A 72089-nucleotide genomic window follows, 5' to 3' on the forward strand; every position below is an offset into this window, starting at 1 on the left:
GGGGAGAGGGAGAGAGAAAGCAGAAGTGAAGAGAGGAAGGTTTTGAGGTGCTTCCGGAACCGGAGATGGTTCTCCTCAAGTTTCAGGGAGGCAGGAAGGCTTTTCCAGAGGGAGGCCCCTGCCGCGGAGAGAGATCTACCCCCAGCGCGTTGCTTCGAGAAGCGGCTGACCCTGAGGGAGTTGGAGACGGATGAGCGTAGGGCTCGGGAAGGAAGATATTTAGGAAGAGAGAGTTGAAGGTATTTAGGCCCCAGGCCCCCAGAAGGCCTTGTGGACAATGCAGAGGGTTTTGAACTTAATCCTGGCAGCCACTGGGAGCCAGTGTAGAGATTTCAATCCTGGAGAGAGGCCAAGGACAAGTCTCGCAGTTCTGTTCTGGATGAGTTGCAGAGGGCGGAGAGTGGAGGCAGGCAGATTAAGATAGAGGCTGTTACAGTAGTCCAGCTTCGAGAGAACCAGGGCTCGGGAGACAGTGAGCTTCTGGGGGAAGGAGAGGAAGGGAAGAATACCTCTGAGGAGGTGCAGCTGGTAATGTGACTTCTTAGAGACGTCAGATATATGAGGAGAGAAGGAGAGTGTGGAGTCGAAGATGACCCCGAGGTTTTTTGCCTTGCAGGTAGGAGCAGGAAGAGGGCCAAGAGAGGCCGGCCAGAGAGCTGCAGGGCAGGAGGGAGTGGGTGTGCCGATGAGTAGGATCTCAGTCTTACTAGCATTAAGGCAGAGGTCATTGGCAGCACACCATTCCTGGATAGCAGACAGACAGTCAGAGATGAGGGAGGGAGAGGAGGAGGCCGAGGGTAGCCTGAAAATGAGCTGGGTATCGTCCGCATAGCACTGAAAGTTGGGGCAGAGGGCGGCGATGCGGTGGGCAAGGAGTGCCAGATACTGGTTGAACAGCCAGGGAGAGAGATTAGATCCCTGGGGAACGCCACAGGTGGAGAAAAAGATGTCAGAGAGGAAGGACCCAAGTTGGACCTGGGAGGGTCGATTGGAAAGGAAAGAGGTCAGCCACGCCAGAGCCTGACCAGTGATACCCAGGTTATCACAGAGACGGCAGGATGGCATGGTTGACAGTGTCAAAGGCAGAAGAGAGATCGAGCAGAATGAGAACACACGGAGTGTTGGAGTCGAGGTTCAAGAGCAGGTCCTCACGGATGTTCAGGAGAGCAGTTTCCGTGCTTCTGGCCGCTCTGAAGCCAGATTGATGGTCATGGAGGCTATCAACAGCTTCAGCATGGAGGTTAAGCTGGGAGATGGCCAGTTTCTCCAGGAGCTTGCCCAGAAAGGGAGTGATGGAGATTGGGCGATAGTTAGCCGGACAGGAGGGTTCGGCAGAGGGTTTCTTAAGGAGAGGGTGCACAAGGGAGTGCTTGAGGGGGGATGGGAAGACTCCAGAGGCGAAGGAGTGGTTGCAAAAGTCAGCCAGGGCAGGAGCCAGGGAGTCGATGTGGTCCTTGATAGTTTTGGAGGAACAGGGGTGAATCTGTTCAGACGAGACTTTTATAGATCGGACTTGTCTGGAAACCTCGTCAGCAGAAAAAAGGGGAAAGGCAGAGAAGGAGGGAGGAGGGGTGGCTGCAGAAGGGCCAGAGGAAGAGCAGGGAAGAGAAATGTGCAACTCACTGATGGACTCCAAAGACATGCATCTGCTCAACAGCAACTCTAGAAGTGATACACCACCAAAATCAATGTGGGAAAGCATGGCACGCGCCTCTGTGCTCGATTACATCTATGTCTCTAGTAATTTCTTACCTCTGATAAATATGTTTCAAGTGGTCCAAACAACTAACAGCGACCACTACCTTCTATTGCTGAAATGGAAGTCCGCCAGACCGGGCTATAAGCAAATAATGTCCACAGCAGTTGAAGCATGCAATGGTGGGTCACGTCTGAAATGATCTAACAGCAAGATATGGAGCCTAACTGAGGACCTTGCTGCGGTGGGTCCATCAGTTGAATATACCCCTCTCCTGGAACATTTTAGCTCCCAACGTTCTGGGAAACTTAATTCTAATGACAACCACCAGCATGCTTGCAATACAGAGATAGTGGACCGTGAAGAAAACAGGTCAGGCGGCTGGTAAAGGTAGCAAGGAAATCTGACTCTCCCAAAGATCTGCAAATTGCACTCACAGAAAAGAGAAGGTATACAAATGGGCTTCTTTCCATCAGAAAGAAGATGTAACAGAACGACTCAGAGAAAATGCTAGGGGCCTTAGCTGGCAGAGACCCGAGAAGTTTTTGGTCACTGATAAAATCGGAAGGGACAGTGTCCAAGGAAGATCAGTCAAACCCAATAAGTGAAGAGAGCTGGATCAACCATTTTAGAAACCTCTATGCTGTGGCCCCATATAATACATCAAGCAGCCCCGCTGCTCAGAGCGTAGAGCCTTTGGTATTCTCCAACAATACCAGTGACATTGAAAGGCGAATTCAAAAGTTGAACTGCTCGAGAGCGCCAGGGACGGATGGGTTGACAAACCACATGTTGAAAGAGCATTCTGCAGTATGGGCTGATTTTATACACACTTTATTGAACCAGGTAACCATCTCCCACCAAATCTCTAGTTCATGGAGGAGGGCGATAGTGGTACCGATTCACAAAAAAAGAGATCAGGGGAACCCCAAGAACTACCACCCTATCGCCTTCCGGGGCGTAATTGGGAAGCTCTGCGGTTCGATAATCTTGGACCACTTCCACATTTGGTGTCAGCAAACCAATTGTAATTATCCGTTTCAAACAGGTTTCGTCAAGGGACTGGGTACATCTGTGAACATTCTTCTACTTCAATTACTGAAGGGTAACCCGGGAAACAGCAAACCTAGGATCTTTATGGCTTTTGTGGACTTGGTCCAAGCGTTTGATCACATCGACCGGAGTAAATTATGGGATAAACTTGAAACAAAAAATTGCCCTAAATCTCTACTCGAACCCATCAAGACAATGCACTTTAACACCACATTGAAAGTGCGGCTGAACAAAACTGGCCTCTTATCCAATGAAATCAGTACCTTGTGGGGTGTTAAATTAGTGTGCCCAATGGCACCAGCTCTCTTCAACTTTTTTCTGGAAGATATGAAAGAGTCCTTTGTATCAACAAGATCTTTTCCACCAAAGGTCGGAGACGTCCAGTTACCCTGCTTATTGTATGCGGATGATGTCGCCTTAATAGATCAGACCCCTGTAGGTCTACAAAGACAACTGGACTCATTACACAGCTATATTACATCAAACGGCCTTGAAATCAACAAGGACAAAATTTAGATGGAGAGGGGATCAAGCAAGTACACTCCTTTAAATATCTGGGTGTATGGTTAAGTGACTCGAGGACAGAAACCCTGATGAGATCACACCTACGAGCAAAGGCTAAAAGCCTCACCAGTCAAGCATTCACCCTAAACCGTAAATAAGCCAGTTTTTCGATAATGCCGGCTCTTCTGTTTTATAAATCTGAGGTGGTCCCAGCTGTGACATATGGAGCAGAACCTATGTTCAACATTCCTGAATCCTTGTGGTCACGCCTGTATTGCTCGCCCAGAGTGCACGGACAGTCATTAATCACCAGTGCAATTATGGAGCCAATACTTTAAACGCAGGTAGACGCAATAACTTGCAACCACACACACTCGTAGAAAATAATGAGCACTTATACGGCTATTTATTCAAAGCTTGGAAGCAACAAGTGATAACATAGAAATAAATCACAGAAGAAACAGAGTTCAAAAGAAAATACATCACTGTGGGCGTAACTGGATCCCTCATCTCGCCAGAAGCGGCTGGAAGACCCCAATGACAGCCAGGCCGAGAGCACAACAGCCCACAGGTATGCCGAACGAAAGCGTCCTCCCTCCGGCTGAGGTCTCACCTGACCGCTAAGGGGTTCCGCATATTTGCACTCCTCAAAAAGGGGTGGCAATTTCTCGAACCTTCTGGCAACGCACTTGCGCATTGATGAGCAGCCGTTGTTTGCCAGCTGGGTCAACCGACAGTAACCTCAAGGAGCAAAGTGCTTCCCTCCTCTAAAAACAAGCACCACGGAAAACAGTCCCGTAACTCATAACAAGACATAACAAAGCTAGCTTTCCCAGCAGAAATTTCCTTGATTGCATGCCAGGTTTGGAAAGTATGTTTTCTTCAGCATCATAAATCTAGCTCTCAGCAAAATGAGTACAGCTTTTCACTGCAGCATGAAGTAAATATCCATCATGGCTCTGAATGCTCCCAGAATACACTGCGCACCAGCGCCATGTTTTAGCTCAAGCATAACAATTCCACCCTTGGATATATATCTTCCATAGCCAAGTAGCAGAGGAGCCGGTCTCTAAAACCGACGAAATAATAAAACTAAGTTGGGAATGCATTGAATACAACAACAACAAGCTAATATGATAGCTAATATAATGCAAATACAAGCAAAAGCGTAACGCAGTGTACCCCCAACATCAGGAATCCATGAAAATAACCAATCCCACCAATTCCCAGTATGATCTTGGGACACTTGAGAAATGAGATCCCTCAAACCTCGAATATTACTTTCAATGTATCGTGAATGGTCACTTAGATTGAAACAACACATACCTTCAACTGCGTTACAACCTAAATTATGCTTTAGCAATAGATAATCAACAGCAGCTCTGTCTTGCAAAGTTGCTTTTCTAATAACTTTGCTATCAATGAGTAACTCTTCTAATGCCTGAGAAGTATGATTAAGTCCTTTGACTACTAAACATGCTAATTTGATCAAAGATTTGTAACCCCCAGCAGCTAAACCCCAAACTCCCACTAATGAAAGGGTTAATGCTAGAACCTCAGCTTCTGATAGCAAATGCACATGTGAATCACAATCGGGGGATAGACCCACAGACTCAAAAGTTGACCTTTTGCCTCGAGATATTGCTGGGTGTAAAGGGAACATCATTAGTCCTAATCGAGTTAAGGCACATGGACCTCTGGAAATGTTAGCTGGAATATAAGTGTATGTGATGTTGCCACATGAAAAGAGCCATCCCTTTGGAAGTTTCACATGATTCAGATGACTGGCAGCTATCACTGTTTGATTACAAGACAAAGTGTTATTCACGCTGGTACATGTGCGCGGAACTCGCGAACACAATTGTTGCTCGAACACAGTGTGATTTTGCTGTTTGGTTAAATTGAGCTGTTGGCATTTGCCAATTTCTTTTGCATTGCATGTCATAAGGTAACACACATCGCCTTGGGTTATATTATAGGTTATAATACGTGTCAAATTTCTCCATTTGCGATCTGTTTCCTGGCAAAACCTGCAGTACTCATAGATGGAAAAAGATTGCCTGATATCGGAATCTTGAACCAAAGAATCATTGTGCGTGATGCCGAAAATATGCTTTAGAACCGGAACTGGCGTTGGCACTGCTACTAAGCACGTAGTCAATAAGGCTTCAGCATTGGGCACGTCAGTAAGGCAAAAGTGCGTAATGTTGAGCACCTGTTGTGCCAGGTATATCCACATATTCTCAGTTTGGGTGATTATGGGAGAATGTTTTCGCCGTCCTGAAGATGCCTCTTGCATGACTGGCATCAATGTTGTTTTCACTTGCGCCTGACGTGTTTGCCGCATTACACAAATCCATGTCTTCGGTCTGGCTGGCTTTTCAGCATCGGTATAAGGCTGCTTTTGGACATCATTACTCATCATTATCAGTTTACCCTTGATCGCTGGCACAGATGTGACATTTTTCGTTGGTAGCAGCATGCCGTTTAACTCTCCCAAACGGAGTCCTTTTAGTCCCACAATTACACCAGCCAGACACAGGATCTACAAGGCAAACCCAGAAAAGAGATATCAGTGTTGTACATCACTCTCTCAGGTAACATTTGTCTACGGGCACATATTGTCATTTCTTTCTACCGGGCTCCATTACTAAAACTACTTGGTCTTTGCCTGATGCAATGACATCTGCGGGCACTGGTGGGCCACTTGGCCTTTCCACTCACACCTTCGCACCCAGTACCATACTGTCTGAAGAGCCAAAACCACGATCCCCACGGGTAGTTAACACTGGGGGAGGCTCCCCCTTCTTAATCATGGACAACTTAACGGGGATAATAATCAATTGGGCCACCCGATCACCCTTGTGGATCAGTAACAATTGGTCCCCACTATTCATCAGGATGACTTTGATCTTGCCTTGGTAATCGGCATCAATTACCCCTCCCAACACTTGAACTCCCTTCAATGCTAGGCCAGATCTAGGGGCAATCCATCCCATATGCTCTGGGGGAATTTGTACTCCAATCCCTGTTTCAATTACAACAATCCCTCTTGGGTCTAATCTGATTTCCTCATGGGAATGCAAGTCTACCCCTGCTGACCCTGGAGTCGCCCGATAGGGAGCTAAAGAACCCGCGGTAATTTCCCAGTACAATAGGGTTTCTCTGACTGAATTGGGTTGAATCTGTAAAGCAGGAGTCATTAGCCGTATCAAAGGAGTTTCATGCTCATTCACAGGCCTATTGTTTAGCACTTGCACCGCATCAAACACATGATCACGCCAGCCTGCCAAATTGCCATCTCCAGATTTGCGCAGCTGTTCTTTCAACAACCCATTCATTCGTTCAATCAGCCCTGAAACGGCAGGGTAATAAGGCACATGGTAGAGCCACTCAATGCTCTTTTCCTGACAAAATTCCTGTATCAATTTGTCTTTTTAGTGTGACCCATTGTCACTTTGAATCTGCAAAGGCACTCCGTAATGCAATATGATCTGATCTAACAACCAGATGGTGTTCAGTTGTGTGGCACGCTTGCACGGCAAAACCATCATATATCCTGAGTATGTATCCACCATAGTGCATGCATACTGACAACCTTTACTGATTGGCAGGGGACCGATATAATCAATCTGCCAAATTTGACCTGGTAGTTTTCCTCTTCGCAATGTACCCCGAACAATCTGAGGGCTAGGCCTATGCTGTTGGTGTTTGCCCACTGGACATTGCAAAATGATCGTTTTCACTACCTCTAAAGGAATACTGATTCCTCAAGCTTGTGCCCACCTGATAGTAGCCTTTTCTCCAAGATGCCCACATTTCTGGTGAGCCCACTTGGCCAAACCCTCCAAATCGTCTTCCTGAGCCTCCGCATCCACAGATGAAATCTTGGTGTGTTCATCTGCAACAGAATTAAACCAACGTTCTAATGAGTCTGTGGCACAATGCGCGTCCACATGATACACAGTGACTTCACTTTGTGATAACATATCTGCAATATCTTGCCATAGTTCCTTTCCCCACAACTCTTTTGAATCAATCTTCCACCCATTCTTTCGCCAGCTTGGCAACCACACCGCCAACCCATTCGCCACTGACCATGAGTCCGTGTACACATGACATCGACCAGGGGTCTCTTGTTTCAATGCCCGGTAAGCTGCGTAAAGCTCTGCAAACTGACTGCTCTTCCCTTTCCCTGACGTTGTCAAAATATTTTTAGTCTTGGGATTGTACGACACTGCTTTCCAGTCTCGCTCAGTTCCCACATATCGGGCTGAGCCATCTGTGAGCCAGGCATGCTCTGTCTGCTCCACGGTCAAATCGCCGTACGGTACTCCCCATTTCACGGGAGACTTGCGTTTTTCAGGTACTTCCGGTGGTATGTAATCTGAGGGCGGTATGTTGGCTACTTGCTCATGTAATTTCGCAACTCCACCCTTCCCTGATTTGGCTCCATCTTGAATGTAGCATTTCCATTTAATTATGCTGGCTTCTTGAGCATGTCCTATTCTATGTGTTTTAGGAGAGCTCAGTACCCATTGCATAATTGGTATTTCTGGCCTCATCAATGCATCATGGCCCACCGTCATCTGCTCGGTATCAACAAGGACCCAATAACATGCTAGCAACTGCTTCTCAAACGGAGTGTATGAGTCACCAGCATCGGGTAACTTACGACTCCAGAACCCCAATGGCACACGTTTCCTGTCCTGTTTCTGCCACACACTCCACTTAGCATAATTGTCTTGTACAGACAACATTCAATTCCACTTCGCCTTTCTTCAATGGCCATAAATAAAGCACCTGCTGCACGGTGTCTTTTGCCAAATCAAATGCTTTCTGCTGCTCTTCCCCCCACTGAAACTCATATTTCTTTCATGTCACTTTGTAGAGGGGGGCCTATATCTGCCCTAAATGGGGAATGTGCTGTCTCCAGAACCCAAACAGCCCTATAAACTGCTGAGCTTGCTTTTTGTTCATTGGAGTGGTGAACGCAAGTATTTTCTGTCGGGCCTTCGGCACCATTTCTCGATGCCCATTATGCCACTGAATCCCTAGGAATATCACTGTTTCAGCTGGGCCTTGAATTTTATTCGGGTTAATCTCCCACCGTTCCTTCTTCAATCCTTCCATAATGAAATCTAACTGGTTTTGCACACTGTGCTCATCCTTGCCCTGAATCAAAATATCATCAATGTAGTGAGAGATTTGTTACACGGTATCTTGTCTAAGTGCTCTGCCACCAGCCGGTGACAGATTGTCGGGCTATGTATGTACCCCATAGGTAACCTTGTAAAGGTGTACTGATGCCCGCTCCAAGAAAATGCAAACTGCTCTTGACACTCTTCAGCAATTGGCACAGAGAAAATTGCATTGGCTAAATCTACCACTGCATACCAAGTCCCCTCAAACTTTTGGACATTCTCAATCAAAGTAATGGCATCTGGGACCGCGGGCACTAAGGGAGGATTGTGTTTATTCAACTCACGGTAATCCACCGTCATCCTCCAAGACCCATCCCCCTTTTTAACAGGCCAGAGAGGATTGTTCCATGCGGTGGGGATAGGGCGTAACACACCCGCCGCCACATACTCTTTGATGGTGTCTGAAATTTCCTTGTGCCCCCCAGGAATGTGGTATTGCTTCATTGCTACCCGCTTGGTTACCACAGGCACTTGCACTGGGGGCATCTTCAATTTGCCTATGGTAATGGGTGTGCAGGTCAATGCACTCACCCCAAACTGGTACGTTTTACCTCCAAGCCCTAAAGTCAACCCTTCCAAAATGTCAAAGCCAATTATATACTCAGGTATCGGGACAATCAACACTTGGTATTTCTGCCTATTCAAAGTGCCTATTTTCATCTCCACTTTCATTTGTACTGCGGGGGTCTCCTTTCCCCCCGAGACCTGTAATAGTAAATTGTCTGCCTTTGAATCGTGCTGGATTGCCATGAATCAGAGAGGCCTCTGCCCCGGTGTCTATCAATGCTCACACCCCTTGCGTTTTCCCTGGCCCCCAAAAAATCTTAACATTAACATGGGGCCGCCAATCAACTTTTATGCGAGCAGACGCTGCCGGAGCTTGGCCGTATCCCTAGTCAAATTTCGAATGAGTGTGACTTGACTCTGCCTCTAGCATTGCACTCACCACCTTCCTCAAATCAGCGTATGTTGGCTGGTATGGGGAAGGTGTCCCCATAGACCCTTCTTCTTTTTCTTCCTCAGGAGGAGCGGAAGGTGAGGTGTCCCCCTGTGGCTTGGTTACTACCTGTTTCTTAACCTGTTTATAGCGCTCTTTGGCTGCAAGTCCTCTTTTTTTTGTATAATTCATACATTACCCTAGTTTCAATGCCATCAATGTCTTCTCGTGGCACACCATCTTTTAACAATGCCAGAAACATGTCCTTTCTGGACACTCGGGAGTCTCTACTATCTTGCCTCCTGTCTTCGGTTCTTCTCTCACTACGCCCCTCTCTCTCCCGTGGCTTGTCATCACTCTTGTCCCACTCCCCTAAATCTGCCAGTTGCCGAATGGCACCCACTACCTCATCAGTGGGTTTGCCCGTCATACCTACGAGCAAAGTCATAATGACACTTTTGTATGCGGGTGGTGCAGTTCTGATCACCATGTTTCTAGTTGAAACTGAGAGCAGCACGGCCCCCATATGTCCTGGAACATCTACGTGAATTGCCTCTTTCATAGCATGCTCTCTGACCTTTTGAACTGCCTCTTTCAAAGTATACCACTTTGTTTCCTCACTAGGCCAATCTGTGGTAATGGGGTATTTACGGTTACATGCTTGGGCTGCTAGGTGCAACAAAGACACCTGTGAATCGTGACCATTCTCATCAGGGGGCGGCCCTGCCCTTTAGACCTCCTGTACATTGGTGTCAGTTGACAAGGGTAGAAAACGCGGTGAGTCAGTGGAATCTACCAACAACCCTGCAGCGCCCCCATCTAGCAACCTCACCATCCATGTCAATAAAGGTTCCCCTGATTTTTGCCTCAAACGGGTAATAATTTCCCCAACCTCCTGCTGGGTATAATCCTCCAGCGTGGTTAAATCCACAACCCCGCCTGCAGGATTCTGCGGGTGGGGCCCGGCTCTCCATCTTCTAACTGGTTTAGCAGCCACTGTCTTCTGCTTAATTTCCATTTTGGGGTCTGACTCATTTGCGGAACTACTCTCTGGACTGGTTGAGTCAAAAATACCACCATCCCAATTACCCGGTCCCAGTCCACACCGTCGGTAGCGATTACAGCTGCCACCTTTCTTTGGTTGACCCCTCCCGTCTTTTCCTATACTTATACCGGGCTACTCTAACTGCTGCCCTCTCGGCCACAGCCTGGTATGTGTCAGCCTTAGCTTTAAAAAGTTTCATTTGAATCTGCTGCATTAACACAGTCTGCCTTTCTGCAGCCAGCTCTCTTTCCAATCGCAAAACCTCATTTTTCATTTCAAAATTCCTTTGATGTATTTTCCTATAGGCATGCAAGAGGACCCAACCTCGCCTACCTAGTGCAGCGCATTCTCTGCCCCATTCCACTGGAACTTGTTGTAAGCACATTACATCAGACGGATCAGCATCTCCCAATCCATGATCCCATGTTTCACTTAGCCCCGCGCTGCATGCCCACACCTGGGCCAATTTATCATATGGGCTCTTAGTCCAGCCTTGAATGATAACATCAGAACATTCACCGCCAGCGGGAACGCTCTTTTTCCTGAACAAACTATTCATTACTGCAAAACGGTACAAAACCTCTTTATATCTATATTTTTTTTCTTTCCACACTGCAATCACTCACGCAAGCACGCACACACCAGCAAAGAAAAAAAAACAGCTTAACACAGTTCAACACTCACTGCCAAATTACTTTCGCTTGCAAGGTAAACAAAGCCTATGTACGCTCAAACAGATTCTTTAGTATTTGGAACAATTCATCACAAATACCCTGCTCACAGCGCCAAAATGTATTGCTCGCCCAGAGTGCACGGACAGTCATTAATCACCAGTGCAATTACGGAGCCGATACTTTAAACGTAGGTAGACACAATAACTTGCAACCACACACACTCTTAGAAAATAATGAGCACTTATACGGCTATTTATTCAAAGCTTGGAAGCAACAAGCGATAACATAGAAATAAATCACAGAAGAAACAGAGAGTTCAAAAGAAAATACATCACCGTGGGCGTAACTGGATCCCTCATCTCGCCAGAAGCGGCTGGAAGACCCCAATGACAGCCAGGCCGAGAGCACAACAGCCCACAGGTATGCCAGACGAAAGCGTCCTCCCTCTGGCTGAGGTTTCACCTGACCGCTAAGGGGTTCCGCATATATGCACTCCTCAAAAAGGGGTGGCAATTTCTCGAACCTTCTGGCAACACACTTGCGCATTGATGAGCAGCCGTTGATTGCCAGCTGGGTCAAACCTCAAGGAAGAAAATGCTTCCCTCCACTAAAAACAAGCACCACGGAAAACAGTCTCGTAACTCATAACAAGACATAACAAAGCTAGCTTTCCCAGCAGAAATGTCCTTGACTGCATACCAGGTTTGGAAAGCATGTTTTCTTCAGCATCGTAAATCTAGCTCTCAGCAAAATGAGAACAGCTTTTCACTGTGGCATGAAGTAAATATCCATCATGGCTCTGAGTGCTCCCAGAATACACTGCGCACCAGCGCCATGTTTTAGCTCAAGCATAACAACGCCTTGAAGGCATATTTTGGAAAAACGTGTTGGGTGTTCCTCTATGAACACCTATTGCGATCATTCGGAGAGAACTGGGATTTTCATCTGTGAAAAGTACTGTAGAATGGAACAGACTTGCTTTCCTCAAGAAATGTGTTATGCCCTCATTCCCTACCATCTTGGAAATGCTGCACAAAGAATTCACGGCTGCAAAGAACCAATTTCTAAACAGTTGGAGACTGGAATCGATGAAGCAACTAACAGAGATTGGAGGTTCACTCGATCTATTACTGACCAATCCAACACGGGTCAAGAAAAGGCTTAAAGAGCAGGACTGGATCCTTACCATGGAGGCAGCTGCCAGCTACCAATCTGTTACCCTTTTGCCTCCAGAATGCCGGAAACTCAATACAGTATGTGATTATTTAAAGCAGTTTCCTGATAGGAAGATCAGAGATCAATTTCTGCAAACCCACCTGAATATCCACCCTACGAATAAATTACGGTAATTTGTGGATTATCACAAGGAAACAAATGTCTCTACTGTAAAGATGATTCTAGGGTTGAAACCATAAAACACCTTATAACACTGTGTCTGGCTCTTAGGGATGTAAGAACAAAATCCTAGGTCCCTTTATGTCTGAGTTTCGGATTATTGAATCAGAAGTTTGGTGGCCGTCTTTGATGGAAGGACATAAGACTAAATATGTAATCACAGTGGTTACATTTTTATCTGAAATGTTGTCTGAAATCCCAACCTGATCCATCTCAAGTTATTTAGGGAAAAGGTTTTGTCACTCTATGGATGAACCTCCTTCCTTTCTCTTATTCTTCATTTCGTATTTTAATTTAGGATTATTGGATGTACTATTTGGAAAATGTGGTATTGCTAAAACAAAGTATACATTTCAATGCAATTAAAATAAAAATAAAAAAAGATAATGATCCCATAAAAATTAATTGGGGAGATACTGAGAAGGGGGCAATTGTAAGTACGTTTTCCCAAGCCCCACAAAGTCTCTGTAGGTGCTACCACCCTCAAGTCTAGGTTTTGTTGTACCCCCTGCCCCGGGGCTTTAAGTGAGCCGGGGCTAGCCAGGGCAGGCTGCCAGCAGTGCTCAGAGCCTGTGATTTAGGAAGAAAGGGGAGAGGCTAGGCACACCAAAGGGTTGATACCAGTGTCACCCAGCTCCTGCTTGGCCTGGGAGCCAATAGCATTTGCCAGGTCCCCAGCCCCATAGGCGAGTGGGTCTCTAGTTAGGGGGTGTCACTCAATGAGTGAGCGGGATACCCCCCACCGTACTTAGTACACGCCCCTTAACTAAAGCCCTCCACTCTCCTCTCATTTGTGACTCCCACTTAAAGCACCAACCTCAGTAGCCTGCCCTACATTTGGCCTCCAGAGCTACAGGTAGCAGTAAAGATGTATGCCACCCCACCCCCTCGCCCCCCGTAAGCCTCCCCGCCCACCACCTCCCCACCGATCTTGCAGCTGTATCTCAGACAGGGTCTCCCGTATGAGACATAATATTGCAGAAGCAGAGGTGGCATCCGAGGACAGCACACATCGTCCTGCCACTCCCCTCTGGGCTTGCGACACCCCTCCTTGCAGAGATTGGCGTGTCAGCGGCGGCCTGTCCATGTTGCACAGTGAGCATGTGATGTGCCGTCCAGCTGCTTTCCTGTGGGTTGACGTTGCGCTGGCGTAGCTTGCGCAACGGGATCCCCTCTTGTCCCGTACATCTGATGTCAACAGATGTGTCCGGAACCGCAGCTCTATTTCCCCATCACGCCATATAATGACAGGGGTCTGTGGTGGCCAAGGGCGACAGCTCATCGCCAGCTTGTCACCTGCCTGGGGCATCGATATTAGCTGCTCAGCCATCAATCAATGTTTGATCTGTGTCCTCCAATCGTCTCGTCATCGAGTGCCCCCATTAGCAGGACCCTGCGCAGGCTTTGAGGAAATGCAAGTGCTGTTTGCATTCACAGACGGGCGCTGGTTGCAAGTAGGGAATGCACGTGCACACAGCAAGATACTCTGCTCGCGGAGGGATATGAGAGCAGGATATAACACCTCCAGGGAGGATAGCTGGCAACGTGCCACCTTGGAAACAAGACGTCACGAAGCAACACAGGTTCGATCCCTGGTCCGCGCTTTGAAACCTCTGGGTATTAAGCGCGTTATAAACACGCAACTAAGACATATTCCTGTAACAGCGCCTCGATGCTCCCGGGCTGTGTGAGCGCTTTAAAAATTCAAATAAATAAATAACGGCACAGGCAGGCCTACGCCAGACAGAGAGGGAAAGCAGGGCGAGAGAGGACAGGTAGCAAAAGCAGAGAATGGGAGAAAAGAGGCAGAGGGGGGGATAGAGGCAGTCAAAAGAAATGGCCCATACCCTAATACACATTGACAAAGACACGCGTTTTTTTTTAATACTCAGACATTTTTCCCCATTCATCTATTTTTACCATTGCAACCTTTACATATTACAAATGATGCTGATAAACTGAATGCCAGGTTACTGGACATGTCCTTTTCTTTACAAAGCAATAACACCATGTTGCTACCAGGGCCAGCCTTGGCTCTGGCAGAGGCTGCGGCGTGAGGAAAAAAAATGTGCCACCCTCCCCTGGTCAAGGGCGGTGGGGGGTTTAGTGGGTTGTGGCAAGGCCTCCTAGCAGTGGCTCTTTAAGTGATGAACTCCCCGCTCCCATGATGGAGTTAATCACTTCATTAGGGTGCAGATGCTAAAGCAGCATGGGGCAGTCTTTCAAAGGCTGGTTTAGCATCAGCGCCCTATTGTAATGAAAAGTGCCCCTCTCCCGTGCTGTAATGGGGAGTTAGTCTCAGCTGTAGCTTTAGAGGATTCAACAGTGGTCGTCTTTATTGGAGGCTCCTTGTTTCTTCTTGCCTGCTTTTTGTTGGTCTCCGGGTCGTTCGCTGAATAATTAAGGCCATTTTCGACCTGCCACCACAGTCTTGCCTGAGGTGACAGGTACGGACCGGGGGAACAAACCCTAATGGGGAAAAGCCGGTAAGGCAAAAAAAACCTGTGGAATTGGGCTGAAGAATCTTGTATCAGGAATCCAACTTGTGCTGATGGTTATTGGCAACAGGGAGAAGATACAAGCAGGTATGGGAAACAGGGATCCAAGGACTAATTGAGGTGAAGGTCCAAGCATAGGAAAACAGCAGAATAGGGAAATGCAGCAACAAGGAGAAAATAGGAGGGGCGGCAGATAATAAAGGAAGAAAAGGGGCAACAAGGAACAGGAATGGAATGAGGAGTGAGCTGAAGCTAGAAATAACAACAGGGAGAATAGGAGGGCAGCGTCTTACCCGGTATCACAAGGGTTGCCACGCACTGGTCCGGTGTCGGGCGCTGAATGGCATAGTTACTGGGATAGCAGGCACCGTCTTGACAAAAACAACTAGACTGGGAATTACGGTTTTAGTAAAATGTGATGAGCAATCACCTTCTCAAGCTCCACACCGCCACAGCGAACACGGCACTGTGACAGTTAGTTACTTTAATAGGGCGCCTATGCCAAACCAGCATTGGGCAACCATTCAAAGGCTGCTCCATGCTGGTTTAGCCTCAATGCCCTATTGTAATGAAAAGCTCTCTGCTCCCATGCTGGAGTGCCCGGCCCCAGCACGAGAGCGGGGTGCATTTCACTCACCGCACCAGCTAGGGATAGCCCTTGAAAGACTCCCCAGAGCTGGCATGGTGATGGGCTAATGTGCCTAAAGCCAGCCCTGGTTGGTACTAGTCTGCATTTTCTATACAAAAGAAAAAATGGTGCAAACTAGTACTTTAAAGAATTTTACTTTTGTGTCTAATATTACTTTGCAATCAAGAGGATGAAAGCACACTTAGGTAAGTGGTCTTTAATGCCCTAAAAAATGCTTGATAGTTGTGCAGTTAAACTCCTAATTTTGTGATAAATGCTTTTGCAGGAAGAAATCACCGTTTTAAATCAGATGAACGTGAGAAGCATTAAGATAACTCAGAAAACGTGTCCCTTATCGTACTGGCTGTGACAAGACCTTGGCAACAAGCGTCGTCAATGCCAACAGTTTGGGCTTGTGTGTTAGCATGGGAAAGGCACTTGCCAGGCACATAATATTAATGGCTATTGATTGTAGTAGGTAAAACATGGTGCTAATACCTGGGCATCTAATAGCAGTGCCTGGCAAATGCCTAATACTCATACACAAACTAAAACTGTTGACTTTGCCAATGCTTGTTTTTAACAGGATGTCAGTGAAGGACATGGTCATCCATAGTACTTATAAATAGAATGGGTGAAGCCAGACCTTTAAGACATTTTTATTGCACCAGTATTGTGTTTAGGACTTCAATTAAGTCATTAACTCTCAGTAAACTGCTTTGACAAAACACTGGCAGGCACTTCGAGGGCAATGTTTGATGGTAAGGCTTGATTAAAGCGAGCTCAAAGAGTTCCCATGTGTTTTGCGACTTCTTGGCCACGTGAGGGGAGCACTTACACTTGCGTCTCCCCGGCCCCCCAGGCAAAACAAGTTATTGGACTCAGACATGCAAAAGACAACACATAAACTACTTGTTATCATAAAACAAATGGCTCAATATTCACAAGGTATATGTATATATGAAATTGGCACACATAAACAAAGATACACTTAGAAATATAAAGATATACATATAAGGGACATCACTGTTAGACAGGAAGCAGAAGACACCTTCATCTTGGCCACTACGACACTGCTTAGTCCAGAGCAGGTAGGCGAAGAGATCACTCGTGCCAACGGGGTCTGAGGCAGAGCGTCCTCCCTCTCAGCGAGACTGCGTCACCAGGGGGTCCAAATTCCAACTAACTTTTGCCACGCAATGCGCTCTCCTTTATGGGGGCATTTCCCCACCCATCTCAGTTGTGTTCGCCCTCGGCTGAAGAGCAGATCACAAGTCGAAGGGAGAGAGGGTGGAAAAAAACAGTTAGAAGTGGAAAAACCCAGCGCCCCTCTCCTCGCATTAATTCCCAGAACCCCTTATCATGCACCTGCAGGATGCTCCGACTCACTCTCCGTATTCGTCCTTCAGTGGACAATACAATAACTATTCTCCACAGCAAGTCCACTCGGCAATAATATTTATATAGCTATGTGAGCTTGCTCTGTTTTCGCCACTGAAATGCTTGTTTATTCTGCAAGGCCTGCGGAGACACAGGCTTTTATTACCGTGATGGGAGATGAGTGTCCAAAATGGCTGTGCATCAACGCCATGTTGTTCTAGCTCGCATTTCTCACAAGAATTACACTATGAGAAGGTGTTTTGGGCGGGTGGGGCAGGAACTGGGTGGGAATGGATATAGGGATTAGCATGGCCATGGGAAATCAATGGGTGGGCAAATAACCAAACAACATCTACAAGCTGTGTGTCCCTCCTCCTATGCCATTTCTCCATATCTCTACTCTAATGCAATAGCTTCAGCTTTTAGGTGCTTCTAAAGTGGTGCTAAAGTGCCACCCAATAGCCCGAACTAAAAAGGGACAGGGAGCCACCACAAAACAATCCAGAGCTAGGCAGCTGAGGGGCTCAATCATTACTCTTTATCATTGTGACAGCATGTTAACATGGACACCGCTTTGTGCTCTTGCCATACCCCGGCCAGATACCTACCAATGTCTTTCTGTTCCTCAAGAATGAAGGGAGAATGAAGAGCTGGGCCGTGGAGGGAAAGGGAGCCACTGATAGTAAATGAGGAGGTCACACAGACACTGAAGAGCACCGGAAGCAGAGCCGCTGCACGACTGAAGGAGAGGGAAGATGTGTCATCCACATGGCTTTCTGAGGCCTGGGACCGCTATACCTCCAACTTTCTCTCCCAAAACATCTTCCTTCTCGAGCTATCCGCTTATCCACTTCCAACTCTCTAGTCAGATGCTTCTCCAAGAAGAGAGTTGGGGGGCAGATATATCTCCTCGGCTGGAGCCTCCCTCTGGAACAGCTTCCCTGCCTCTTTCAAACTTGAGCAGAATCACCTCTGGTTCCAGAAGCAACTCAAGTCCTTCCTTTTCACTTCTGCTTTCTCTCTTCCTCTCCCCTGCTGATGATATGACACTTATAACGCGCCTATAGACAAGTGTTTCAAGGCACGAGACTGCTCCTGACTGCTCCGCGCACTGGTCATCTGGTCACCCTCTGAACTCAGGGCCCATGCTCCTACATGCCCAGTTGCCCTTGCACTGCCTCCGGGCTCCCCAGCACTTAAGGGTCTGTATCTACAACCCCACAGTCCCTTCTCTCTGCACTTATGAGCAACCCTCTGGCTGCACTTGTGAGTTAACTACACTTCCCCATTCCCCTCCCCCCTGGCACTTCTCCCCTTCCCTCTTCCCTGCACTTGCACAATCTAAATGACACAAGGCCTAGTAAGATTGTTATTTTGTCCTCCCTTTGTTTCCCGCTCCTTGTCTTGTCGCACCTAGAAACACTTTTGTAGAGGTGCATTAGAAATGCCATATCATATCATGTGTCCCTACGCGTCATCATAAAGAGGCTTGCAGAACTTGCGAGGGAGCCGGCAAGGTCGCACTCTGGCACACAGGCCCCCCGGACTGCCATGGAACCAAACGGCCTACGTAATAAAACTATGAAAACATTTTTTATTAAATGAAAAATCTGGTACTCTGTGTAATTCTCATTTTGTGACGTGATGTATACAATTCACGAAATGTGACCTAGTTTAAATTGGAGCTAGGCCATTATAGTTGGTTTGAAATGGTTCATCTGGGGGACTCCCCTCTGTGTGCTAATGGAACCAAAAGGGAGCAGGATCCAACAAGGCTCAGACTGGCATATAGGGTGTTAAGATGGATTTCTGAACTCTGACATGGTGGGCAGAGGTTCAGAAGGACAGCCTAGTTTCTTGGAACAGGGTAATCTTCTGGACAAGCCAGACCAATCAAGGTAGTTTGGCGGTGGTCAAGACTAGGTCTCAGGAGGGGTGAGGATGACTGAAAGACCTCAATGAGCACACAGAGTAAAGGACACTTACAAATCACTCCCAGTCAGGTGAATGTATATAAAAAAAAACAAATACATTTATTCCAAGGCCTTTGCAATTCAAAACACAATAAGAAAATCCCAGCAATACTATTAAACCAATACAATCCTATCTATACACATATATACAAGACCAATGGGGTCTAAAGGGTTAATGCACAAAATGGGTCCACAACCTAAAAGGGGAAGGAAACAGGCAGTGCAAATAGTCTTTAGTCCCTTCTGCATCAAACACAATCCTAACTGAAGGCAGTCTAATCCCTAAGAAGAGTGGAGCCTATTGCTCAAATGTACTTGCAATGCTGGCGCACGCAGTAATGCAGATGGGCAAAACGGGGTCTCTTCAAGGGTCTGTAGCAGCTCAGCAAGGTGGGTGGGTGAGGTGATGCACAATAAGTTCCCACTATTCGTGGAGGGTCTCCCCAACAGGGCAGAGCAGGTTCCAGAGTTCGGGAATAGTTTGCTAGTTCGCACTAGCAGTGGAAAGGAGAGGGGCCCTCAGGGGCCACTCATGCGTACAAATGGATGGATGCACTAGGTGCCACCGGTAAAGGTTGCAGTTACTCACCGACCCCTGGCGTACTCCGGACTAAACTTCGGCAGTCGAGTCCACTTTGGTTGCAGGTTCAAATACGGCAATCTTGCGGCTCTGCGGCTTTCAGCAACGAAGATACAGCATTGATTCCCAAATGGGACAGTGGCAATTTCTCCGCTTGTGGTGGATGGATCAGGTCAGTTTTGCTGTAGCAGGCTTCAGGGCACAGAGGACCACAGCTGCAATGAACTTGCAAAGTTAGTCACCACGGCTGGGCGACACGGTAACCGTGTATACTCTAGTTCGGACACACTCACGTTACTCCATACCTGGGAATGCCAAGTGTACGAAATTCAGTGTGAGGGTGCTGTGAACACAGAGCTTTACCAAGTTTCAAGGGCCTCCTCGAAATGGCAGCGTTATCAGGGCAAAACTCCTGCGCAAGCTGGTCAGCCCACTGGATGGCCCAGGGATGCTTCTGAAAAGGCTTACTTGCAGGTTCTGATGAAGGTACTGCGAATAGTTGGTCCCACTATTCCAATGGGTCAAAGCGTCTTCGCAGACCTTCTAGGACAACCAGATGCAGAGGGATCCCATGGGACGACAGCGGGCTCAGGGTGCCAAACCTTCCAGCGGGTCACTAGCGGTTCCTCGACTTGGGTTCGTAGTTACAGGCTACTTGGATCCTATCCTTCGTTCAGTGAGAACTCCAGATATCGACATGGCATGGGTATTTGGAGCCTTCTCTCATCCAAAATCTCCTTCACGCCAAAACGAAGGGGACCCAATGGGAAATCTGCTCACATACAGGCATACCATACGTGGACCAATCATGGACCACGGTCGTCCCAGGCATTCACAGCACACCAGACTCTCTGGCACCCAGGATGTATATTGGAACTAGTCAGTCCAGCCCACATCCTGGGGCTGGACTGACTAGGCATGCAGAGCCACTCAAGGCATGCAGAAGCCTGCGAAAGCTTGGCGCTTTGCGGGAAAATGCATGCCCAAATAAGGACTGACACGGGTCGGCTCGACCTGGGGAAGGTGAAAGGGCAAGATGGCCAAAGGACAGGACAAAGAACCTTGTGGCATGACCATTTTGGAGCCAGGCCACCTAACCGTGCCAAATGCGGCAATCATGGTTTACCTGGCAGGAAAGGGTTAAAAAGATACAAAAAGATAGGCTGCCACCAGCCCTGTCCATGACACATCTGCACTTGTCCTAAAAAAAACTTCAAGAATAACTAGGGCCTTTAGAAATGACAGGAAGACCCAAGTGCACTGCAAGGTACTTTGTGTACTTGCAACATATTGCAGAAAAGTTGCAACATTGACAAGGACTAAGGGAAACAAAGTCTCACAGTACTGACTGTCTTTAAGGGCATGTTAGTTTCCCCATAAGAAGTGAGCGAAAAGCCTATGGGAGTGCAGCAGAAGGCTGTGTTCCTCTGGTAAAGTCAGACTTTGGTGAACACTTCTAAGTCTCTCGCCTCCTTCTAAACTCCTAGTCCTTTCTCCTGTCCCTTTTTATACCAGGGCATGTGAGGGAACTGAGTCTGGAATAGTTTGACTGGAGCCACCTGAGCCTCGTTGGCAGTGGGACCCAGCAAATTGCCAGCAGAGACTAGCTCCACTGCCTGACTACTTGTGTCTAATGTGGTGATATGCATACCAGACCCATGGCTATGCAGGCCAAATTTATAAAATGGATAGCCCCCATTTCAAAGTCCAGTGACCCTGTTATCGTGGCCGCCCAATGCTACCAGCAGCAGACCAAGCCACTGTTTGTAATGTTGCCATAAGATGCAAGATCCCGCCTCAAGAAATATCTGGTAAAACGACCGTGAAGAAGAAGAAGAGTGAGCAAATAATACCAATCGCTCAGTGGTTAGAAACCAGCAATACTGTGATGAAGAGAAACGGGCGAGTAATGTAGAGTGCTCAACTGGAAGATAAAAAGGACTATGATCCTCCACTGGGGAGGGTCCAGCCGTGTGTCATGAAAAAAGAAGAAGGACCACTGTTAGAGAGGACTGAAACCCAGAAGTTACAAATCAGCAGTATCATGGAAGCTGACCGAGAACGGGAGATCCTCCTCAGGGAGGAAGCAACCAGCTTGCATGCACGAGAAGCACTAAGAGAGCTGAAGGCAGAGGAGATCCAGGGAAGAAAACCCCAAAGAGAGAGAGCAAGTCGAGAGTAGTGGCATGAACTGTGAGAGGTGGACTGTGCAGTATGGCAACAATGCCGGGACCACTGTAATGCTGGCCCCACGAATCAGCGGACAAGAAGCAGAGCGAATTTTGGACGGAGAGCAGAAGCCGTCCTGACCAAACAAAGAGAAGTTGCCTATCCTGCATGAAGGCACGGTGACGCCAACCCATGGGAAGAGAGGTAACAGGACGGCAGAAAAACTGGGATCGAAGATGATTATACCGAGTACCAGTATCCTACTTGTCCCAGTGATACGAGAAAGAACAGAGAGAGTGAAACCCATTATAGGACTTACCCTACTCATCTCAGTGAAACAAAAAAGAACCAGGAGAGTAGAACCCATCACCGGACGCATCCTATGCATCCCAGTGCCTCCATGCGATGTAGCCACATTTGTTTCACAGGGTAACTGGGGAAAAAAATCTACATTTCCCTGCTCATTGCCTTTTCGGTGTTCCACAGTGAAACAATAGGTCTGTAGGTCTAGAAACCATCGCATGACCCAAGGGTTAGACTCTTTACATTGGCTAATCCAAACTAGGGGTGAGTGATCTGTGATGAGTGTACATTTCCATCCTAAGAGGTAGTATCTAAGATGGATTATGGCCAATTGTATGGCCAGGGCCTCTAGCTCTAAAGCAAAATATTTTTTTCCCTATGGGAACAGTTTGCAGCTGGTGAATAATATGGGATATTCCAATCCATCGCAAACCTGGGACAGGATAGCTCCTAACCCTCTAAGGGAGGCATCAGCCTGCAAGATGAACTCTTTAGAAAAGTCAACTACCTTTAGAATTGGGTTTTGACATAGAGTTTGTTTCAGGGAATTGTAGCATATTGCATCCTCTTCATTCCACTGAAGTTTCTGAGGTTCGGTATTTTTAAGTTTATCTGTTAACCGGGCTGTTTTATCTGAAAAATTGGGGATAAATCTATGTTAATATCCTATTAACCTGAGAAATCATTTAAGATCTCTTTTCGTCTTAGGGGTTGATGTATCTAAGACAGCTTTTACCTTCTCATGGTAGGGCTGTATATTCCCATTCACTATGAAAATGCCTAGGTATTTCACAACTGATTGGGCCAATCAGCACTTAGCTGGGTTTGCAGTTAGGCCAGCTTTTCTGAGGACTTTCATGATGGTATGAAGATGGAAGAGAGGGTGCTTGCAGGTCTTACTATAAAAGACAATATCAGCAATGTAAGCTCCACAGAAATCAGAGTAGGGTTGTAAAATTTGATCCATGGGGCGTTGGAAGGTGGCTGGCGCACCTTGTAAGCGAAAGACAGGACTTTAAATTTAAATAATCCTAGAGGCGTCCAGAATGTGTTTATTTCCTCATCTGGTTCATATACGGGGACTTGCCAGTGCCCTTTCGGTAAAGCTAGAGTAGATAGAAAGGTGGCTGCTCCGAGTTTATCAATTAGGTCATCGATGCGGGGCATGGGATATGCATCGATGTCCAAGATGGCATTAACTTGACGGAAGTCCAGGAACGGTCAGGTTTAGTAACCAATATGATAGGAGAGGACCATGGGCTTAAAGATGGTTCAATAATATTGGCTTTTAACATTTTGTTGACTTCCTCAATCACTATCTGCTTACAGGCTTCTGGGAGTCAAGACAGTTTTAGATGAACCACTTTACATTTTGGTGTTCTAATTTAGTGGTATGTGCCTTTTAATCTTCCTGGTTTTTCTGAGAATGCACAGGGAAATGAGTCTACCACATCTTTAAAATCTTCTTGTTGTTGGATAGATAGCACAGGAGGGATTAATTCAAAGTAATCTATCTCTTTGGGAACCAGACAGGCTCGTACTTTGGCATGGGTGGCTGATGGGTTCTCTTTCCACTCCTTCAAGAGATTAACGTGATATAAATGGATTTTATGTTTTCTGTCCGGTTGGGCTACTTTGTAAGTACAGGTTCCCATTCTCTGTAGAATTTCATAAAGTCTGTGCCACTTGGAGACAAGTTTGTTTTCTGACGTGGTTAAGAGGACTAGTACATTCTGTCCTATGGAAAATGATCTTAAGTTCACTTTTTTGTCGTTAGTGTCTTTCTGTTGGCTCTGGGCTATTTCCATGTGTGTACAAACCAAGTTTCGGACCAATTTCATGTGTTCCGCATTTTGGTGGCAGTTTGCGAGATGGGAATGGGAGCCTCCTCATGTTCTTCCTAGGCCTCCCCTAGCATGTCTAGGACATCTCTGGGCTCTCAGTGTCATGATCCGACCCTGGCAGATATGGGCTCGCTGGAGGATACGCTAGTTCCGTCACGTTGATCCACACAACGCAAGCCACAGTCGAGTCTTTCACCATAGCAGCCGCAGGCTCCTACATCTTTCAGCCGGACGGACAGACCGGAGCATTGCAACCCTCTGCTTTTGTTGGTATACGCTAGTGAGAATTTTGCTTGCCTTTGGTTTTCCATCCTGCCCTCTCTGTACCTCCTTTGCTTTCCCACCTCCCTTCCTTGACTTCCAGACCTCTCCGCACCTCACACGGAGCCCTTCCTAGCTCTCTGTGTTTTCTCTAGCAACTGGCTCGCTCCGGTCAGTTGCGTCTTTGTGTCTCTGTGAGTGATCGGCTCGCTCCGGTCATCCTTTGCTGTAACAGACTTCTCGCAGTCTGTTCCGGGTTCTTCCTGATCTCGGACTCCACTACTGCCCATACTAATCTATTGTACGGTACCTTAGAACGATCCAGTGCATGCTAGGATCAGTAGTTTTTCATCTGCCAGAAATTACTTTCTCCACGTTTGGGTCTACTTTACTTCAGAGACCATAAATCCTCCTACCACAAGGACTGCCACAAGCCTCCCACCACAAGGACTGCCACACAGCAACCACCACTACAGTCAACTACCCAGGTTTTTTCAGCATCTGCTTTTCCCTGGTTTGGGGTGGGCTCCCCAGAGTCCCCGCTGCCGGGCAATTCGCTAATTAGGTAAAGTGGCCTCTGGGGGGGCCCGTCCTTATCTCTACAAGAAGAAAAGAAAAGAAGGGAGAGAGTTTGGCAGAGCTTGGAGAGTGAAGAAGGACACATCATCCGACGAACCGTCAGACGACCTCTCTGAGACCTCAGGTGAGGAGGGGGCTAGTGATAAGGATATTGCAATTGGTACACAGCCTACAGTTCATGAGACTCAGCCATAGAGCAGTTTGATGGGAGAGAACCCAGTGGAAGCTTGGGGGGGGGGCTGTTTCCTTACTCCAAATAGTGCCCATGGCATAATTCGATCCCAGTCTTTCCCGTCCTCGTCTATCAATTTCCATAAAATCAGTTTTAGGGTCTTATTGAATCTTTCTACCAGGCCATCGGTTTGGGGACGGTACACCGAAGTTCGTAGAGTGGTAATGTGGAGTAGCCCTTTGACTTCGGCCATAAGCTTACTCATAAAGTTTGAACCTTGGTCTGTTAGTATTTCCTTGGTGAAACCGACTTTGGAGAAATATAATAGCAGATGTTTGAGAATCTACTGTGTGGTTTTATTTTGCACCGGGAAGGCCTCATGATATCGAGTTGCATAATCCACAAGCACATACTTATTGCCTAATCGTGATGTTTCTGGAGGACCAATTATATCCATGCTGATTCTTGAAAAAGGGATTTCTATGATTGGTAAAGGGTTTAGAAGGGCTGGTAATGGGATGTGGGTGCTGGTCTTTTGACAGATTTTCCATGTTTGGATGAATGTTTTGATATCCGCCTGAATAGCTGGTCAGTAAAACTTACCACTAATATGTGCCTGGGTTTTAGATGGTCCTAAATGCCCCCTGGTAAGGTGGGAATGTGCTATCTCCAGTACAACCTTTGGTGGCTCTTGGGTATTAGCAATTGTGTTTTTTCGAGACCTTACGTGGATGTCTCTCTTCTATAAAGCAATCCTTGTTTTAGGAAAAATATGGACTTCCCTTTTCTAAGCCTTCTCCTTATGGGATTGCTTGTAGAAAAGCTTCAGCGAGAGCTGGATCATTTCGCTGGGCAAAGGTTATGTTGGGATAGATGGTGGGTTTGTCATGATCTCTGCTTCCAAAAGGTCAGGGTTTTCCCAACTCCCTTGGAAGCAGATCCATAACCCAGGTTCCGAGTGCCAACCAGTCCCAATGGGGACCTTTTGGACCCAGTCCTGGCACCAGTGGCACCAGGCTCATAAATATGCCCAGTCCCAGCGCTGGAAGCGCCGGGCTCATAATGCTTGGGTGGACTTACCTGCAGCAGACCATGCTGCTTACTTGCCTGCCAGTTGAGCCTCTGATCCTCTTCTGTTTGGAACTACTTTTCCTGTTGGGTGGGGCTGGAGCCACTCCCTAGATTCAGAACACTGGAACTCCTCTGGAAGGCAGGAACTCTTTTCTTACCAGGAACTCTTTTCTTACTTAGGCGTGGCTGTGGAAGGAGAGACCTAAGCACTACAGGAGGCTATTTAAACCACATCCGGTGGATGAATCTTGCTTTGCGTTATTCTGCATCCTCTGCAGCAGAACGCTCATCGTGTCTTCTGCATCTGATCCTGGGCCTAAGGAAAAAGGCTTACCATCCTGAATCCAGTCTTCAGCAACACCTATAAAGACAAGAAAGAACAGGTTAGCATTCCGGCATCTGAAAGGCAAAGGCTTACCTACTCTTCGTGCGCTCCGGAGGTCTTCACACTACATTCCGGCATTTGAAAGACAAAAGCTTACCAACTCTTCGCACGCTCCGGAGGCCGTCGGCGCTGCATCCCGCATCTGAAAGACAAAACAAGGTGCGTTTAAAGACATTGGGGAACTTTAATACTCACGTGCCATTACTCCTTTCCACATCTAACCCAGTGGGTATCCCGGCACCCTGCAGCCGCTCCGAACTTGTACCTGCAAAATAAAAAGACAGTTAGAGCGCATTGTGAAGCTGGCAACAAGCGCTTACTTACGTGCTTCCAGGCGCTTCTATTCATCACACGGGCTCCATCTTCAAGGCACTTCAGCCCGTCATCCGCCATCGCCGGAACCCTGCAAAACAAGAGACATCATTATTAAAGACTTTAAAGACATTTGAGTTACTCGAAACTTACTGTTCGTGCAGTAAACGACGGACAGCAGTCCTCTGAAGTCAAGAGGCCTGCGCTACCTATCCGGTGAAGAAACTGGTTACAGCACCCTGCCCCGAGGCAGATGGAGAGCTCGGCATTCACTTACCTAAGGTGAGAGCGTTAACCTGTGGGGGTCTACAGGAGAGGAGAAGAGGAAAGAGATAGGGACACCCCAATAACCCCAGTTCATTAACCCCGTATTTTCTATCTGCAGACATCTTACTCTGCACGTCAGGCATACAGGGCACAGAGGTCCAGCCCAAAGAGCCAACCGGGTGCTGCACATCACCTTTGAAGATACGGTAGTCGCCCAGTCAAGACCGGCGCCTCTGCGAGAATCAGGTGAGCGTTACAGAACGCAAAGCCTACCGCAAAACTCTCGCCCAGGCGCTATGGAAACCTCGGATACTGACCACCTAGCCCGGTTACTTGGGGAACTAAGGGCAGAAGTGCATGCAGCTCGTCAGGAAACGAACGCTCTAAGAAGGGAACTAATTATTTCCAAGGAGAGAACAGATGATCTTGCTAGACAATTGCTACAGTCACAAGCCGGACAGACCCCGCTACCCGCATCAGGGGCAAATCTTCCTTCAACATCCTCTATGAATCCAGTGCAGATCAACCTACCTGGGAATGTACCTCTGGCTCCACCCGAACGATTTTCTGGTGACCCAAAGAGGTTTGCGGTATTTATCAATCAGTGCCGGTTGCACTTCTTATGCCGGCCAGCAGCCTTTCCAACTGATCAAGCTAAAGTAGCTTTTGTACTTTCGTACCTTAGTGGCAATGCGGCAGACTGGTCGATCCCTCTAGTTAATCAAGATGATCCGGTTCTCCATGATTTTCAAGCCTTTCAGCTTAGTATGGAAAAACTGTTCGCAAGACATGCACAGGGGCAGGCCTTGGACAATGAGCTTCTTTCGTTGCGACAGGGTAATCAAGACCTTTTGGCTTATATTGCATCTTTCAATAGACTAATAGTGGAAACTCAATGGCCTGAGGACAAAAGGATTACGCTGTTTTATAGAGGTCTACGTGGAGAGCTCAAAGACGTTTTAGCCCAAGTAGTGAATCCCCCACAAGACTGTTCGGATTATATAGACTTGGTCGTTCAAATAGATCACAGACTGCAGAACAGGAAGGCCGATCGTTCCAAGTTTGATGCTCGAGTATTTTCCAAACCGCCAACTCCTTCCAAAGGAGTAGACTCCGGGGAACCCATGCAAATAGGGGGTCTGAAAGGTCCTCTAACACAAAGGGAGCGGGAAAGGAGAAAACAGTTGCAATTATGCCTATATTGCGGAAACTCAGGGCACTTTCTTCGAGACTGTCCGGTGAAACCTGCCAAGAAGGCAGTAGGAGCTGCAGTTACCACAGTTACAAACTCTGATCAGGGAAACGACCTCGCCCGACAAGAATAGAGGTCCTCTTGCCGAGCGTGAAAACCAGTTCCGTGACCTCGCATTTCGTGATACCTATGGTCCTCATTAGCCCTGATAATCCGGATCGATTACATGCAATTGAAGCTTACGTCGACAGCGGTGCCATCGGCAATTATGTGGATCATGAAATGGTTTTGAGGATGAATCTAACTCTTTGTCCCAAGGCTGTAAAGGACGTCATTACTACGGTGGATGGTACGGAGATAGCCTCCGGGCCAGTAACGCATACCACTCAAGAGGTGACGCTAGTAAGTCAAGATGGACACCATGAGAAGATCGTGTTCGATGTGATCAAGGCCCCTCAGTTCCAGATTATTCTAGGAATACCTTGGTTAGAGAAACACAATCCTCTGATCGATTGGCGAGCAAGAACGGTCCAGTTTCCAGAATGTGTCTCTACTTGTCACCCTCCACCTGGTGTTGCACTGGCAGCAATTTCTTCAGAGACTCCCCAGTTACCTCCCGAATACCTAGAATACCAAGATGTTTTCCGGAAGGAGCAGGCTAACTCTCTACCTCCTCATAGGTCTTATGACTGCCAGATAGACCTGATACCTGGATCTACTCCTCCTTGTAGTAGAATTTATGCCCTCACCGAGCCTGAGAACCTTCACCTTCGACAATACCTGGATCAATACCTGGCAAATGGGTTTATTCGTCCTTCCAAGTCCCCTGCCTCTTCAGCTTTGTTCTTCGTTCCAAAAAAGGAAGGAGACCTTAGAACTTGTATCGATTATCGCTCCCTGAACCAGATCACCGTTAAGAAAAGATATCCGTTACCTTTGATCCCTGAACTCCTGGACCAAGTCAGAAAAGCATGCATATATACAAAGCTGGATCTTAGAGGAGCTTACCACTTGGTACGAGTAAAAGAGGGCGATGAATGGAAGACGGCCTTCCGCACCAAGTATGGGCTATTTGAATATCAGGTCATGCCCTTCGGACTTTGCAATGCCCCGGCCGCCTTTCAATATTTTATGAACGATGTCCTCAGAGAGCTCATAGATGTGTGTGTTGTTGTTTACATCGACGACATTCTCGTTTATTCTTCATCGGAATCTGAACATCGGAAACACGTGAAAATGGTCCTCGAAAGATTGCGTCAACACAAACTTTTCGCTAAGTTGGAAAAATGTGTTTTCAACGTGACTGAAGTTGAATTCTTGGGATTCATATTATCGCCTGGCGGAGTGCGTATGGATTCAAAGAAGGTCGATGCAGTTCTCAAATGGCCATCACCATCTTCTGTAAAAGGTGTGCAAAGCATGTTAGGCTTCGCTAACTTTTACCGCAGGTTTATCCCCGAGTTCTCTCGAATAGTCCAGCCCATCACTGCCTTGTTAAAGAAAAACAAACGTTTTGAATGGTCTACCGAGGCGGAACAAGCTTTCCAGGATTTGAAGACTAAATTTATCTCTGCACAAATCTTAAAACACCCTCGCCCCGAACTCCCCTACATCGTGGAAACTGATGCTTCAAGCCTTGCCATGGGGGCAGTTCTATCACAAAAGGACCCGGTAACCAATCAGTTGCATCCCGTGGCATTTTGGTCCCGCAAATTCTCGCCTCCTGAAGTCAATTACACGATTACTGACAAGGAACTTCTGGCTATCAAGTCTGCCTTTAAGGCTTGGTGGCATTATCTGCTGGGGGCCCGACACACCGTTACTGTGATTACGGATCACTGAAACCTGCAATATTTGAAAACCGCAAAAGCCCAATCCTCTAGACAACTCCGTTGGGCATTATTCTTTGCCGAGTTTGACTTCATAATTACCTATCGACCTGGTACAAAGAACGGTAAAGCCGATGCCCTTTCTCGGATGGGAGTGGAAGAACACTTGATCAACCCTAAACCTGTACCAATCATTCCCGAACAAAGAATTCTGGGTGTAATCGCCACAGAATCCATAGAGGAAGTTAAGGATAAAGCCAGGCAACTTGTAACTCCAGCAGACATACAGAATTGGCATCTGCAGGGAAAGGACTTTGCAGTAAAGGACAACTTATTGTATTTCCAAGAACGATTATACCTACCCAGCACAGATTTACAGAAAAAAGTAATCTCTTGTTATCACGACTCTTTAATGGAAGGTCATCCCGGTATAGCCAAGACCTCAGAAAAGATCAAGCGCTACTTCTGGTGGCCGTCTTGGAAAAAAGATATCAGAGACTTTATAATGTCCTGTGGAGTATGCGCCCAAAACAAGAGTCAAAAGGAAAGACCAGCAGGCCTCTTATGCCCTATTGACATCCCACCTCGCCCTTGGCATACGCTTTCTATGGACTTCATCACCGATCTACCTCCATGCTCCGGATACAATACGATTCTAGTAATCGTGGACTTATTCTCCAAGATGGCGCATTTCATTCCGCTCAAAGGCTTGCCAACAGCAGCAACTCTGGCCCGAGAATTTCTCGAAAACATCGTCCGACTGCACGGTTTTCCTTCGGTTCTAATTTCGGATCGAGGTAGTCAATTTATTTCTCATTTTTGGCGAAGTTGCTGTCGGTCGGCTCAAATTGATGTGAGACTATCGACCAGTCACCACCCTCAGACCGACGGACAAACCGAGAGGACCAATCAAACTCTGGAACAGTATTTACGCTGCATGCTGCAACAAACTGAAAAAACTTGGAAAGATATCCTTTGGATAGCCGAGTATGCCTACAATAACTCTGTCCATTCGGGAACTGGGAAAACCCCGTTTTTTCTTTTGTACGGCAGTCACCCTCGAACCTCGGAGTTGGATCCCCTCCAAGATCTTGAAACACCAGCAGTAGACTACCTGCATTCTACAATCACCCAAGCCTTTAAGGAAGCTGTTTCTCACCTTCAAAGGGCTAAAGAACAATACAAGAAAGGAGCAGATCAACATCGGAAGGAAGCCCCTCACTATCAAGTAGGGGATCAAGTCTGGTTATCCACCAAATATCTATCTCTAAAAGGGCCACGCACATTCAACCCAAGATACCTTGGTCCCTATTCCATCACTACCATAGTAAACCCAGTAGCCGTCAAGTTGGACTTGCCCCCGCACATGAAGATACATCCGGTCTTCCACGTCTCTCTATTAAAACCCGTGCAACCTCAAACCCGACTAACCAAATCTCCAAAACCTATCCTAGTTGATGGAGAACTCGAGTTTGAAGTCAAAAGCATTCTGGACTCCAAGATCTCCAAATCTAAACTATTCTACCTAATTGACTGGAAAGGCTACGGCCCCCAAGAGAGATCCTGGGAACCTGCTGAATATGTCCATGCTCCTCGCCTAATCAAAAGATTTCACCGAACATTTCCTGACAAGCCAAAACCCCCGGAGAAGCCCGGTTTGGGAGGGGCCTTGAGGGGGGGTACTGTCATGATCTCTGCTTCCAAAAGGTCAGGGTTTTCCCAACTCCCTTGGAAGCAGATCCATAACCCAGGTTCTGAGTGCCAACCAGTCCCAATGGGGACCTTTTGGACCCAGTCCTGGCGCCAGTGGCACCAGGCTCATAAATATGCCCAGTCCCAGCGCTGGAAGCGCCGGGCTCATAATGCTTGGGTGGACTTACCTGCAGCAGACCATGCTGCTTACTTGCCTGCCAGTTGAGCCTCTGGTCCTCTTCTGTTTGGAACTACTTTTCCTGTTGGGTGGGGCTGGAGCCACTCCCTAGATTCAGAACACTGGAACTCTTCTGGAAGGCAGGAACTCTTTTCTTACCAGGAACTCTTTTCTTACTTAGGCGTGGCTGTGGAAGGAGACACCTAAGCACTACAGGAGGCTATTTAAACCACACCCGGTGGATGAATCTTGCTTTGCGTTATTCTGCATCCTCTGCAGCAGAACGCTCATCGTGTCTTCTGCATCTGATCCTGGGCCTAAGGAAAAAGGCTTACCATCCTGAATCCAGTCTTCAGCAACACCTATAAAGACAAGAAAGAACAGGTTAGCATTCCGGCATCTGAAAGGCAAAGGCTTACCTACTCTTCGTGCGCTCCGGAGGTCTTCACACTACATTCTGGCATTTGAAAGACAAAAGCTTACCAACTCTTCGCACGCTCCGGAGGCCGTCGGCGCTGCATCCCGCATCTGAAAGACAAAACAAGGTGCGTTTAAAGACATTGGGGAACTTTAATACTCACGTGCCATTACTCCTTTCCACATCTAACCCAGTGGGTATCCCGGCACCCTGCAGCCACTCCGAACTTGTACCTGCAAAATAAAAAGACAGTTAGAGCGCATTGTGAAGCTGGCAACAAGCGCTTACTTACGTGCTTCCAGGCGCTTCTATTCATCACACGGGCTCCATCTTCATGGCACTTCAGCCCGTCATTCGCCATCGCCGGAACCCTGCAAAACAAGAGACATCATTATTAAAGACTTTAAAGACATTTGAGTTACTCGAAACTTACCGTTCGTGCAGTAAACGACGGACAGCAGTCCTCTGAAGTCAAGAGGCCTGCGCTACCTATCCGGTGAAGAAACTGGTTACAGCACCCTGCCCCGAGGCAGATGGAGAGCTCGGCATTCACTTACCTAAGGTGAGAGCGTTAACCTGTGGGGGTCTACAGGAGAGGAGAAGAGGAAAGAGATAGGGACACCCCAATAACCCCAGTTCATTAACCCCGTATTTTCTATCTGCAGACATCTTACTCTGCACGTCAGGCATACAGGGCACAGAGGTCCAGCCCAAAGAGCCAACCGGGTGCTGCACATCACCTTTGAAGATACGGTAGTCGCCCAGTCAAGACCGGCGCCTCTGCGAGAATCAGGTGAGCGTTACAGGGTTCTTCTCCCTTTTTCTCTTCGATATTAAGAGATTTATCAGATTCCCCAAAGCCTAAGTTGCCTCTGTCTGTTTTATCTGGTTCACTTTCTTTAAACTGGGGGAATAACACTCTATCCAAAATGCCAAGGGCAATTTCATCCCCTCGAAGTATCTCAAAAGGGATCTCACCATTATTCTGTATGAGAAGCTTCACATCTCCCCGGAAGTCCGGATCGATAACACCTGTTAAGACGTCTATCCTGAACTTCCACGCTAGGCCAGATTTTCAAAACCCTATTGATTCCTTGGTGGCAATTGAAGAGTTAGAGGCTCTTTGACTAGGTTTTGAAACTGGTTCCCCAATTTGTTTCAATTTAGTCACATCCCACTCCTGATACCATATATAAGAAACTTGTAGTGGCAACTGTAAAGACAGACACAAGTGATCACAGTTCTAGGGTGTTTATTAAACTATACAGGTAGGTTGAAAAAACGCCTAATCTAAACCTAAATCTAAGATGGGAGCAAGCTTTGACCATCAAACAATAATAAGGCAGTCCTAGTGGTGTTGTTGTCAAATATAAGGGCCTATTCTAAAATACCTATTGCCAATCCTTATGCTAAATACAAAAAGAAGTGTGGGATAATGTTCTTAAGAAAGAAGGAAGTGTTCACAAATAATAAGTCAGGATGCTGTACTTGGGGTCTCCCTTCCCCATGTTTTCAGCATGGGACAAGGTAGGACTTTGGAGCACAGCACACGCTTGAGCTTTCCCAGCATGAGCTAACAGTTCCGCTTTCACTAATCAGGGCTTTCGGTGGTTAAGTCTCTTTACAACCAAAAAGTCTTTTGCCGCTGTGGGCCTGATGTATTCAAATAAAAAACAAAAAGTTCCTTTACACGTATACATTGGGTGATATCTTTTCCACCCCTGAGTCGCCCTCTTCCCGGATCGGACCCTTCTCAATTATTAGCTTCCCTCTGCCAGGCTCAGTATGGCTTTCAACACAATCCTGTTTGTGACATTGATAAATCTTAATGTCTTTTTGTACAGTTCACTGTGAACATCCCTCGGCTGGGTTCACTCTTGTCAACACACTGTATTTCGGGACTTTAGACTTCGCCCTCTCTTTATCAGCATCCGTCGCTCGAGCTCACTCTTGCCAATCTTGTCAATCGCGCCTTTTCCATTCAACTCTTATGGTGCAGTATTCACTTCCTTTAGCTTCACAATCATCTGTCAGTCAAAGACTTTACAAGACCCTTGTATGACGACTACTTTGACCCCCTTCTCGCCTTTCCTAAGGCCTCCTGGTTATGGTAGTTTCAACAATCAGGTAATCACCCAGAGTTTCCTGAGTGAGCACGCACTCACTTTGTTGCTGGTTTTCCCCCTCTTAGCATCAATAGCTCTTTTAACCTTTCACAGTTCAATAAGCCGTTTTCTACTTTTTGTTCAACACAGTTTGGCTTCTTATTGACTCTTCCCTCGACTCACCGGCTGTGATAAACCGCTTGGCTTTCTTTCTCTTTGGAGTAAAGGTTGGAACCACAGAGACAAGCGTCTCTCCCTAGCTTGTTTATCAGCCTAGGAGGGTCTCGTGTGCCATTGACATCTTCTGCAACACGCGCTGCCTATTGTTCACTGTCTTACGATTCCTTCTGCTGAGGTTTCATGGGCCTTGGTTGGAAAGGGCAAGGTCACTTCTCTCCTTTTCACCCTCTCGGTATGCGCTGTCTTTCTCCTCCTCTTGAACTGCCATGCTGAGTTAGCTCTCTCGTCGTGCGGTCTGCCTTTGTCACAACTGGTTTCCTTGCGTAGACTATGTATACCTCTGTCGCCAAGTACCAGAAATGGAGATAATAAAGATAACTTGCAGTCTGGTTATTGGGGCCACGGGTGGCTGGAACAAGGCACCAGGTCCCCAGGTTGCTGAAATGGAAAACAAGGGATTAGCAGAACAATCACGTGTACAATTTCCTAATCTTATCAACAAGAAAGAATTGTAACCTATCAAGAGATATTCTGGGGAAGTGGTGTAAGTGGAAGAAAGAGCCCTCAGTATGCCTGAGCTGTTTCCCCCCCCACTGAAATGGTGCAGGTTGATGGTTCGTGAGGTTCAGCAGAGAAACACCTGATGTCTGCAATGTTCAACGTGGGGAGAGGCAGAACTCAGAAGGAGGTTCTTAGAAACATGAGTGTGTGGTGCCAACAAGGATAGTCTAAAAGCAGTCCAGAGAGCAGAAGCCAAGGTTTGTTACACACGGAACCAGATGACGAAAGGAGATGCAGTGCAGAGCAATCCGCAAGTCCGTACCAGGTCAATAGCAGTTCGAGTAAATTAAGCCTGGAGTGGTTGCCATAGCCAGGGCTGTCACAAGATGTGGTGAGGCCCGGGGCAAAACATTTGATGAGGCCCCCTTTTGATGTTACGCACTGGGCCAGCAGTGACACCTTTCCAAACAAGGGACTCAAGAAATCTCCCCTTGAGTTTGTGTGGAGGAACCCAAATATGGTTTATTACTACATGTGCAAATCAACTACGGCAAAGTTAGATTTCTGTACTGAAGAAAGGTTTATGCCAGATTAACTTTTGTATCATAGGCATAAACATATTTAGGATGGCATGACGCCATGTGGTGCATGACGCCAGCATTAAGGAGCACCCTTTCCCTGTGTGCGCATTAAAACACACATATTACACAGTGATAGATGGATAACGTACAGTGGAGGCTGGTGAATTTCTGAACTGAAGAGGCATAAATGTTTGTGCCAATTATGCAGGATCGACAGACCACATTGAGGGTGCCCAAACCAAACTAGGGTTATTTGATGGGGTTTCTCACTCTAAAGAAAATGTTTGAAACACTGGGTTACAATTATGCATTTTACAGCTCTTTCTTTATTAAAATTGAGTAGAAATCCATAGTTTGCAATTGGTTTTGTATGGAAGCACATGGAAAAACCCAATAGTTGTAAAGTCACCAACCGTGCACAGGAACATTTTCCAGTTCATTTCATGCCGCTGTTGCACACAACATATGCTAGTATACAGATATATTCATGCTGGTTGTTCACATATGATCCATGCAGGCTGCGCCATTATTACCATGTATGCACTCCCAGCCAGTAAACATGACTGGGAGTGCAAGTGGGCAAGCAGCCCCGTCCCCCCAACACACATTTAAATTAAAATTAAAAATAAAAAACACTTACTTTACCTGCATGCACCCTTGAAAAGCCCCCGCGCAGCCACGGGGGACCAGATGGCCCTCACTGCGACACGTAGACATGCTGCCTGACAGGAGAGAACTCCTCTCCTATCAGTCAGCTTGTTCACACTGAGTAACGTGAACACACTGACTGACAGGAGAGGAGTCCTCTCTTGTCATTCAGCATGTCCACGTTGTCAGCTGAATAACGGGAGGCAGTAGAGCTCACTTCTGAGCCCTGCTGCCTCCCATTATTTTGCTGTTTGTTGCGGAGCCAAACGGCTTCGCAACCAACAGCAAAATCATTGAAGTGGCAGAGAGGAGACAGCACAGTCCCCCGTGTGAATAATGGACACGGGTGGACTGTGCTGCCTGCTACTTAGGAGAGGGGGCTGCGAGGCCCCCTGCAAGCGGGAGGCCCAGGGCAGTTTGCCCCTCCTGCCCCCCCTCGTGACGGCCCTGGCCATAGCTAAAGGGTAAAAAAGGATAGTCCATGAAGCAGAGCCAAAATCAAGAAATTCAAGAGAGCATAATCCATAGTAACGTAGTTCAAAACCGCTGCCCACTGAGATTAATCACAGGTGAGAAGCGTTTTTTCAGTGGTTCCGGCGTTCTTTTATCCAGCTACTTCCGTAACACGGTCACGTGATGTGGTCTTAGACACGTTACCGCAAAAACGAGTGGTGTAAGCGTCAATCAGTTTCCATGGCAATTTCCAGCCCAGCTGAAGCCGCAGCCGATGGCGCCACGAACACTGGTATTGTTTCATGGCAGGATTCGTAGCTTGTTGGTGGCCTCGTACATTATGACAACCACGTTGATGTCTGGGCTATGATCCGGAAGGCCGATCATTGTCCTTACGAGCATGCTGTAAACCATCAGGTATGTGACGAGAATTGAGGGCAGATGTTAGGGCAGTGGTGTCACAGTGCAAGGAGTGCGTGACAGCCTTGCTCGTATTGCACTCCAGTGCTCCACCTTTTATCCCTGTGGGGAAGGCAAAGGGCCATCAAGTGTTCGCGGTTCTGGTCAATTGCCCGACTTCGCCTGATCCTGGTTTGGGGACAGGTCAGGTAAATGGCTCGAGTGTTAGTCCATCGTCCTTCGTAATATGTGAAAGTGTTTTCTATTGGAAAAGGGGGGGGGGGAGTAAAGTGTTTGTGTATCCTACGTGGTAGGTTGGGGAAAAGGTGTCATAAGAAGGGGGATACCAAGTCTCACCCCTCAGTGTCCCACTTCCACTCCCCGAGGACCCCCCATCCAGGTGATCCTCCCTCACTCGTCCACCCCCAGGAACTGGATCCAATAGCGATGGCCGTGTCCTGGCCACCTGGATGACAGACCCCCGGGGTCTAGTCAGGGAGACACCTTCAGGTTTCTCACAGAACTGAGAATTATTAGCAACAGGAGAAGTTGTGAAAAGGATTGGTGCTTTAACATTGTGGAGTGGACTTCCATTTAAGGTGGAATTTGGATATTCAAAGTTTTCACTTTTAGTTCTTGAACCCCTGAAACATCAACATTGCTCTGTCCAGATGATTTCCCCTGACAGGTTCTTGGAATATTTATTTGGGAGGGACTTGTACATTAATACCATGCCCTTACATATTTAGGAATGATTTGACTTTTATCCTCAGAAGAAGATGAATACCGCATTTCTCCTAGCAGAGTCACCACTTCCCCTGGATAGCCATCTCCTCTTATGTAATCCTCCCTCTGATACCAGGCTCTGGGTCCTCATTGAGTGAAGATTTGATTTTGGGTGTAGGCTAGCTTGTAGAGTGGAATGTGTAGGAGATATCGGTTGGCTTGTTTGGTGATTGTGTGTGTGATGAACTTCACTTTCTTTTGAGGGTAAGATGGGGTTTTAAAATGAATGGCCTTGTATGCGATGCAGAGTCCTTTGGAGGCATTTCCCTGGATTATGGGGAGCCAGTGCTGCTGGGAGAGGTGGGGCGATGCACGAGTGTTTGGGTAAGTGTAGATACTGATACGTTTCCCATTGGGATCGACTGATGAACTGCCTTACGGGACATTGCGACGATTCAAGAACACCAGTATGTCGTCTATGAATCTTACCCAATATATAATATGGTTTTCAAGTTGTTTGGGGGGTAGTATTTCAACTACACTATTTTTCTATTAGACCCATGAATAGGACAGAGTACAACCTACCCCGGTCATTGTACGTTGTTCTATTTAGCAACCATTCGGAACGCAGAAAGCTTGACTTAATAGCCGGAGCAAAGAGAGGACTGTTAAAGAGGGCTGAGGGCTCCTAATCATCAGGAATGCCAGCTCTGCTTATTTTAAGGCTTTAACCACCGCTGGTAAGGTGTCAGGATCTTTAAATAGGAAATGCAATGGCTATAAATGTAGGTGGAATGGTAGGGAAATCTCCGAACACACACCACTGTGTGCCCAGTACTGTGGGTTACCATGGCAATCACCCACTGCGGAGGAAAGAGGTGCTGGAAGCTGATGTAGAGGTGGAGCTAAGTACCCCCACCCAAAGCTACTCCCCCATGTTGCCTATATGTTGGGAGCCAGAGTGTGAGAAACATGCATTACCTATGAGAATACCTATTCCGAAGAGAATACGGGAAGTAAGATTCCCATTTAGAAAGCCATACATGCATACACGACAATATGATGGCCATTTGAATGAAATCCCGGAGGAAGTGTGAAAACTGAGTAAAAGGGAAGAGTGGTGACATCATGGAAAGCAGAGCTGAGGCGCCCAGAAGAGATGCAGTGACAAGGGAACATAAATATTCTATAAGCTCTAAAGAGGAGGTGTTAAAGATGAGCAACATTCCGGGCTGGAGATGAAGATGCTCATGCTACAGAAATGATGAAGCAGATATCGAGTCATTTTATAATTGTACAGATGCAGTAACACAAGTAGACAAAGTATCCTTAAAGGCTACCTATGTAGTGAATAGATTGTGGCAATGCGCCAACGTATATACATAGGAATTGTAAGGACTATCCATGATTCCACAACGCACTTTAGCAGAGCTGGATCCTGTGAGCAGAAAGACTTTTTCAGTGTGTCGCAGTTAGAAATCGAGAAAACGTAACCATGGAGGTAAATCAAAGAAAGGCTTGGTTGGATCAACACCAAGAAGTCAAGGCCACCGTGGGCTTGGATGCGTACAAGCTATTATGGAACGTGTGAAAAGAACTGTTTAGTGTGGGGTGAGAACATTTAAGATGTCAGAGGTTCATCAAATAATAGTATTTTAAATGCAGAAAGACTCGAAAACATGGTCCACAATCACGTGGTCAGATGAAAATAGATACTATGATGAGCTGTATCGGAACCGAGAAGACAGAGTATTCTATACTCCCTCCTATTCTCCAGCACAGAGAACATTTCCAAGGCCGAGTTCAAAGCCTTAATTGACTAGTAGACTGCAAGAGTGATGATGGATGCCAAGGCAAGTTGGTGGGAAGCTATGGTTATGACCAGCCCACCAGCACCTGTGTGCCAGCCTGCGTGCTGCTTGCAAAGGTGGAATATTACAGACAGGCACAAGGGTGCCAACCAATTATAGAGGGACACATAATAGCGAGCGCTATAGTTTGTATAACCAATGGGATGTTGTGTATTTGATGATGTTCGTAGAAACCTGCACTAAGGGAGATCTTAGTTGCTCCACCTGATGTTAGATACCCAATCACCTTCCCTGATAAGTCTGGAACGTATACCTAGATGTTCCTTGTAAGCCTATCACCATCCCAAATAGGTTTTTGTAGTTTGCAACGTAGGTTGACGTCAATGATTGTCATGGGTACTAGGCAGGTAGTTGGGGCAAGCTGGTTGGAGACTTGGCAGGCCTGGCATAGGCACACAAAAAGCCCATAGCAGATACCTCCACTTAATTCCTTCCTAGTGTTTGCAGTAACTTCCTGGTTACCACTTCCTGTTGCCAAACAGGCAGTGCATGACAATTCATGAGCTCTGTGTTCTGGATAAGCCGGCTTCTGCTTAACTGCTCCGGATCATCCTGCTTCAGCTTACCTGCTCCGGATCATCCTGCTTCAGCTTACCTGCTCCGGATCCTCCCGCTTCTGCTTACCTGCTCCGGATCATTCTTCTTCTTCTTACAGGTACTCCGTGCTTTCTCTACACCGCAGTTATCTCCGGTCAAGAGGGGACTTCAACACCGGCACCTGTAAGAACAAAGAAGAACAGCATTAGCACGCGCACTTCAATAATGCTGCGCATACTCACCGAATCTTCCCGCAACGCTGGAATCCAGGTCAGTTGTACGAGCGCACAAACCCCTGCAAAAGAAAGAAGAGACATTAGCCATTCGCTCGCCCTAATAACGCAGAGCCTATTGCACTGCGCTCCCTCTCATAACGCAGTACATACTTACGAAGGCCTCCGTGCAAACTTGCCGGACTACCAAGTCTCTGGTAGTGCTGAACCCGGACTCGAGGCGCTAATATCACATAATCCACTCCTGCAAGGGAAAAGGGAGAGACATTACCAGGTGCGCTCGAATTTAAGACGCTGTGCTTGCCTACCAGCAGCTGACTTTTACACGCAGCGCTACTCACCGACAAAATACCTTGGCAAACAAGACAATACGGATAATTCAGGACACTGAACATTCTCCGCGCAACGTTCACTTGTGGAAAAGACTTTCTAGCCAGTGAAGAAACTGGCGCCTTGAACACTCGGCCTCGCTGTGAAGGCATATAACAGCGTGTGGCATCTGAACTTAGCCAACAGACATTGGCATCATTCATATGAGCGAATCGCACCCCTGCGAATGCAGGATGGAGTGCACACCTTTCTAAATATCAAGGTAAGCCCTTAGGGGACATCACAGCACACTGTAAAGTGAAAGGAAGGGTCCAGGGGAATCAGGTGAATTCAGGTCTGAGTGTATATCTTGTATTTGACAGGAATCCCTCCGGGTGAAAACAGGGAAGTGAGTACTCAGGGTTAAGGGAGGCTCATCCATCACTCCTGCAGAGACATATTGCTGCCTCATCGTAAAGGGCTGGGTCACACACCCCAGTTCACATGGTAGCTGATGGTTAAAAACCCATTGACCTATTAAGCTTTGGGGTCCCGAAAATATCGGACGTCCTCAACCATTTAACTGGAAGAATGTGGGGTTCCGTGTAGATAGCGGCCGTTAGTTTAAAAATCTTGCAAGTAAAGGTGGGACGGGTCCCTCATTTTCAAGCGAAATCCCTTCCCAACATCTACAGGAAGCTGAGCGGACTGAAGGCTGAAGGCTGAAGGGGCTGGTTTGAGGTGGAGACGATCCCGAGGGTCGGAAGTCGAAAACGCAAATGGTGAGTAGGCTGAGTGAGGTGGCAAATTGAATGAGCACTAAGTGGGGAAGAGTGATAATGGGGATAGAGTAACAGAGGGTTGGTTGGGGTATTTTATTATTTATTTAAAGACTAAGAGCGTCATAGTGTAAGACGAAGAGCGCCATAGTGTGAGACCATGAGCGTCACAGTTTAAGGTATATAGACGAGGAGTGATTTATTGAGTAAACCCGGAGACCTACGTCAAGGACGTTTAGAAGGAGCTTGGCCTAAAGTCCCAAATGGATGTATATAGGCTACAAACGATCAAGGCATCGTTAAAGATGACAGCACATACTCCATCAGAGTCCTTTTTAGGGGCAGATATAGTCACAAGGAGCGTGGACTAAAGTATATGTGGGCCGGCCAGTCTGTCAAATATTGTCTGTTTGTCTGAATATTTTATATGATATATGTGACAAGGAAATAAAATATTGAGAAATAAGAAAATAAATAGACTATGCTGGAAACAATGAAATTTGAATTTGATCATTAGTTAACTGATAATGTTCAGTGAATAGGTATAATGAAGTAAAACGTGATATAGAGGCTTGGAGCTGAGATGATTGGGGCATGCTCATACTGTATTATTTTTCTGGAAAGTATTTATTTGTGTGAAATAACGGTAAGTAGTGGCAGTCAATTGTAACTTAGTCATGATGGAGGAAATTACTCCGCTCATACACTTGTACAGACAGCTGCCAAAACATGCACCCTAGCTTAAACAGTACAGTGCAGAATGGGTTAAGGGTACGGCAGATACGTTTTTCATGCCATGGCCACAAGGGGGATCACTATCCAAAGCGGTCCTGCTACATATGAGATTCAAAAAATGGGCTCCTGGTTATGGACCTATTCTACCCAGGAGGGTTACTTTAAGACAAAAATTACAATTGAATAGGTACAAAGAAGAGTGCTCTAATGAAAACACACTGTTTCACCCCTTATTACCCTCTGCATTAAAGGAGAAAAAGAAAGAAACTCACTTTCTTTGTTGTTTGGAGAAAATAATAGTTTGTTTATCTATGCAGTTGAAAAAATCAACATAGAGTGAACAGTTCTCCAAACAGCATAACATCACACGGTTTAATGAAACCAACCGTACAGGCTTATAGGATATATTTACAAACACATGGGGTCACATAGTTTGACACAACAGTCGTGTAGGTAACGCAAACTCAATCAAAATACATAGTTTGTTATGGTGATTCATATACTTCAGTATAAAACAACACAATTAGACAAAGTAAGCAACAACAGAAAAAAAAAAAAAAAAAAAAAAAAAAAAAAAAAAAAAAAAAAAAAGGGGTTCGTGAATTGACAATTGGTAGTGGACAGTGACAATGCACTGTTGTTCGGGGTGCGTCTACACCAAGGTGTTTCGGCCGTTTAGGTGGACCAATTATGTCCCAGCATATGTACGGCCTTCATCAGGACGAAGTGCTGCACGGGGTGGAATAGGTGCTGTGGATAATTATTTCCACTGGCACGAATTTCTAGTATTACGCCAGGCGTGGGAAGGATCTTAGTGTAATCCTCACTTGTGAGGATCTTGGAGTGGGATGGACTCTGATTTTAAATATGCGGTCCTCGCGCGGAAACCTGAACACCTTTGTTCATGAATCACGAATAGCGGGCCAGTGGAGAGCGCTGTAGAAATGTGCTGACTCACTCCGGGGCTCGAAAGGGGCCTGGCGGCATAGGACATATTTGCATGCAGTATATATGGACAAAAAGTTAGAAAAAAGGTTAGCAAGCTTAGAGCTCTGCAAAATGTACCAGGAGGAAAGGGAAGACCGGCCTCCTGAGGACTGGATGCTTAATCAGTGTAAAGAGGGGGTGAGGAGCCTACTGCTCCCTATACCGCACCTGAAGTAAATGGTGATAGTATAAAAGACAAAGGGCCTCATTACGGGTCGGCGGTCCGAAATTAACTTTGGCGGTAAACCCGCCGCCACTGTTAATTCTGGACCGCCCTATCCCGAGTCCTGTAGGCAGGAGGTGATCTTCCCGCCAGGTCTGACCTGGCAGGTTGAACACCTCCCGCCTGCAGGCGGACGTGGAAACACCAGCACCATCACGATATGGTGCTGGTGTTTCCACTTCCCCATTCCCATTGAGTCCTATAGGACTCAATGGGAATGGGGATTAACACCATTCCACCTCCGTGACTCCCGGGACACCGGGGTTGTAATGCCCTGGTAATTCCGGGAGTCACGGAGGTCGAATGGTAATACGAGTCCGGCGGTAGCCAGGCGGTTTTACCACCGCGGTTACCGCCGGACTCGTAATGAGGCCCAAAGAATTATATCCTTTGAGAGAGAGCTCAATGCAGCGACGGGGTATAGTAACCCTACGTGTAAGTCACCTGCATGTAGCAACAATGAGAATCCCGAAAAGACTCCAGAAAGAGATGTGATTCCTAAAGTCCCACGGGACAAGGAAAGAAGTGGCCGACCAGGCATGTCTCTAGACATGGAGAGAGAAATAAAAAGATGGAAAGGAGAGAAAGACAAAGCTGACGAGGTAGCGCTGATACATAACGAATGGATGGGTGGTCAGATTTTGCTCAAACTTGATGGAAAGAGCATTGAAAAAGTAAGACAAAGGAAGATCAATACGAGCAAGATTGAAAAGATGAAGAAAGAGAGAAACGATTGAAATAGGACAAGGCTAAAAGAAAGAGTAGAGAGACGAGAACAATTGTATCAAGATGAGGAGTTGAAAAAACAGGAAAGAGCAGAGGAGCAAAGAAAGTATGATAATAGACAAAGAGCAATTGAAGAACGGGATAAACTAGAAAAGAAAAAGGAGGAAGAAGAACAGAAATTAAGACATAGAAGCATACAAAGACGCAGAGATGAAAAAGTGCGTAGGGCAAACGGGAGAAGAGAAGTGAGAAGACAAGAAGAGCAAAGGGTAAGAGAGGAAGCAAGGAAAGAGAGCTTGATGAGGAAATGGAACTTAAGAGAAGACAAAGGGCACGTTACATTGATCGCATAGAGAAAGAGTTAATGGAACCTAATCCAGTAGTACCATGGGAGGTCATAGAAGAATTCATCCCGACACACAAACCAATGCCAGGTCCATCTAGAGCAAATCTAGAAGATGATTTTGATATAAGAAGCATTGGGGAAAAATGGTCTATTATGATATGAGGACCAAAAAAGAATCGAAAAGCAAGGGAAAGAATGATCGACTTGAAGGTGTACAGCCGCAAGTCAAAGAGGGAAGTTTGTTTAGCCTCGAGCACAGAGCTTTGTCTTTGGACGAGCTGACTCTGGATAGAGATGAGAAAGAGGCAAGCCATACTAGTTGCGGACAGGATATGTCAGACGAAGATAGAGACACCTTCCGTGGGGAGGGTGGAACTAATGTATATGGTTCTGAATGGTGTTCTCCGACAGAGAAGTAAGATGGTCAGATCTAGACCTACCTAAATATCGAGCGTCAGAACCTCTGACTCAGCTAGATCCAGCTAAAGGATGGTCCCATAGCGTGAGGGGGGACTTACCACCTTATGTGAGTAGATTAAGGTCATTACTGAGAAGAAGACGGTGCAGAACCATTGTCCCTGGTCTGAACAGACAGACGATGGGGGATGATTGCGAATTTGGGATCTCACAATTCCCATTGTTACAGAAAGGAAGGGTCAGACCACAGTATATTCCTTGGCCCCGGATGGATAAGGATAAGGTGTAAACTCCCAAGTTCGACATCGGGTGCCGGAAAGATGGATCTATGAATTAGAGAAAATTACAGGAGTAAATACATTAGCAATAGGGGACATTATGGGTCTTCTAGCAGCTATACTTGGGGAGAGAGCCGATGACATTTGGTCGAGAGCAGGATACGCAGGTGTCACTGCTCAGAACACTGCTCATGATGGATCACTGTTTAATAATTGTAGAGCGGCAGTCTGGAAAGCGCTTTGAGTACAGTATCCAGACACATGGGAGCTATAATGGCATGCAAGAGGGTCAGTTCATTTATATTCAGAATTTCCAAGAGCAAGGGAGCTTGCAAACGCGCAAGCCATGGGAGAAATCTACACCTGTATTCTATCATATATTATGTCAAGGGCTGCCAGAAAAGGTGCAGAGACAGCTCAAGAAACTGGTGGGTATGGAGGCAAACCCTTGGCCAGAAATACAGTTGATGATAGTGCATCATTGCCGTTTGTGACAAGAGAAAACCCAAAGGAATGAAGAAGATGGGAAGCTTGAGGAGGCTAGGTTGGTACAGAAGAAGCTATCAAAGTATGCTATAGAAGCATTAACTAGTGGAGAAGGGCAGGGAGTGCAGCAAGCAGTAGGTATGCCGCAGGTGAATAACCAACGGCAGTTCGATCAAGGAGGGAATGGATTCATACCACGAGGTAGAGGAAACTTCCAAGGAAGAGGAAGTTTTCAGAACAATCAAGGGAGCTTTCAGAATAACCAAGGTGGGTTTCAGCCTATGCAGATTGATAATCAAGGCATACAGGGTATGTTGGACATGTGGAATGACAGGGCATATAGCACGAGCATGTGGGAGCCAAGGGTACATACAGAATGGGCAGTTCTCAAGAGGGGGAACCGTCTATCCGCTTGCATACAGTTCACAAAATAGGGATGGGTTTGCCCAAGATCAAACAGTGTATCAAGCACAAGTACTGAGAATGCAACAAGCTTTGCAACCACACCAAGCACCATTGTGTCCACTCCAAGGGCAGTCACAGCATGCACCCATGCAAATACAGCAAAGCACAAACACAGGACAGTTACTGACTCCTAGGATAGGGGGTGTCATTGTCGAGGGAGGGAATCCTTTCACGGGCACAGCATGTACCCGCAATAGGATAGCTGACTGGGTGACTTGATGTGTTCAGTACTCTTAGTAACGCCAAATCCTCAAGAGGTACCAAGGGTTGACGTCACGATAGGAGGCAAATACTTTTCTTTTTTAGTAGACACGGGTGCAACTCGCTCATGTATACGAGAGGGAACATTTTTACTCTCAGGTAATGCCATCAATGCTCAAGGTTTCAGAGGAACTACAAGTAGAATTCCTTTTACTGAAAAATTACCAGTCTCTATAGGATAATGCAATATTTCTGTACCATTGTTGTATTCAAAGCAGACACCAATTATTACACTGGGTCGAGATTTAATGACAAAGCTGAATATGCCAATTTTGTTTAATGATGAAGGCATAGTGTGTTCAACGTTCACACAAAAAGATTAGGCAACACACATCTGTATTACAGGCTACTAGCAGCCGACAGAGAACCCAAGACAAGGTCCAGTTAATAAAACCAAACCCAAAAAGTTTTTTACTGTGGGGTGGACTCCAGTCTATTCATAAAAAATAGGGAATAGAACAAGGCTGTGACTGAAGACAGAAGGATAGAGCGAAACAGAAGTACTATCCCTGCCTACTGTGCACTCTCAGATAGGTTGCGGGGTGAAAACGCCTGTCTAATAGTGACAGAATAAGAATGAAATGACCAACTTCTATGGTGTGTAATACATTCAACCTTGTGAGTCCCAGACCACTCTCCTTCAGATTGACTTAAATCGGAAGAGACTACCAGTAAAAAAAGGGAAGAAAAAGAAGCACACCCAGGAAAGTAAAGAGGATCAGTTCTTCCTCTTTAGGAACTCATGTGGCATCTAATGGGATAAACAATTCTTTAATAACCCATTGATTGTCACACTGACCCTAGGTTGCTCGGGTTAAAATGACACAGACAAAAGAAATAGGATAAATTCCTATTCCAACAACAGACAAAGACAATACAATCACCACTTTCCATCTGGAATTGATTTTATACTGACGGAAAGTGGGATAATGTAAACTGGTTTGCTCAAGCTAAAATGTAGGCAAATTGGTGCCTTTTTAGATGTAACAAACACCGTCGACCGGTTTCAGTGGCCTAACTTTAATAAAGCCACATTCATCAGGACAGTCTAAGCTTCCTCACGAGCTGGTATATTTCATAACTCAAAAACCAGTCTATGAGAAAAAGGTAAAAAACAGTAGATGGCATAGTACATTACCACCTTGCCGTTGGTGTCATGGGACTGGAACAGTCTGGGGAAGATCCTGCAGGATCAAAATAAAGTGAACCACAGTTACTAGGCAGCTGCTAGATTCCATATATTGGATTTTGGCTGGCACAACAATGGTGTGCCGTCCAAGCAAAAACAGTCCATGGCTGTCCCAAAACACCACTTCATCTTTCGATCTTAGTATCTAAATCTCATCTCCTTGCTACATAGCATACCACCTATGTCAATTGACCACAGCGCTATTTGTTAGAAATCAGAGGTTAATTATAAATGTTCTAACATCGGCATAAAGTACTCTTAAGTTATGTTATAGTCAGAGAAAATGCACACTCACCCTTGGTTTTCCTTCCCTCCTGATCTAGAGTGTGATATGCCTCAAATCACGGCACAACTTGGCTGCCCAGTCCACGTGTTATGCATCTGTGAATGAATACAGAGTTGTAGCATAATTTGAGGCACTGAACTTCCGAAGATACCAATTTTTACAAACCACGATGTGAGTAATACAAGTGTTTATCACAAGGTAGCGTATTTGTTTTCAAACCAAGATCTAAGGTTTTAGTGCGTTTTGTAAGGGCACATCAAGTCAATCTTCCATTACCACGGTCCGCTATGAAAAAAAGAAAAAAATCTGAGGGACACCCTGATACACTCATATACACCAGCCCAGGAGGCGACAGGGCAAACAACCCTGTGGAATAATACCTCCCCACAAGGACATACACCATGTGGTCAGTGCAACGTATGTGCCCTTACAAAACGCTCTAAAACCTTAGATCTTGATTTGAAAACACAGTGGAAACAACTTGCCCTCACAAATTGCAATACTTCAAATGTAATTTACATGATACGGTGCCCCTGTGATAAAAGATATATTGGCATGACTACAAGGCCAATCAAGAAACGTATCCAGGAGCACCTATTGTGTATTAGAACCCATCGGGAAAATGCCCCTATGGTTGACCATTTCATTAGGCTCAAACATCGGGCCACCGAAATTGAGTGGACAATCATAGAAAAAGTAAAATGTCCCAGGAGAGGAGGAGACATGATCCTCCTCCTATTAAAACGGGAACAAAAATGGGTTTTCCGTTTAAAAACTGATCAGGTGGGTCTCAATGAAAGTATACCCTGGCACTCGTTGGCTATGATGACCTAAGCCATTTGAAATGACATCAGCACGAATTGATTTGTTTATTGATGGCCTAGAGACTTGCTTTGGATACTCTAGATTCCCGAATACATCAGATAAGATCAGATATAAACACACCTATTTACAGGACGAGATATAACGTGTCCTCTTCGAGCATTGACATGCCTAAGTGAGCTTTGATGTGCTCCCTATTAGAATTCAGTGCCTGCAGTTAGCAGTACTATATAACAATTTTTTTAATATTGCAGCTTGATGTGATCCCAGCGTGTGTACATCACGGTGATACTATCGGTAACCCATAGCAATGTAGAGCGCCTGACGGAGCTCTGGCACTTCTGCCTGACCCCTGCGTGCATAGAGATGCGCACGCAGCGTGTAACGTGGCATGGGGGCGATTCGGCCTTTGCCGGCGTGGAGCACTAGAGCCAGCCTCACACGGAGGCTTACATGCGCTCACGTGACACGCTTACGCATGTCACGTGATGCGGAAATACAGATGACTCCGCCTCGCTCTCCATTTATAAACACGGAGAGCTTAGTAAGGCTACATACGCACTCGCGCCGGGCGTTGGGTTCAATCTGTGAGGTGCCCGCTGAACGTGGTTTGCAAGTGAGTACATGGGAATAATGGTGGCAGAGTGTAACTTAGATCTCCCGACCCGTGTTTTACATGGGCTAGTGTTCCCGCTCCCGTTCTCCTCTCCCCTGTCTTCTCGAATGATGAAGTTTCTCACAATACAATGCATGTCTGCCCCTTGTAGGACCATGCCATGCCATGGCCTCAAATACGCTACCTTGTGATAAACACTTGTATTACTTACATCGTGGTTTTTAAAAATTGGCATCTTGGGAAGTTCAGTGCCTCAAATTATGCTACAACTCTGTATCCATTCACAGATGCATAACACGTGGATTGGGCAGCCAAGTTGTGCCGTGATTTGAGGCATATCACACTCTAGATCAGGAGGGAAGGAAAACCAAGGGTGAGTGTGTGTTTTCTCTGGCTATAACATAACTTAAGAGTACTTTATGGCGATGTTAGAACATTTATAATTAACCTCTGATTTCTAACAAATAGCACTGTGGTCAATTGACATAGGTGGTATGCTATGTAGCAAGGAGATGAGATTTAGATACTAAGATCGAAAGATGAAGTGGTGTTTTGGGACAGCCATGGACTGTTTTTGCTTGGACGGCACGCCATTGTTGTGCCAGCCAAAATCCAATATATGGAATCTAGCAGCTGCCTAGTAACTGTGGTTCATTTTATTTTGATCCTGCAGGTTCTTCCCCAGACTGTTCCAGTCCCATGACACCAACGGCAAGGTGGCAATGTACTATGCCATCTATCGTTTTTTACCTTTTTCTCATAGACTGGTTTTTGAGTTATGAAATATACCAGCTCGTGAGGAAGCTTAGACTGTCCTGATGAACGTGGCTTTATTAAAATTAGGCCACTGAAACCGGTCGATGGTGTTTGTTACATCTGAAAAGGCACCAATTTGCCTATATTTTAGCTTGAGCAAACCAGTTTACATTGTCCCACTTTCCGTCAGTATAAAATCAATTCCAGATGGAAAGTGGTGATTGTATTGTCTTTGTCTGTTGTTGGAATAGGAATTTATCCTATTTCTTTTGTCTGTGTCATTTTAACCCGAGCAACCTAGGGTCAGTGTGACAATCAATGGGTTATTAAAGAATTGTTTATCCCATTAGATGCCACATGAGTTCCTAAAGAGGAAGAACTGATCCTCTTTACTTTCCTGGGTGTGCTTCTTTTTCTTCCCTTTTTTTACTGGTAGTCTCTTCCGATTTAAGTCAATCTGGAGGAGAGTGGTCTGGGACTCACAAGGTTGAATTTATTACACACCATAGAAGTTGGTAATTTCATTCTTATTCTGTCACTATTAGACAGGCGTTTTCACACCACAACCTAGCTGAGAGTGCACAGTAGGCAGGGATAGTACTTCTGTTTCGCTCTATCCTTCTGTCTTCAGTCACAGCCTTGTTCTATTCCCTATTTTTTATGAATAGACTGGAGTCCACACCACAGTAAAAACTTTTTGGGTTTGGTTTTATTAACTAGACCTTGTCTTGGGTTCTCTGTCGGCTGCTAGTAGCCTGTAATACGGATGTGTGTTGCCTAATCTTTTTGTGTGAACATTATCTACTAAGGGCAATACCCTGTCAATTTTGTAGAAATTGCCCCATTGTTTGGTTATAGTGTGTTCAACACCAGAAATACGTTATTTAAATGTGAGCGAACTCATTATGGCATTTACAGGACAAATAGCCATAGAAGGAGTACCGTTAGAGCCAGAGGTGTTTCATTATGGGGTACGTATTCTGTTAACATGGCTGCCTGGGTTAGTAGGTAAAACCATGAGAATACCAGATGAGTTTCTCTTCAGACCGCAGATCCCTATGGACGAAGTAGGGGGACAGATATTTCCCCTAGAGCTCCAAGTAGCTGTAGTAAGAGGGGTTTTGGCTATGCTCATAGGATTTGATGATCAGGGCATATCATGGATCACAGTAATTGCTATCGAAGAAGGTTACAGATTAACTGACATCACCGATGAGGACATGTTTAAAGATGACCCATCTGATGATGAAGTGGTGTTCGAGATGAGCATTGCATATTGGGTTAGATCAGAAAAACGCGAGATCCCGCAGAGCATGATGATAGTGAGACAGCGTCCTGCATTTTTTGATGAAGACATGGCGAAAGTGCCAGTCTCTTTATGGACTATGGACCCTTATGATGTAGGCCTATTAAATGGGGTTGGAGAAGTCAAGATTAAACGGAAGCCAGGAGCAAATTTGCCTTGAGCACAGCAGTATCCCATGTGTCGAGAGGCAGATAAGGGTGTTTTTAAGATGATATACGCCATGATGGATCAAGGCATTTTAGTGACGTCATAGTCACCATCTAATATGGCTGTGTACCCTGTAAAAACATTTTTTAAAAAATCGAGCAGGGGGTCGTGGCGTTTAATTCAGCATATGCGCCCAATAAGAGGCTGAGTTTCCTCTAGTTCCTAATCCAGCAACGATCCAATGTAATATCCCTGTTGAGGCACAACATTTCACTGTGATTGACTTGAAAAATGCATTTTTCTCAATCCCATTGCATAAAGATTCTCAAGATCTGATGTAATTTACGTTCAGACAGATTAAGTAAAAAAAGTACAAGATTACCTCAGGGGTACTGTGAGTCCCCATCGATTTTCAATAGAGTCCTGCAGATGGACTTAAGCAAAATTGATTTGCCAAGTACCGTGCTGCAATACGTAGATGACATTTTGGTCTGCAGCATGTCAGAAGAAGAGTGCAGAAGTGATTCAGTTTGGCTAATGGTTATTTTAGCTGAGAAAGGATATAAAGTGGGCAAACAAAAATTGCAGTATTGCCAAGAAGAGGTGTTATACATAGGCCAGTTAATTTCGCATGAAGGAAAGAAAGTTACACCTGAAAGGGCTGTGGCCATTTTGAAGACAGAAAAACCGCACACGATAAAGCACATGTAGCAATCTTTGGGACTATGTAATTATGTGAGAGCATGGATATTTGATTATAGCTCTTATACAAGGCCATTGTTAAAGGCCCTCAAAAAGGCTCAAGTAAGTCAGGAAAAGATTGTATGGCCTGAGGAAAAGGAGGAAGGATTTGATGAGTTGAAAAAGACACATGAATGGAACGGTGGTCAGTCAAAAGACCGAAAAAAAAATCTCGAAATACAATAATCTCGAAAAAAAAATATCGAAAAAAAAAGTCGAATTTTTTATTTATTTAATTATATGATTTTTTGGGGTCAGGTAAGTAAAAAAAAGGGGTAAAATAAAAAGAAAATGAAAAAAAGTGGGGTTGGGGGGGAACTCCCCCATTTCGAACAAAAAACGTCATTAAAAAAAAATTCGACTTTTTTTTTTTCGACCTTTTCATTTCGAGATTTTTTTTTCGGGATTTTTTTTTCGGTTTTATGACTATAAACCGAATGGAACACTTATGATGACAGTACTCGCGTGGAGAACTACGTTGGGATACAAGAATTTAGCGTATTACAGTGGGATTTCGGATCCAGTAATGAGGGGTCACTTCCCCTGCGAACAATCTTTAGCAACCGCCGCATTCGCTATTGAGATGTCAGCTAGCATAGTAATGGGATGTTCCATGATGATGTTTGCTGAGCATGCATTATTTGCTGTTTTGGAAAAACCTAAAGGTACACTGACGTCTCAAAGAGCTTCTGCTTATGAGGTGGTCATATCGAACCTGGCAATTAAAATAGTCAGGTGTAAAATAGTGAATCCTGCCACGTTTGTAGCTGAACCACTGGGAGAGGACGGGAATGCACATGATTGCTCGAGTTATGAGGAACTCTATGACGAGATTCCGAGAGTGAAAGAAAATGCTCTGACAACCGGAGAGACCCTCTTTGTTGATGGTTCATCACAGATCGATCAGACTGATGGGCAAAGATATTCAGGTGCCGCTGTGGTAAGGCACATGGCTAATGGGGAATTTAAAGTCATGACAAGCACACGACTACCGTCCCAATTTTCAGCAAAAGCTGCAGAATTAATGGTGCTGATTGTTGTGCTTGAGAACCATGCAGGCAAGGAAGTGACTGTGTACAGTGACTCCGCCTATGTTATGTCGATGGTACACACTGGGTTAGTATGTTGGGAAAGGAGGGGTTGCCTCAGAGCAGATGGCACCCCAGTGCAACATGCCACCTTATTAGACAGACTTATTAAAGCACTACAGCTCCCAGAAGCCACTGCGATCATTAAAAGCGAAGCACACACTAAGAGAGCAGACTTTATCTCACGCGGAAACCAAGCTGCAGGCGAAGAAGCAAAATGAGTCGCATATTCAAAGGATATCATGAGCTTTGATACACCTGATGTGAATGAAAGAATGGTGGTGGTGATGATTGTAAATGAAGGTTTTAATAACTTGTCGAAGACAGAGTTAATTGAAGTTCAAGGTGAAGCACCACAGGATGAGAAAGATCTGTGGACATGGAGGGGGTGTTCTTTATCCCCTTCATAAGCATTGTGGCAACAGGAAAGCACTGGTAAACCGGTCATGCCTGTAGCCTTATTAAGGGTGACGTTGGAACAGCTACACTACCCTGGGCATGTCACTAGGGAAAGTGTTACAGCAACTATTGCGGAGGACTGGTTTGTACTAAATTTGTTAGAATACATTTTATTTTATGTAGTAAGTTGCATCGTATGTCAAAGGTTTACTGCTGAGCACACGCTGCGAAAAGTCAGAGGAGTTATCCCTCGACCGAATGGTTCATTTCAGCATCTACATAGTAACTATGTTGACATGCTGCAAGTCTGTAATGGCTATAAATATATGATAGTGGTGGTGTGCCCCTTCTCAAGGTGGGTCGAAGCTGGCCCATGCACACATCCAGAAGTCACTTGCGCTGCGAAGTTCCTAGTTAGAGAAGTATTTCCTAGATGGGGAATTTGTAAAGTATTAAGATCAGGTAATGTCCAGATTTGGTGACTGAATTATTCGGGCAAATCAGCTTATTGCTCAGTATAAAGCATAAGTTTTCTTCTTCACCTTATCATCTGCAAGACAACGGGATCTGTGAGAGACTCATTGGCCTGCTTAAAGAGAGCATAGCCAAGCTTGAGTTAACGTTATAAAAAGGATGGCTGACTTGCCTGCCTCTTGCATTATATGCATTGAGGAATGATTCAGGCTCTGACAATCTTACGCCCCATAAACTAGTAATGGGGAGGCGAATGAGAACGCCACTGACTCCTCCATCAAGGACTAGAAGTGATGCCCAGACAACAGCAGAATTGTTAGCAAATGAGCTACGTGCCTACTTAACATTTATGACTTCAAGTATCTCTTTCATTTCAGACCAAGTCAAACGAACAGGGTGTCGATCTCAGAACACAGATGAAGACCTTACAGCAACTGGATCAAATGAAATTCTATTGCCAAAACATTTTCCCGGAGATCAGGTTCTGATCCAGAACTACGTCCGCAAATGGCATCAACCAAGGTTTAATGGCCCCTTCTTTATCAAGAATGTTACTCCATCAGCAGTCAAGGTGTTAGGAAGACATGCTTGGATATTCCTGGGAGACGTGAGGATCTACACCGGCGAGACCACAACACCCCCACCCCATTCATAAGCAAGCCACAGAGAAGAAGTTCAGCATGTGCAGACTAGATTGATGATGAAGAAGAAGGATGCAGAGACTGTTCAGCAGACAGATAAAGAGTTAATTGGACTGTGGTTTGTTCGAGACACTCTTTGTAGCTTCTAAACAAGGAGTGAAGAAGCTATTGTTCTTGAGTCACAGGAGTTTGTTAACATTGGACTGAGACATAATGAAGTCTTGAAGGGAAAAGAAATGTCAGACCTAGAATTCATCTTTGACAATTGGAAAAGGAGCAGTACCCCGATTCGTTCTTCACCGAGTTTCTCTTTGGAAGTACCCATGGTGGTGCCTAATGGCAACGTTCATCGGATCTTTCTTACTGTTTTTATCTTCATTCTTCACGTGTATCCTAATGTGGTTGGAAGAACTACTGACGTTTACGTATTTTTGCAAGATCCTAAAAATGGTCCACTTGTAAGGAGATTGCTTGCAGTCATAATAGAGCAAATCCTCCAACTGCCTGAATACTGTATGAAAACACAGATGCCTCTGTTTGACGAAGATGCTCATAGATTAGTTGGAATGGTCTTTTATTTCATGATTGAGGAACCCCCGCATCTTGTTGGACGTCAAACCAAAACTCGTGTATTCCTGAGAGACCCTAGAAATCAACCCGCAATTAACCAATTGCTATGTGATATAATTGAGCAAGTGTGTCTATTGTCTGAGACAACACAGTGAGAATCCTGATGAGTTTATCGAATGAGGATATCCATAATCTGCAGACCTTGATCTTTTGCTATTTGCTGGAAGTTCATCCTCATTTTGTTTGGCAACAAGACAACGCCTTTGTCTTTATCCGAAATCCAGTTAATCGTCCTACAATCAGCCAGCAGCTTGTGGAGCTTGTGTCATGAAGGGTAAGTTCACTAACCTGGATCAGGTGACAGCAGCTGAGGACTAGAAAATCCTCCTGGAGACTCTGCCTACCTCTGCCTGGAAAACAGGGAACAGAGAAATACAGAAGCCCCAGGGAAACCCTCTGGGGTAAAATAAAGAACCCTGATGTCTGGAGTTGGGAGCGATGAGTCTTCGGTATCACTCTTGGCGGTGTATTTGCCGGCTGGAGATCTTTCAGGGGTGTGCTGCTTCGGTACGTCTAATAGACCAAAGAAGGGAGAAATGTGAGAGTCTAGAGGAGTCCGGAGTAAGAGACAGTAAGAATGGGAAGTACCTTTCAGGGAGAGCAAGGTGGCGTGAACCTGCGAGGCTATGAGGAAGTGATGGGTCTCTCTGCAGAAAGGAAGCAGTCTGTTTAGAATTATGAGTTTGTAACGAGAGAGCAGTAAGTAAGAAGGAGAATAGAGCACCCACCTGCATGCAGCTTAAGTAGAACGTTCAAGGGTTGTAACGTTCTGAGGAGCCCTTGTACAGGAGTTATTTTCAGAGCGCGAGTGTTCCTGTGAAAGCAGACTGACGGGCTGTAAGACAAAATAAGTAAATTTGCCCAGCCTGAATGAGAGAGAGCGGGTAAGCGGGTAGCGGGTGATTCCTACTGTGTCTCCTGAGTGGACGGAGATGAAGGAGAATCTTGGACCTGGTGAGACGAGGAAAGGAATGCAGGCAGGGTGATGCCTGCGCAGCACGGAGGCTGAGCCAGGAGGTTTGGGAAGCGGGAGGAGTCCTGACAGTCTGGCAGCAAATCAGCACGGATGGACCTATGGAAACAATACTTAGATTTGGACAGAACAAGGAATAGAAACATGTGTTGTCCCTAGAGAATGAATTTACGGAGTGCCATATGCTGGAGTAGCGACGCACAGTACTGCAGTCACGTTCTGTTGATATTCTGCTCCGGAACCCGGAGGTGCGGAGATCACCCGTCTTCTGGCATGCAGGAGGATGTCCTGGGAGAATGGAGATTGTGGTGGGCCATCTTGATAGAGACAAGAGATGCTGCAAAACGGTAGCTACTCTGGCATAACCAGGACCAATGCTTGTAGGGGGAGATGACAGCTTATGGAAAAGATTCAACAGTTGCCATAATATTGTATGAGATAACCCGATCAAAGTTTGTTTTTTCCTTCCTTAAAAGTAAAAATAGAAAATGAGCAACATTGATGGCAATAACAATGTGGCAAACAATGAGAGACCACCACGACGTGCAAGGGGTTATTGTTGTGTATGTTGGACTTACTGGTACATTATCTACACATGCATTATGTTCATTATCATTCTACTTTCTCTCACAGTACGTACTGTCTATTATGTAGATCCAAACAAAGCAGTAGATCCTGTATATCATGACTTGAATGATTATCTAGATAGCACAGCTCATTTGGGAAAAAATATGTGGTATCAGCACATGAAAGAGGTAGGCAAGAGAAACTCAAAGGAGGAATGCTATGTATGTGCACTCCTGCCTTATAGTATGGGGAAGTCTAACATATTCATAGCTATTGAAATAGATGTTCAGACAGAACACTGCCTATCTCACATTGCACCAAAGAAGGGGTCAATTTATGTGCCAAACAGCCTATTTAGCATGGGCAACTGAATGGTCAGATCCAGAGGAAGATGACTATATGAAAGACACAAAGACAAGAGCAAGAGCCCATACTAAAAATCATGTGATGAGATATGAACAGCCTGGAGTGAAAGGGGTTGGAATCAGATGGGAAATAAACAGAAGACTTGACGGTCCAGGAAAATCAGTAGAAGACATTCGAAGATGGAAGAACAGGGGCCAGATGCAAATTTGGGGATCAGTGCTTTCTCCAGACAGATGGGAGGAAGGAGTGGTCATCTATAGAGCATGGGTGATAATTGGAAGCTACAAACCAACCATTGACGTGCAAAATGCATGCAAATCTCTTTGGTCGAGACTTGCTAAACTACTGACATGGGTCGAAGACAAAGGACGGCCCTTGCAGATAGTGCCTCTGGAAAGTGCAAAGCTAAGCTTGGAGAAAATCCGAATTGTGGTCTAGTCTTTGACGTGCTAGGAATGAACATTGGAACAGCAGTGATAATGGATCACTACTGGGTTTTTGGATCCAGAGCATACATGAAGCTGCCCGGGGATTGGGGAGGAATATGTTCTATAGTGAATGTTCATGTTCCAGCATTGGTGATTCCTAAAAGTTACCTGAACATTGACGAGTTTCCAAAAGCAGACGCTCACCTGAGGAAGAAGATATCTGTGAAAATCTTGAGTCGAATGAAGAGAGAGAACTATTTCTCAGCCAAGTCGATAGAAGCCTTTGATTCTATTCCGTATGAGCACAGATTGTTCAGTAGGACTTTATCGATATTCACACTAATCTTCATGCCCAGGATCCAGACAGATGCATACATTAAGTGGTTACAGATAACCAGATGGGTATTGTTGCAGATGATCAACACGACTATCAAAGGATTCAATGCTATCAAAGAGGAGCTGTGAGCCATTTGACTGATGACTCTGCAGAATAGGTATGTCTTGGACATGATCACAGCCATGGATGGAGGTGTTTGCGCCAAAATTGGAGAATCATGTTGCACGTTCATACCTGCTCACGACGATGAGAATGGCACCTTGACAGAGGCCATAGAAATGCTGGCAGTTACACGTCCAAGCGGTAGACGAAGTGGAAAACATTGCTGATGACAGTTGGTTTGGATCACTCTTTTCTTGGATTCCACAATGGATGGCAGATATATTCAAGTTCCTTGGAGCCCTGAGAGTGATGGTAATGCTTGGATTCTGTGGGATTAGGATAATAATATCACAATGTAAGAAGACTGCAAAGAAAGCTGTGGGAATGAAGATCATGATTGATGTCGAATCAGGATGGAAGACGAAAGAGCTGACAAAGATCAGAGATTATGTAAAAGCCAGTGTCCATGCACCTAAGGGAACGATGTTCCTGTACCCAAAGAACCACAAGAAGTATGTGGGAAAATTGATTGATTGCAGTCCAAGTGGGCAATGCATGCTCATGTCTTGGAGTAAGGATGAGCAAGTGAAATCAGCAGGATGCCTGAAGGGAGTCATAAAGATATGGGTCCCAAAGAAGCATTTCTTCAAACAAGGATGTCTAGATGTACAAACTGTTGAGAGAGTGGTCGATGAATCACCTAGAGGGGGAGTGTAGAGGTGGAGCCAAGTACCCCCACCAAAGGTGCCTCCCCCTTTTGCCTATATGTTGGGAGCCAGAGAGTGAGACACGTGCATTACCTCTGAGAATACCTATACCGAAGAGAATCCTAAAAGTAAGATTCCCATTGAGAAAGTCATGCATGCATACACGACAATATGATGGCCATTTGAATGAAATCTCAGAGGAAGTGTGAAAACTGAGCAAAAGGGAAGACTGGTGACATCATGAAAAGCAGAGCTGACACACCCAGAAGAAATGCAAAGAAGAGAGAACATAAATATTCTATAAGCCCTAAAGAGGAGGTGTTAACGATTAGCAACATTTCGGGCTCCAAATGAAGATGCTCATGCTATAGAAATAATGAAGAAGATATTGAGTCATTTTATAATTGTACAGATTCAGTAACGCAACTAGACAAAGTATGCTTAAAGGCTAGTTATGTAGTGAATAGATTGTGGCAATGCATCAAGGTATATACATATGAAATGTAAGCACTACACACTCCACAACACACTTTAGCAGAGCTGGATCCTGTGAGTAGAAAGAATTTTTCAGTGTGTCGCAGTTAGAAATCGAGAAAACTTAACCATGGAGGTAAATCAAAGAAAGGCCTGGTTGGATCAACACCAAGAAGTCAAGGCCACCGTGGGCTTTGATGTGCGTACGAACAATTATGGAACGCGTGAAAAGAACAAACTCCTGTCTTAAGTGTGGGGTGAGAACATTGAAGACGTCAGAGTTTCATCAAATAATACTATTTTAAATGCAGAAAGACTCGAAAACATGATCCACAGTCACGTGGTCTGATGAAAATAAATACTACGATGAGCTGTATCGAAACCGAGAAGACACAGTATGCTATACTCCCTCATATTCTCCAACACAGAGAAAATTTCCAAAGCCGAGTTCAAAGCCTTAATTGACTAGTAGATTGCAAGAGTGGTGATGGATGCCAAGGCAAGTTGGTGGGAAGCTATGGTTATGACCAGCACACCAGCACCTGTGTGCTAGCCTGCATGCTGCTTGCGTAGGTGGAATATTACAGAGGGGTACAAGGGTGCCAACCAATTATAGAGGGACATGTAAGAGAGAGCCCTATAGCTTGTATTACCAATGGGACGTTGTGTATTTGATGACGTTTGTGGAAACCTGCCCTAAGGGAGGGCTTAGTTGCCCCACCTGATGTTAGATACCCAATCACCTTCCCTGATAAGTATGGAACTTATACCTAGATGTTCCTTGTGAGCCTATCACCATCCCGAGTAGGTTTTTGTAGTTTGCAACATAGGTTGATGTCAATGGTGACGAGCTTTTAGTATATAACCTGCTTTCTTTATGTGTTGCATTGAGTGTGAAGATCGAGCGAATGAGCTGATGTTCGTTGTAACTCCGTGTTTTAGATAATTGATATTTAAACATTTGCACTTTGCCAACTTCCTGAGTCAGTTTGATTATTGATGTTTGAGTAATATTCTGCATCCCCATCTGTCTCTAAGTGTTGCTGCCTCGTCTTATAGGGCTGGGTCGGACCCCCCCATTTCACTGGTCTCATGTGACAGCATGGGCTGGGCCATCACACACATAGAAACCGGTGAGCAGGAAGTGTGAGAGTTTGTAAACCAACCTGTAATTGAGACCTCTGCTGCTCATGGGGCTCGGGGCTCAGGCAAAAAAGGCATTAGAAAGCAGCAACGGGACAAGGTGCTATGTGTTAAGCCAAAGTTGAGACAAAATGGGAGTGAGAACGAACAACAGGATAAGATGGCCACCGAGCAACAGACATTCGGGGGCCTTGTGCAGACAGTAGTCCCACTATTTCCTGGCCCGATATCAGGACGGGGGCAATGCGAAGGGCCTATGGATGGGAACTGAGGTGAGGAAGAGGGGAACAAGATAAGAGGGGATTGTAACAGGGGGTTGGGATATGGGGAGACACCCAGAGGGGTGAGGACTGGCCACCCTGTCATCCATCAGCATATGTTGCCACACTAGGGATTATTGCTCAGAAGGCCCCCACCCTGATTGGCTGACTGGATGACAATGTGCACTTTAAGATTAAAAATAAAAAGGAGGGTTGGCCAAAAGGGGGCAGAGGGATGCACTAGCTCTTTGTGCAGCTCCCGTCCCGTTGCTTGTTTTGTGGTCCTGAGCTCCTCCAGATAGGTGATTACTGAAGAGGAGGGGACCCCTGCCCCCTTGCTCCCTGAGTCGCTGGGGCTCAACTTGGTGGCAATCAGCCCATAGATGTCGGAGATCTGAGATTGCACCCGGGGAGTGGTGAAGTTCTGTGCAGGTTTGTGCCCTGAGGCAGAGGAGAGGGCATGGGACCCACATAGGGGCCCCCAGTTGAAGTGTGACCAGGATTTAGGATGGGAGATCCACGGGGTCTGATTGCGGATCCTCCCTTGGCTTGTGCGGAATCTGTTGTCTGTGAAGGGCATCCCCGGTGTGCTTTGCTTTGCCGCTCTCCCTCAGACCACTCCTTCTGGGAAACAAGAAAAGGAGGTCCTATTGTCCAGGTTATCATCTGACTTGAGGTGTCGGAGCTTGGAGGTGATTGCCCAACTTCGAGGGGGGCTCCCGATCCCCAAAGAGATGGCCCATCCGGCAGGGGCACACCGAAGGGAGCATGCCAAGCATCTATGAGTATTAAGTCCTCTCTTCAGAAATATAGGGTGGGGCAGGATAAACCTAATCCAGGTGCTGCGGCCCCTACGAAGTCCCTGGTCATGGCAGAGGCAGAAGAGGGGATGTCCACGAAGTGGGATGGTGGTGCCTTGATGGAGGAGATCAGAGGGATTCGCTCGGACATCAGCAGGAGGATCGATGGTCTGGACAAGAAGGTGGAGGCGATGGATAGCAGGTTGGAGGGATTGGAAGCAGTCTTCTGTGGAGGTTCCTGAAGCGTAGATGGACATGAGTATCTCAGAGCTCGAGAGGAGCGAGGAGGAGATCACCCTGAAGATGGATGACTTTGAAAATCGGGAGGGACATAATAACCAGAGGTTTTTTGGGTTCCCAGAGAGGGAGGGCGAGGCGGAAGGTGACAGCATTAGGGGAATCAATGAAGTCATTAAAAAGGTTTTCAATGACGACGTGACCACAGTGCCCAGCAATGACCGGGTCCACAGGGTGGGGTGGTGGATGCCAGGGTTCTCCCTCAATTATGGCCAGGTTTCACTATTATGCAGAGAAATCTAGAGTTCTGGACAAAGCCAGGAGGTTGGGCCCAGTGGAATGGTGTGGAGAATGCATCTCCATCTTCCAGGACCTCTCTTCATTTACTTTGGCTAGTAGGATGCAATGTGGTCCCTTAACTAAATGTCTCTCTTCAAAGGGAGTGCGGTATAGGTGGGGTTCCCGTTTTCATTGGCGTTTGAGCTTGAGGGCTCCAAGTACAGGCTGGTTACAGAAGAGGATATCTGGAGGATCTCGGAGGAGGTGATGACCGAGGAGGGGCACAGACTGTTATCTGGCCCTCCGGGAGATGGTGGAGAGGGAGAGGGGGCGAAGAAGGGAACTGCACAAGATAGAAAGCTGGGTCCAGTGGGTGAGGAAATTCAAAAAGCTGACTACCCCCGTGCCTGCGGGATTGTGAGCAGGTATGGTGGAGAGTAGGGGCCCTTTGGTGTTCTGTTGCGAGGGGAGGGCTCCCTTGCAGTCTGGGGGGAGGCGAAGATTTGGCCGGTGGAGGGTGGTACACGGCCGTGCTTTCCCAGTTGGGATGGCTGTGTGGGTTATAGGTGGTTCGGGGACACTTCGGGGGACTTTTTGGAGGGGTGAGGGTCTCAGGAGTTGGATTGTGGGGCTTGAGGTGTACTGACGGTGGGGGGAAACTGATGGTCTGGCAGTTAGCCACTGCAATGACTGGCGTGAGACCGGATGCTGACATGCAGGGGGGTGTGGGAGGCAGGGGGCTTGGCGAGGAGGGGGTTTTGGTTGAGTTGTTTTATCATTGGGGTGTTTGTCTAGGTCTACGGAATACAGGCGGGGATGGCGCACCTAGCAGTGGCCGGTTCTCGTTGGGTGTTTTGGCTCAATTGGATGGTGTATGTGATTTTCCAGTGGGGGCCTCATGATTGAGACATCTATATCCCCTGGGGTGGGTTCCCTCAATGTGCCAGGATTAAACTCCCCATTTAAGCACTCCTTCACGGTTTGTGAGTTTAACTGACTTAGGCTGGACATGCTATGTGTCCAGGAACCCCACTTGTGTAGGGGAAGAGAACCAATGCTGAGAGCGAGAACTATTGATAAGGTGTACAGTGCCTCATGCACCTCTATGAAAAGGGGTGTAGCCATTATACTCACCAATAAGTTGGGGATGACGGTGGACAGGGAGTTTAAAGACCCAGAGGGGTGCTTCATCTTTCTTAGAGGCAAAATTAAGGGCCGAGGGCTGACAGTGGGATCCGTTTATTGTCCTAATGAGGGCCAAAATCAGTTCTGGGACCGAGTTAAGGAGAAGCTTCAATGCTTTGTGGACGGGGACCTGATAGTGGGGGGATTTCAACAGGGCCCTGGACCCGGTGGCCGACCACGCATGTGGGCCTGGAGCCGCTCCTAAACAGACACGGTAGCCCAGGCTCTCCGCTTTTGTCAGCGGAATGATATGCTGGGGGTGATAGATGTTTATGTAAGGGTACAGGGGGTGGCTCCTCCTTTCATGTATTATTTCCATGTGCGCGATTCACACTTGAGGATAGATTATGTCCTAGTGGATAAGGGGTTGCAGGGACAGGTCATCGATTTAGGGATGGAACCCATTCCGTGGTCTGACCACAACTTGGTTAGAGCGGCGATAGGAGATTGAAAGGAGCGGGAACCTGGTGGCAGGCGGTGGTGCGGCGATATCCTTCTTAAAGATAAGGAGGTGGCCCAGTCGGTTCTCCGGAGTATTCAGGACTATTTCCTCCTTAATGACAACAGGGAGGTGGGGCTCCCGTGTGTTTGGGATGCTTTTAAAGCAACTATCAGGGGAGAGCTAATGCGACCAGGAGGCCGGAAACGGAGGGAAGGGAGAAGTGGGAGGCTGACCTGAGAAGGGAAATAAGTGCTCTGCAACTGGAGAGGGTGGGGGCGCCTGGCCCCTGATGACAGAGGATGGGGAGCACCTGAGGGGATACCAAGCCCAGTTCAAGGAACTGTTGCTTCATGAAATGGAGCAGAAACTGCTGTTCTTCAGGCAGAAATATCACAATAAAGGGGAGAGGGTGGGCAGAATTCTTGCCTGGAGGTTGAAGGAGCAAAGGAGGGCTAGAGGGGTGGAGGCCCTGGGCTCTGTTCAGGGGCGATTGACCTATGTGGATGAGGAAATCGAGGAAGAATTCGGGGGCTTCTATGACAAGCTTTACACAGTGGAATGTGGGGCGGGGCCAAGCCGGGGTGAACGCTTTCCTGAAGACGCTGCCCATCCAGGGTCTGTTACCGGAATCCTCTGAAGCCCTTGAGGCCCCAGTTACAGAGCAGGAGATGGTCCAGGTGATAGGGGAAATGAAAGGGGGCATCTCACCGGGGGAAGATGGGTTTGCAATCCGGTTTTACAAGCTGTTTCACTCGAATGTGGCCCAGTTTTTGGCAAAATTGTTTAAATCGGTCCTTGAGGGAGGGATCTCCTGGACTCAATGTTGCAGGCTATTGTCGTAGTCCTCCCCAAGGTGGGCAAAGATCCTACCCGTTGCCAGTCATACCGGACGATTTCCCTGCTTAATTCAGAGGACAAGATCCTGGCAAAAATGTTGGGGAACAGACAAGAAAGGGTGATGCCCTCCTTAGTGCATGGGGATCAAGTTGGCTTCATTAGGGGGTGGCAGGGGCTGGACAACGTGCGGAAGATGATGGACTTAATTCATCACGCCCAGGTTCACAAACAGAATGCTTGATTGGTGTCTCTTGACTCTGAGTAGGCCTTTGAGCGAGTGGAGTCGGGGTATATGGCCAGGGTGCTACAGAGGATGGGGTTTGGCCCAAATTTCTTTAAGTGGGTGGCATCGATGTATAGGTCACCGATGGCTAGGGTGCAGGTCAATGGTGTGTTGTCAGCCCTGCTTCAGTTATCCAGGGGCACGAGGCAGGGGTATCCACTTTAGCTCCTCCTCTATGCATTCGCATGGAGCCACTGGCGATTGCCATTAGAGAGAACCTGGAGATCAGGGCAATATGATGTGGGGAGGAGACATTTTCAATTTTCTTGTTCGCGGATGACATCTTGGCATACCTGGGGGATGCCCACAGATCTCTTCCTGCTCTGTTGGCACAGATTGAGGCCTTTGGACCCTTCTCTGGACTGAGGATACATATGGGGAAGTCCAGTGTTATGCTCCTGGGCTCTGGAGATTCTGGGGGAGGGGGAAATGTTATTGGGGGATGAGAGTTGAGACAGAGACAATCACATATTTGGGGGTCCAGGTACCCAGGGACCTCAATACGTTGGCACGATTGAACTTTACCCCCTCCTGACAGCGATAAAGGCAGATTTAACCTGGTGGGCCCCTCTGACACTGTCTTGGTATGAGAGAAGGACATCGGTTAAAATGTATGTATTGCCACGGTTGTTGTACTTGTTCACAGAAATTCCTACAAAGGCACCAGAGGGATATTTTAAGGAATTAAACGCTAAGGTCTCAGAGTTAATCTGGCAGGGGAAAAGCCACAAGTTAGTAGGAATACCCTGACCCTGCCGAGGGATCATGGAGGCTTTGGGTTTCCCGGCTTCTTCCTGTACTATAAAGCAGCCCAACTACGAGTCCTGAGAGAAGATATGAGGACGTACTGGTCTTATATTGAGGATGTGATGGTGCACCCGAGGAAAGTTAGAGATCTAATATGGGCTCCTCTTAAAGGTGTGCCAGACGGGGTGAAAAGCCACCCGTCTCTGGGTTCCACCCCTAAATTTGGAGGGGGAGAAACCTCTATCATGCACAGCAGTGGTGGGATTCGGGGCTGGAGGGGGGGACACTTATTTGAAAATGCTGTTGTCAAGACACTTGAGGAGGTGACAAGCATGTTGGGGGAGGAGAGGATTTCTATATTCGATTATCTCTGATTCCAGGGGTTGCTGATGGACCCCAAGTGACGCTGTGTGAGCAAGTGTTGAATGGAGCGAGTATGAGAACGGGGTTGGTCTCCACACTGTACAAGGTATTGGTAATGGCTGATTTGGGAGGGAGACACAAATTCAACAGTGAGTGATGCGGACGGGGTGGGACATCTCAGAAGTAGTCTGGGGGAAAGTGCACAACATTATGTTTCATGGCAAACTTTTTACATCAACGATAGAGCACAATTTCAAGATACTTCATGGGTGGCACATCGACCCCCATCGATTTTCGAAAAATGTAGAAACATGTCCCCCCTTTGTCCAAGGAGGTGCGGGCGGTGGGCTCTCTGCATCATGTGTGGAAGCTGTGCACAGGGATACAGAGCTATCGGAGGGAGCTCCTTGGCTGGGTTGAGGAGCTGGTGGGGATCCCGTTGGCATCAGATCCTATGCGTGTGCTATTGGGGGGTCCTGAGGAGTGCGATGAGGTGGAAACCCTGACTGGGATGTGGGAGGGTTTGATACAGGCAGGGACGCTGGCGGTGGCCCAGAATTGGAGGAGTGGGAACCTCCCTAGGAAGACTGAATGTTTGATCAAGTTGTGGGATATATTCCCGATGGAAAAACTGACTGTGATTGTTAACGATAGGTTGGGGTTGTTTCACCAGGACTGGGGTAATGATCATCAGGAAATATGGGTATGGGGGGCCGGCCCAGCAAACACATGGGCTGATCTGAGGGGTAGTGGGCTGATGACGGGGAGTATGTATATGACTGGTATATCAAAGGTCAGAGGCGTTGCTAGGGGGGGCTAAGGGGGCTATAGCCCCGGGTCTTTTGGTTGTAGCCCCGGATAGAATCTCTGGAGCTACAACCAAAAGGCTGGCTAGCCCCCAGTCCCGACAGTTCCAACATTAGCGTAGCCCCGGGTCTTTTCCAGACCTAGCAACACCCCTGTCAAAGGTTACAGATATCTGCTTATTCTGGGGAACTGGGACGTGGGAATTTCACCCTAAGAGGGCGGAGAACCGAGGGACTCGCCGTAGGGGCCTGAAAGGTGGACTGGTGCTGTATTTCTGTGACCTGTTTGTTTGGAAGTGTTATGGTTGGGGAAGGGGTTTGGAGGGGGGAGCAGGCTTTGTTAATTGAAAGTCATGAAGGTATTGTTGGATGTTAATGCCCTTGTGAAAATGTTAATAAAACTTGGTTTAAAAAAAAAGGATCAGAAATTGGAAATCTCGATTATTGGTAAATTAGTGTAGGTGACTTTGCATAGGGGTCTGATTTCATTTATTAGATCAGTAGTCTGCCACCTGTGACTCTCCAGATGTTATGAGCTATAACTCCCATGATCCGTAACCATTGTCAATGCTGGCTAGATTTGATCAGAGTTGTAGTTCAGAATAACTGGATACCAAACGGGTGCAGAGCCCTGGATTATAGCCATAAACTACTTGTATCTAGTGAGCATAAGGGCTGTGAAGTGTAAGATGCAAAGCGTAATGTATGGAATGGTTTAGAGGTATGATATATCTAATATACCCCACAGCATTTTCTGCCAAAAAAGATTGATTAAAGGCCGATTTAAAGATATAAAACATTGAAATGAATGAAGGACCGAAACTATATGGGTTCAAGGGCATTTATTTTTCAATATATGTTTGCTTACATCTAATTCTAGTGCAATCAAGAGAAGGCAAACTCTGAGCCTTGAAGTGCAGAACTAATACATTGAAAACAACAATTGTTCCTTTCTTGATATCATAATCAGCAATTTGTATCTATTAGAATTGAATCCAAACCATGATATTTGCAAGAAACAAGTGCAACATATTTTCCGATTGCAAGAAAATATCTTAGAAAAACTATATAATTGAAAGGTTTTTATTTCCTACACTAGTTCAAGTGCATGTGTTTCGCCCACCGGTGTTTCTCAACGCTGAGAGAATTACTATACACAAAATGTCTTCATGGGGAATAGTGTCAACTCAAATACAAATAATGTGGTAAACTGGACAATCACATTCATGCAAATAAAAGTGTAAATAAAAGTGATTTTAAACTTTAAATTCAGAAAAAAAGATGAACAAATAAGAGAACGAGAGAGAGGGAGAGAATTGAGGTTTTAGTATCCATCATGATTTCATCATCAATACTTTGTTCTAATTGTATACAAGTTAATTTAACTAAAATCATCAGATGATGTTCATTAGTCTTTATTGGTATTGTGATATTTTTGTCAGAATTAATAGAATATTTAACACGTATTGATAAACATTTTCTTCAACTTGTCTAACATTGTGTATAACTGGCAAAATAGTTTTATTAGAATTTATTTTCCCATATTCCGTTTTTTAAATTTAATTAATGGGTTATATGTGTATCACGCTAGGCCTGAGAACATGAGTGAAAATTAAGATGAGCTAGCGCAAGGTACAGAAGAAGAAGGCACCAGATGAGAGGTGCAACTGTGACCACAAAAGCACACCTGCCATCCTTTAACTACCAAACCCGGCTTGGAAAACAAAATATGCATGCAAGACATGATTATTTCCAGAGATTAAACCTGATGTGCACTCCTTTGTGGTGAGAGTTAGCAACTGAAAGGCAGTGCAAGCTTCCTCTGCTTGCGTGAAACTTCCACATTACTGACAGCAGCCATATCAATCTTTGCTGAGATGTACAGCCCCAGCAAGAGCAAAAACAACTTCCGTAGCACTGATAACAGGTACCAGGTGGACAACAGCAGTGCAAGTGACACTCACACAAAGAACATGCATAGAACAGACAACAGGAGGGCAATATTCACTAACACTGATGACCTGCACAACAGCAAAGCAAGCTTCACAAGCACTGATAACTGGTACCGCATGAACAGCAGCAGTGAAAGCTTCACTCACACAAAGAACATGTGTAGAACATGTGGAAAACCAGAGGGTTTTTCACAACCTAGTCCCCGGGGATCCCATACTCAGGTGGCCAGGAAAAGGCCATTGCTTTTGGATCCCGACCCGGGGGGGTGGACAAGAGAGGGAGGATCACCTGGGTAGGGAGTCCTTGCGGAGTGCGAGAGAAGCACCAGATGGTGAGACATGGTATCCCCCTTTTTCCTCAACCTTTCTAACCGATATCCCTACTTATTTTATGGGAAACTATAACTCCCATTATTCCTCCCCAATTTACATTGACAACACTACTGAGCTGATGAGGAATGAGGCCAGAAAGATTGCCTCTACTGACACGCAATATCTTTGTCCCTGTAATGAGGCCAGGCAGAGTCAGGCACGTAATCCTAACTACACGCACCTGCCACTTGTTCACACTCCCTTTCAGGATAAAAGGTGGCGCGCACAGGCACCCTTTGAGTGAGGCTGGGTATGACAAGGAACAGCTCTTTTAGGGCTGATGTGAACCAGGCTATGGAAGTTGGAAGGCCAAGGAGCTGATCAGCAGTTGCAAAGAACGTAAGGATTCCACGCTTGCGGGAAGCCATAAGCATTCTAAGACTGAAACTGAGTGCGCGGAAAAAAGAAACCTTCAAGGTGCTGGGACGTGGCCTGCGACGCTCCCAGATGAACGGTGGGGTTTTGGGGGAGCAGAGGAGGCGTTGGTAACGCCTTGACTGCGCATGAAAGGAGTTGATGACAGAAGACCACTTAACATGACCAGTGAGTTATAGAAGGCAACAAAAGGCCAGTTTGTGTTAAATGCAAAAGTAACTGCAACCCAAAAGTTGAAGTCTGCACCTGTGCTGGTAAAACGCATAATGGAAAGGACAATTTCTGAATTGTAACAGGAAAGGATACAAAGTAACAGACTGGTCCTGTGAGACGAAATCGCACATTCGAATGTTTCTATGAAATGTTCTGTGTTGAAACTGTGTGATAAAGTGAATATTACAAAGGGAAGTATCCGCGATCCTGAAAGAAAGACAAATAAGTAAAAAGCACGGTATGTGAACTCTGAATAAGCCAAGAGGGCACCGTATATGAACTTTGAAAGAGGTTAAGCGCGCCAAGCAAAGAGAAAGAAGTGCCAAAAAACCAAGAGGGCAAAGTCAAAAGAAAGAAATACCAAGATGCATTGGTGTTGCATATGAACTTTGAAAGATGCCAAGAGGGCAAAGGCAGGGACGTCATTTGGGGGATGCCATGTTTTTTTACTGTAAGGTCCTGGGCTGTGGCCTTTATTTTTGAAGTGGCTGGTTTTTTTGCTCAGGCATCTTAAAAAAACATGGGGTTCCAAAAGTGTAACACTTCCAGTAGTGACCCTAAATAAGAAAGAATAGGAATAACAAATAATGTGTCTTTCTGGAATTGTATACAATATTTGCTAGACTCATTGAAGGTTTGTTTCAGGAACACTTCAGAGGGTGAGTCACTGATTTAGTCTGTTCTTTCTTAAACACCTCAACTCAGCCTTTCATTCCTCTGAGGTCGCAAAATGAGTATCAACAGAGGTTGGGTGATATTGTATGTATATTTGTTCTATATAAAGCGCTTAATCGTAAGTGCTATATAATAACACATCATTATCATTTGGCCTTGGATGTCTGCTTGCATTCACAGTAATTTGGTAACATGCGCCTTTACACATTGATATTAAAGATACATATGGTGATCCATTCTTGTATGAAATGTATATCACATTATAGTGATATCGTACCCATATGTTCCGTAGTTATTTAGGAACAATGCTATGTGATGCCACGTCCGGTTTTGTCAAGGGGTGAAAGGTTGTGTTCCATCGCTTATCGTGATGTCACTTTCGGATCGGGTCAAATGACATCACTTCCTGTGATCATCAGAGGTCAAGGTTTGTGTGATGTCACTTCCGCTACCCCTGGCATTTTGGTGAAATGATCTCCCTGGGCAAAGTAAGGAGAATAGGAAATTACAGATACCAAGAAGTATTGGTGTTGCATATGAAAGAGGCCAAGAGGGTAAAGTAAAGAGAATAAGAAACTAAAAGTACCAAGAGGCATTGATATTGCAAGACGAGGAAGATTGCTCATTGTAGAATTGTGTAAAGAGAGGTCAAAGTGGTCATGCAGAGGTGTATGTAAAATCCTTGCAGTTTCGAAAGTCTTCGACAGTGAAAAGACACGTAAGACATGTAAGACAAAACGTGGGGAAGGGAACCCCTACGGAAAGAAAGACCGGCCCAACCCCGGCAGAGGGAATCCTGTGCAGAAGAAGGAAATTAGACAGGCTCAAGCCCAGCAAAGGGAAGCATGTGGGGAACTGTGTGAAAGTAAAAGGTCAAAAGTAGAACTGTGTATTTATGACAAGGCAGAGGAAGCCTAAGGAAGTGATTGATCTACCAGAAGCTTGAATCCCAAGCCTGAACCGTTGAATTGTACCAGTACGCCATGTATGCAAGACTGCTAGAACTGTGCCATCGACCTATCCTTAAGAAACTCTCTAGACCCCGTTCTGCTAAACATGCGGAAGGAAGATGGTATTTAAGCCATTCTGACATGTCTTTTGAGACACTCTTTTTCTTTTTTATTCCCTTAACACATTTGTCATTTTTAGAGGCCTTTTTATTTTGACTAGACTGACTTGGACTTGTGTTAGACTATTCCAATTCTAGAGTTCTGCCAACCCAACCAAAATACCAAATAAAGGTGAAAACTTGCATCTATCTGTGCCTACTACCTGATACCATGCCTTCCTTACAAACAGAAAACAGCAATGCAAGCTTCAGTAACACTGCAACCCGGTATTACATGGACAGCAGCAGTGTAAATGTCACTCGCACACAAAACACATACAGCCCAGACAATAAGAGTGCACTGTTCACTAAAACTCATGGTATGCATGGCTGTGAAGCTTAAGATTCGCTAACAATGATAACAGGTACCACATGGATAGCAACAGTGCAAACTTAACTTCGAAGGGATTGTGTCCTCCGACGTATTCCTTATCTTAGATATCTCTTTCCAGCTTTGCTGGCCTCGGAAACATTTTTC

This window comes from Ambystoma mexicanum, chromosome 3p, assembly GCF_040938575.1.
Source record: "Ambystoma mexicanum isolate Mex_15411 chromosome 3p, UKY_AmexF1_1, whole genome shotgun sequence".
Lineage (NCBI taxonomy): Eukaryota > Metazoa > Chordata > Amphibia > Caudata > Ambystomatidae > Ambystoma > Ambystoma mexicanum.